Here is a 72089-nt window from a genome sequence, read left to right on the forward strand (position 1 = left end):
ACAAGTAACATACAAATTGAGATCTACCTGTACACACAATGGAGATGCTATTACAGTAGTTCACTAGTATGCAGTCCAATATTTCTAAGTACAGTAGACATAAGCTTGTAAGCCGCCTTGAGTCTTCGGAGAAGGGCGGGATATAAATGGAATTAAAATAAAAAAATAAAATAAAAATAAATAAGTAGACATGTATTCTTATTTATATAGATTAGACTGCTAATGATGGTCACATGCTTTGAGATAGTCAACTAGAAGCTGGTTGCCTATATATGTAAGCATAAGCATAGGAAAAATTCATATTTTGTATAAGGAATTTCCTATAGATCACTGAATTGTAAATTTCCTGGATTCCAAAACAGAACTGGAATTGTCCTTTAATGCACAGAATTTCTGTTGTGCTATAGGTGTTCACTTGTAATGGTATCAGCTATTTCAGTAGTTGAAATAATTTCAAAAATTCTAAGTGTTCTAGCATTTCTTTTATTGTCACTTGTCTGACTGGCTTAATTTTCCAGGATTTTTAACATTTTTATTCTTTTGTTGTAAACAACTCTTTAGGGACTATTTTTTCACCATATGTTCAGATGTTTATATTTTAAAATACATTTTTAAATAAAGATTATTGTTTCAGAAATGATTTGATTAAAAAGCCATGTAAAGTGAATAAATTTTCAAAGTGTTTACTAATTCTGTAATTTATTTTTCCTAGTACATTTTTCCTGGTCACATACCTTTGATGTAACTGAATCCCAGAATTCCCAGAATTGCCCGCCAAAATATAGTCTATCACAGTGATGGCGAACCTTTTAGAGACTGAGTGCCCAAACTGCAACCCGAAACCCACTTATGTATCATTGGGTGCCGGGTGGGCGTGGCCCATTGGTGGGTGTGGCCCATTGGGTGGGTGTGGCCCATTGGGTGGGTGTGGCTGCGATGATAACGGCAGACTGGGTGGGAATAAAAAGTTCAATCAATTCCAACTTTGCGAGATCTTTTTTTTTCCTGTGAGAAGTTGAGATTGATTGAAACGTTTTTTTGCACATAGAGGCAGAGGGCTAAAGCAAAAAGGTTTTATAAAACCCAGCTGAAGGCCTAGGACGGGCGATGGCGCGTGTGCCCACAGAGAGGGCTCTGCGTGCCACCTGTGGCACATGTGCCATAGGTTCGCCACTATGGGTCTATCACATCTGGAGATTACCAAAATAAGTTTCCTGTTTTATCATCTTCACTATTCAATAAGCTACTTTTAGTACTGTGACAGTCTGACAGTCTGCCTGTCTATCTATCATCTATCTATCATCTATCAATCATCTGTATATATCTATCTGGATTAAAAGGCAGCGCTGAGGCACTGATCATAGCAGCATAAGTACAAGCACAAAGGACTATATCTATAGAAGCAAGGGTCTAGACGTGATCTAAGGTGCAGACTATGCAGAGAGGTCTGAGACAGAGTCTAACACACAATAACAGGGTGTAAGAAGCTGGCAACAACATCATATACTGAATGTCACAACCAAATATCATTCTGTACAGGAACATGTGCATGGTATATAGATTAGACCCAAGTCTCAATGGGAGATCCTACAGAAGGTCATGGAGAATAAGAGAGCTAACATCCTATAGGATAGCGGTGCCCATCCTTCCTGGCACCAGGGACTGGTTTTGTGAGACAATTCTATTGACTAGGGAGGAGCTTTGCGTGTAACCTAGATCCTGTGCATGGGCAGATCAAGCTTTGCTCGCTCACCTGCCACTTATGTGGCCCAGTTCCTACCAGCCATGGACTGGTACTGAATTACAACCCAGGGATTGGGGATTCCTGCTGTAGGACTTCCAGATCAAGATGGACAGGTATTAACCAATCAAGCAGCCATTATGGTAGTAGACATAATCAGAAGATAGCAGTGGTGATAGATGTAGCAGTGCCAAGTGATAGCAATAGGAAGAAGTAAGAAAAGCTGGATATGTACCAGTGCTTGAAAGAGGAATTAGAAAGGATGTGGAAAGTAAAGGCCAAATGGTCCAGTCATGGTAGCAGCACTCAAGGCTTAACTCATAAATTGGGAAAGTGGCTCCAACAGAACCTGGGAACAACAGAGCTTTCTATCCAAATGAGTGCATTGTTAGGAACAGCTAACAAACTCCCAGGTTTGGGAGGGAAGTGAGATTGAGGAAGATACATACTCATACCACCCCCACCCCCAACTCCCAACAAAATTGTGGCATATATCAAGGTGATGCATAATCTCTCCTGTTATTCTGCATAAACTTGAACTTCCTCAGCCAGCTAATTACAAGGAGGCATATGGATACAAGTTCAAGAATTGAACTATCATCAGTCATCTCTTCTACAGGGAGGACATCAAGTTGTACTGTATGTTAAGGGTGAATGAGACATTGACTCACTAATTCCCCTGACACAGATCTACAATGAGGCCTTTGGATGTTATCCAGATGAGAAGTGTGACTGCATGGTAGTCAGGAGAGGGAAAGTAGTTTTAACTGATGGCGGTTGAACTCCCAGCAGGCCACGTAACAGACACACAGGCCAGTTCAGGTACCTTGTTATCCCATTCACGAGAACTATGATGAGGCAAGGAAGTACCACCAAGGATAAGACAGGTTCTGAACAGCCAAAGCAATAGAAAGAACAAGATCCATGCCATCAAAATGTATGCCCTACTAGTCATTAGATACCCTTCCAGTGTAGTGACCTGGCCAAAAGACATGGAAGCTGCTGTTAAACACCTGAAAGCTCCTCACAATGTACAGGTTTCCACCCCAAGCCCAACATGCAGAAATTGTACACTAGTCAAAAAGAGTGGGCAGGGTCTGGTGAGTGTCAAAGCCACTGTCCTGGATGAAACTCAGAGCATCCACAAATACACCAGTAAGATGGTACTCAAAAGATGTACTACTGAGAGAATGCCTGAGGCAGCAGTAGACATGGAAAGATCAAGCAGGAGTGCCATGGCAAGAGAAGACCTTGCATGGAAAATACCATCAATAGATAACTGAAGTGGCAGTTTGATATTGTATATTAGTCTTAGCAAGAAACTAAGCCTTGTTAATGTCTAAGTCGCCCCATCTATTTAGTTTGATCTCTAAACATTCAGCGGAACTTGAAAAGCTTATAAAACTCACATTTTGCTGACAGCAAAATAGTGCAAACATAATTGTACGTTTTTTTATCTTGTGTACTTTATTTTTTTGAGTTCTATATTGTAACTCTACTTTGTAAGTTTCATTTAAGAAGTTTTATTTAGTCTGGGTCACTGACATGTAATACAGAATGCGATTTGAATGTATGTATGTAAACAAAGTTTGAAGCAGGCAAGAGCAAACTACTTTTGAATTGTTTCCAAATAAATTAGTCATAAAACCATCCAGAGGTCAAGCTTGAGGAAAACCTTACCAGGCACAATATTCAAATAGATTTTGTTAAGGAGAGTTTTCCATACATTCTTTAAAGAAAGGAATTATATCTCCCAGCCCACACCAACTGATCCTTGCACAAAATGATAAGTTATCAACATACCAATATAGACACAAATATAAAGGTTTCAATATTTCTGTATTAAAGTGCAATTCAAAAATATTATAAACAGTTAACTAGTTATGGAAAACAGTTATGCTTTTGTGTTCAGAATGAAAGTATTTGTTAGAAAAAAGTTTATTTTATACTTTTTACTGGATAATAAAACTCATGTACTAAAGGGAAAATAAACAAATATCCAGAACACAGCAGTATGTCTTCGAGTTTTTCACTGTGAAGTACAGCCCTAACATCAAGGAAGAAAAGATTTCCTATATGCAAATTATATTCTCCACTACTTTAGTGGAACAATAGTTCAAGAAAACAAATACAAGAGGAATATACATGTGAGAAGTCATTATTAAATAACAGCTTAACACAACCCAGAATATTGGTTGCTTCTTTCTCGCTCATAGACAAAAAAACTATTTTTAGTTTTTTTCTTCCAATACAATTGCAGAACTCTTATCAAATATAGTTTCTTACTGATGTTTGCAGTTTTAATATTTTTTCCACCTCATTTATCTCTGGCTTGATGGTGTACCTCAGCTAAATCTAGATAGAGGGCTAACAAACAGAAACTGCTTTGATATCTACCGTAAGTCAGGTTTTACCAATATACAGCAGTGTTAATTCCCATCATCTGTAGCAGAAAAAAAGTTTTTTTCCTTAGATATAATATTTTATGTTGTGTTAGCTGCTACTAGTTAGAAAAGAACCGATTTCCAGATCACAGATTTTGAGTCCTGTTCTTAGGATAACCAATATCTGTTTTTTTCTGGATCAGATATTATGCTGTTTGCTTAATTACATTTTATTTTAGTCCTCTCAAATCTAGCCCGTTATAAACCAATCTTTGGTTCCAGTCCACATAAATGGTTTCAATTCTAGTTTCCTTTCTGCTGTATAGTTATGGCACAGATAATTTGCACTAATTTGAGTAAGACTCATTGCCCTACTCTTACACCAGGCAGAAGACATTTTAGGGACACAGAGACACATAAAGATGTTTTAGAGACATAGACCCTGCAGCCAAATTGAAAGCAGAAAACCTGCTGTGCATTCCTTCAGATGTAGATACAGTAAAACTATATCTACCCGGCATCCTTCTGCAAGGATAAAGAACCAATACTGCAGAAAGTGAAATCTTTACAGCACATTGAATGTGGGAAACCAGACGGCAGCAACAATTACTGAGAAGAAATGAATTAATCTTTTGGATCTCTTCCCTGTCATCACTTCCTCTTTAGATACCAATTTCTAGGAATCAGTAGAAAGCTTTCTTCCTTTCTACTTTGCAGTAAAGATAGAAGTCTCTGTAAAATTCCCTGGTATTCATTAATCTGCAAGGGGTGAAAATACCATGCAGATAATGATGGAATTAAACATACAGAGATGCAGAAAAACAAAATGCTCCTTCATGAATATTTGTGTTACATTAAAGTGTTTTGTTTATACACTGAATATTTCATCCCTGCATAACTGAATGTTGTTTTATATGTATTTTATAGCTTGTCTTTCCCACCAATTAAAGGGCTAAAACAGTCGTGGCAATCCTAGTCTACCCTCAGGACAGAAAGCAAATAAAGTACTACTGTCACCTCTCTTGTATTGCCATTCTGAAAGTTTAACAGCAAGTGTAACACCATCCAACACTATGCATGCTACTGACACAGGATGGTCTAGAGATTAAAAAAAACACAAGAGGCAGCAGCAATGATAAAATCTCCAAAGTCAAGAAACGCAAGAAAGAAGGTGGTGCTGAGACTCCTGTTAGTTGTTCTTCTTTTCCTCAGGGGGTGCATAGGGAGGTGGTTGATCCTAAAATGAAAATTAGGCACATTTAATCAAATTGGCCTTTTACTACTTAACATTTGAGTTTTTCTTCTGCCCACTATTAAAATATCTCACCATCCCTAAAATTATTTCATATCAAATCACAGCGTGTAAGACATTTCAATGCGGTCTCACATGCGACCTGTCTTCTAAGAAGATGTCAACTATAATGAAAGACCTGAAGTCAGAAGATGTCATGTTCTTCCTATCTTTATAAGGAAAGTTACTCGGTAATATGTGGTAAGCCAATGTTACGTAGAGACCCAGCTCTCTGCAAAAGGCTCTAATGCTCAGAGAGGTGGAAAGAAAAAGAGGTGGTCAGCAGCAAAGTACGGTAAATGGACGCAGTTACAAAGGGGTGTGCCAGTGGAACACTCGAAAGGCCGGTTTAGGAACAATTCATCATGGCAAAAATCTATGTGCTTACGTGTCTTATTGGCACATAATCAACCTAACCTATCAATGTTACTATCACAGGGATGGAATGAGATAGTATAGAAACAGACAGTTAAATATGTATATAGGTGTTTCTTTTTTTTTTAAAGGAGAGGAACAGCCTAAAGTAAATAAATAGACTTTGTGTTTGTGTGTAATTTCCTCTGGAATTCAAAATTTCCCAGTGTTAGTATGCTCATATAGTAGAAAGCAAAAATGTCAGATGCTCTTGGTATAATGTAAACATTATATTCAGTGTAACTAGCTGCAGATTTTATTTAACTAAATGTCAGAACAGCAAAAATTTTTGAACTACAAAGCTAAACCTGCTCCTCAATTGTGTTACAGCAGACGTCTCCAACCTTTCCGGGCTCGTGGCCCGGAGGGAAGGAGAGCAGCTTCCAAATTGGTGTGTGCGCATTCACACACAAACAAGGCCACACGCACCGGAGAGGCACTAGTGGCCCCATTTTTGCATGCACAAATGGGCTGTGCAACCTGCCCCGCGTTAGTGGCCCCGCTTGCACACACATGCATGTGCAAACGGGACCGCAGGTGCTAGCGTGAGTGGGGGGAGTGCGTGCACACGCAAGTGCATACCGGCCAGTCATTTCTGCAGCCCGCTGGCCAAAAGGCCACGGCCCAGTAGTAGGCCGCGGCCCATAAGTTGGGGACCCTGTGCTACAGGATGTCTATTCTCACTCAGTGATTGTACCAAATATTAAAACTGAGAATCAGGTAGTTTAGACCCAACTGAGTTAACACGACAGAAAGTTAGTCTATGACAGAACTCAGAACTGAGAATCAGGTAGCTGAAACACAACCAAGTTAGCACAACAGAGTTAGTGTATGACAGAACTCATTACATTTCTCATAAATTCCTCTCCCAATTTTTTCAGTTAAAATGGTACCTAAAAAATGTGGAAAATCACTACTCTCTTAGCCCCATCTTCTGCCACATACAATTCTAGAGAAATTCCTTACCATAGGCATGTAAACATTATGAGGATTAGCTGGGTTATAATATGCACTGGAAGTTGCCTCTGCTGCTTTATTGCCACCTACATCATTAATAAAAGAAAAAAGATAGGGAGAACTTTTAAAACAAATGCAAACACTGTTCACATTCACAAACGCTTAGTGTCTTATTATTTTCTAGATATTTTCTAGATTTGTAGCCTCTATAAGGAAGAATCTGGAATCATTTTTAGATATATTAACCATATAGGTTTAAGGTAGGCAAGAGAGAGAATATTCCACAATGATCAGAGTCTGAGATCAAGATCTATCAACTAACATATTTCAACAATTAGCAGATCAAACAGAATATACAATCTCTAAAACAGAATCTGGTCACATTTTTGCAAGCAAGGCCACAGGCTCTCTCTCCCCTTTTATTAATTTTTAGGCAGCAAATGTCCATAAGTGGAATAGCACTGATGATACAGGAAGGGATGGAGACAGATTTTCTGGCTTCAGCTTTTGGCCAGGAGGGAGGTGGGGGGAGTCACCAAAAAGGAATACTAAGCCTTCCAGAGTCAATACAAACTTTCAATAGCACAATACTGCACAATTTCTATGTAGCAAGATAAGACTGGAGGTGAGGGGGCACGAGAGGCTGGGGACTTTTGCACTCATCTTTAGAGTTTATGGTTAAGAGACAGATGTTTCAAAGAATATTTACTTGATTGAAAGAAAATGGCTTGGACAAATCAGCATGACAATAATTGCTCTTTAAATGACTTACTTAAAACCCAGAAAATAAAACCTGGGAAAACAATGCAACTAACCCAGTTCTAAGCAGAAGCAACCCTAGATTCTTACCTGGCATCCCAGGTTCTGTCCAGGTCCTAGGACCTGTAAGTCCTGGGTCAGTAGGAGCTGAAGGGCCAGCACCAGAAGGGCCAGGATATGGGGGAGGAGGGGCCATGTACATGGAGTTCATCCCAGGAGGTGGTGGATACGCGCCTAAAGAAAGAAAATCCATATTTGTACAAGCATATCACAGATGTATTTATGTTGGTGCAAGTTCACATGAATTATATTTTTTTTATATTGCACCTTCTTTAAAAATCAACCAGGAAGTATTTTCCAAATAATTTACACATTCAAAGAAAGATGACTACTATGCAACCTGTATTCTTGTGCAGATCCTACATCTATTCTCTTGGTTGTATAATACAATATATAGGACAGTAGCAGAATCATTTGTGGGAAATGGATCTGCAGAACAGCATACATGACACTCGAACACTTAATTCTATATTGCAACTAATGCCATTCACAATGAATATGTTCAATCATTCTAAATATTACCCTTTCCCTAGTGGCAATTCTATAATGTTGCTATTCATATTTTTCAGATCTGGATAATTTTTAAGTCATTTCACCTATATGGAATAGTTATGAATTTTCAAGTGCCATAGTACATTCTATCAACATACTTAATCTTATTTATAAGTGTGATTTTTAAAAAAATATTTTATATGTTAAATGAAGATGAAAAAAGGAACAAGAATTATAAAAACTCCCAAAACTTATCTTAAACAAAAAGAGACAGCTTAATATTGAATAACAGTATTTTATAAAGTTGGTTGAAAATTCACCTGGAGGAGGTGCATATGGATATCCCATAGGCTGCGGAGCAACTCCATATCCATTCATCTGTGGAGGCATATACATATATGCTCCAGAAGCTGCTTGTGGCATAACATAGCTTCCTGGTGGAGGTACATAAGCACCAGGAAAAGGTGGTGGTGCATACCCATAGCCAAAACTCTGAGCTGGTACTCCTCTAGAAGCTAAACACAGTGTATTTAATAAGCCAAATTTAGCACATGAAATCTTAAATAATTATGTTTTAAATCAACCAAAATTAGAAGGAATTTACGCAAATTATCTAATTAGTTTACTCATCATGATTATTATGCAGGAAATGCATTCTATGTGAAAATTGATTGTGAAATTAAGGAAACTACAGAAAGCATACAGAATACAGCTTTGTGGTGTTTACTTGCAGTGGTCATTGGAAGTGTCTGTATTTAATTCTAGGTAACAAAATGTGTCTGGAAGCATGCATGGAAGCACAGGGAAGACTGCACATGCTTCCCTCTGGATCATGTGCCTGGAAGGAGAAAAGGGACTTAGAACGTAATAGGCAGCATTCCAAGTCACCGCCCAATGCACCTTTGCCATTAAGGAATATTTTCCTATAATATTTTTCTTATCAGCTGCCAATCTAATCCAAACCCATTTTTGTACCCAGTTTTTATTTTTCCTGCTTCTTCCACCATATCAAATCTGGACCCATTCGGTTCAGAGGAGTTATCCTGCTGTTATACAGAGTCCAAGTCTCTCTACATATTTTCCCCCCCAACATTCTGTTGGGTTGGAAAGAATGGAAAACATATAATAGAGGTGGGAATAGCAGCATTTAGCACTGACCATACATTCGGTTTTAAGCATGACTGAAGAACTATCAGCAAGTACATCAGTCAAATATTATCATCAAAAGCAGAAATCAGCTTTTTTATCTGTCTGGGATAGGAAGAAATAAGAAGAAAGTCTTACCATCACTTGCAAGCTTGAACATCATTTGTCCAAACTCTATAGCACCTCCACTGAAGAAGCTCATTTTAAATGACGCCTGACCTTCCCAGCCACCTAAGAAAAAAAGATCGTGTTAAAAGTGTTAATTATGGCAGCTTCCCAAAAGGTTGTCAAGACAAACCAGGGATAAATTGAACACGATTTGATACCAATGATCAGTTTACAAAGCAATTCAGAAATAGTTTTAACAAATATTACCATAATGGAGTATCCCTATGCCAGAGGGAAACTACCTCTTTTTTGCCAATTCCAGGTTCCTCAACATTGTATTACTGAAATCCAGAGATAAACTATCAACTTTCAATAGGTGTATTAAACCTTTAGTAAGATTAGCCTACTTACGTTATTAAGAACCCTTTAAAATCAAATAAAAAGGACCAAAACTTCATCCTATCCTTACCAAAGTTCTGGAGAGTGCAGAAGATGGCCGAATAACCCCAACTTCACAGTATAACCCACCTTTCTCTCACAGATTTCAAAAAGAACAAATTTCAAGGTAAGAACAATACTTAAATTGCTTTTTTCTTTTTCACAACCAGCTAAAGATGCTCATTCATCACTTTCCCCTAAACACATTAATATGTAAAAAGTGCAACTCTTCTTACAAAATCAGAAGTGAATAGCTTCCTCCAAACGCTAATCAAATGTTTTCACTGAATTTAATCAGGAAATGTGAAATTTAACCAGAATGTATACCAGGAAAACAGAATTTTCTATTTCCATATGCAAGCAAAAATTTACAAATAAATATACATCTGATTTGAAATAGTTGTCTTTAAAAATAGGTTTTCAAAATAAAATCCAGTTTTTCTTTTTCTTCCAAATCAAGGTAAAGTGAATTATGAAGTTTCGCATAAATACTGAATGAAGGATAGTGAAAATAATAGCTATCAAAAACCTTCATTATTGGTATATATGTACAAAGAGACATTGATACATACTTTTGATGGATGTATAGTTCTCACTACAACAGAAATTTAAACCAAAACCTTTAAGCTTGATTTTACATATGATTACTCCAAGAGCATATATTATTATTATTATTATTATTATTATTATTATTATTATTATTATTATTATTATTATTATTATTAGTGACACACACCTCCTGGTTCTGCTTGTATTACTCCTTTGATATAATTGGCAGAAAAGACTGGTTGTTCAATGGAGCATCCCTTCACCAAGTGGAATGGCATCATGAAAGACATCATTGGGTCTTTGCCTTTTGACACAAAAATAACCTGCAAAACAAATTTATGCTTTCACTTGTTAAAAACAAAGCCAACACAGAAATGAAAACACGTAACATATAATTGCAATCTACATCCATATCAAATCATCAATTTAAGATTTAAAATTGGAATCATAATACTTTTATCCCAAAGCTAATTTATCCTAAAAACATTTTTCCTAAATAGGCAAAATAATCAATCAAGATAATCTTTTAGAAGGCTGTTCAGCATGGTTTAGCTTTACTTCTTATAACTTTTGATTCTTGGCTTGTGTAGGCCTTCATTAAAGATCTCAATAACAATGTATGGACCAACCAAAAGAAAATGGTATGCCAGGTTCTGAGTTAATATACAAAATGTTTAAAGCCAAACTCACAATCCTTTTAATCTACACACAAAAGCAAACATTTAAAATATTATTTTAAAAATAGTGAGGGAGTTGTGTTTATTTTTATTTTTGGGCTGAAGATAGTTCCAGAAACAGAAGGGTTCTAGGCTACATAGAACTCATCTGTAGTGTCTGTCAACCTAATGGATCTTGACAGCAGGCCTGCAATCGAAACTTCATAGGCCACTCTTAAAATCCACGAGCGCAGTCAATTTTTTGAATACTCTACTCTCTTAAGTATTTAAAACATTAAATTGTCTGAAAATGATTATTACATATGGCACTATACTAGTGTTACTGGCTTTAAAAGCTAAATCGCTATAGCTATTCTAGTGACTTCAACTGAGAGTCTTTTAAAGTCTTCCACATCAAAGGCATTAAGCAGTACAATTTGACTTTCAATCAGAGCATGTAAATGACTAAAGCATAACTTATTTTAGATAGAACCCTAACTATGAGACACTTAAATCGGGAAGGAAAAAAATATCTAACCATTGACTTCACTTCTGATGCCACAGCTAACTTTGACTCTAGTAAAAGCATCAAATTGAGAAGGATTTTGCAGAAAAACCATATTACTTTATGTATTGTTAAAAATGTATTTTCAGTAGCTAAATATTGTTTTGGAAGCTTAACTGAGGAAATTTTCCACTTTGTTCTTTTACTTGGGAAGGTTGGATTTCACTCAGAACTTACCCGGAATGGAGTGAGAAAAACCATTCCTTTCTTAGTGCCTTTGAAAATCTCGGGATTGCCAGTTATCTCAGAGAAAGTCAGCTCCACATCTTTACAGTGCTTGAGAATACTTCAAGAAGGAGATACAATATAGATGTATTAATATGTTTAATAAGATTTATTAAAAATGACAATAAGTATTGTTTTTTTACAAAGTAAATAAAAAGTATTTACTAAGCTCAGTCCAGAAAATGTAGCTCAGATCCTCTTGGTATAAACCTCTGTACAACTTCAACACTACAGTTAGCAACACTAGTGAATGTAGTATTCTATCCCCAGTATAGCAATATCTATTATTATTTGCTCTTTGTATTAAGTCTTTAAGATTTCTTTGCCCTTGCAATTGATAGATTACAGCCCAGTAGCATTGTATACGTAGCATGTTCAGTTTTGAAGAAAGATGGGCAGGAAGCCTTGCCATCAGGCCACTGTGACCGTTCTGCACTACATTTTGCCAATAAAGCCATTCACAGTCATGTAACATTTGATTCTTTACGGAAGGCGCCAATGTCTTTGGGTCAATGTCTTTTACTATTATTTGTGACTGCTTTGGAATAGTCCATGGACTCTAATGAAGTTGAAAGCCTGTTTGGGGCAATTCGGCCACCTCTGGCTTAGATCCAATTTCCCTTTGGCTTCTTTAGATGGCTGGGTGGATTGATGAATCCAGATAGGAGTAAGCACCTCATTTGGGGAATAAGTGATGCTCCCTCCTTATTCCCCGGTCCCAATCATATTGAATAAGTATTGTCACCAAGCTCCTCTTCCTAAAGAAGTTTTCATTTATTTATTCAATTTCTATAACCACCCAACTCAACCAAGTGATTCTGAGCAACTTTATTTTGGGGAAGAAAGTGAATGTCAAAGCATCTAGTAAAAATGGATTATCGTCAGAAATCTAGAAAAAGCATAAGATGGAAAGAGTTTTCATCTGTTCGGTGAATGATCTATGAATGACCTGGATGGAGAGAATAGATGCCTCCTGGACCACTCAGCAACATTCAATACAATTAATCCTAGTATTCTTCTGGACCATCTGCCCAGTTTGGAGTTGAGGGCACTGGTTTACAATAGTCCTGCTCCTTACGAAGTAAGTAATTCCAGTGGTGATAATGAGTCAGGCTGGCCCAGTGGGTGGTCCCTTGTGTGATATCTCAGGGTTTGGTTTTCTCTCCCTAGGCTATCCATCTGGAGACAGAATATCATCAGTATGCTGCTGAGGTGATCTCTAGTTATACGCTTTCATTTTGGGCAGGGCCAACCTGAAGTTCCTGATTCTGAAGGCTGTTAGTCTGGATAACATGGAATAAACTGAAGTTAAATTCCAACAGGAAAGGGATGCTATTCTGTTCTGGTTTTAACACTAGACAGAATAGCATTCCTCTGAAACAGAAGTTCTACAATTTGGAGTTCTTCCAGGTTTCATGGCTTACAGCTGGAGGGGCAGGTGGAGGCCATGGAGCCTTTGCCCTGTTTTGGGTGATGTGCCTACTCTGCCCTACACTGAATTGGAAGCCCTAGTGATAGCAATTCATACACTTAATTCCATTAGACTACCATTATATATGTCCAAAAAGCTAACTTTTACAATTCTCAGAAATTGCAATATATACACTGAAAAAAATGCACAAAATTCTGAATTTCTTCACTGAAAAAACAATCATTTCTTACTTAGGTTTTATTTTAAAAAAAACCAGATGGTGACCTATCACTGCTCAAGAATGTTGACAAGGTTAAACTTTTTAACTTAGCACTCCAATGATCATTTAGAAATCATGTGATTCTGATTTAACTCATATTGGCTCTACTTCCAGTCCTACTGTCAGTATCACAGCTCTGCTGTACTATTTTTTTTTGTATGTTTTCTTCAGTAATTGCTTGTCTTTTTATTTCAAAGTAAACCAAAAGAATGATGAATCAAACATGTAAGTTATTTGCTCTCATTTGTTTAATAATTATGACAAAAACAAAGTCATAATTTGTTTGAGTATATATCGGAGGTGGTGACCCTTTGAGAGCTGTATGCAACCAAATTTCATTTTGATGTATGCCGATTGGTGTACATTCAAAGTGACAATAAAGTTATCATCATAATTATTCATCTCTTCAATGTATTAGCTGAGTACTATCTTAACATAAATATTGTTTTCCTGTGAACCAATTACTTCAGTCATGTTTCCTCTTAGGTAACAAGCCTGCCAGAAAAGTAATCCAGAAATTTATCTCGGGCCCAGACTTTATTTCCTTTTCCCTTTCAATTTGTACTTTTATATGGTGTGATGGAAAGAGAACTTGTTTTAACTCTCTACCTCCACGTAAATTGCTCTCCGGTTACACCCATTATTCCTAAACTAGACTGAGGAAGGCGGGATTAAATTCATACTTAATGAAGCCTACACCAGGAGATGAAAATGTGTGTCACAACTACGGCCCACGTCATAAAACAACAACACTACTGTACACAGATTATTGCCGGATGGGAAGTGTAACTAAAGGCCACGTAGACAGTTTGGGGTTACAGGAAAACAAAACAAAACAAAACAAAACAAAACAAAACAAGCCACTACCATCCTTGCGCCTCCCCACCAGGAGTCAAAATCCCAGGGAGAGCAAGACTATAGAAAGGGAGGGAGCGACGCAGGTAACACTCCTACGGCCTCTTAACACTTGGGCAGAAGTCACAATCCTTCTTCGGCCCCCGAGCGCCGCGCTCGGGGCCGAAGAAACCAGGCGGCTTCCCGGGGGTGGGGTGGGGGGAGACAAGGTCGTTTTGCTGCGCATTAGAGGCGTCCGTCCCACTGCTCAGGTAGAAATGCTCCGCCTGTATTTCGCGATCCCTGAGGCTACACAAGGCCCCCGACTCTTTCCCTTGCCGCCCCTTACTAGCCAAGTACATCTTCGCCTCCGGTTACCTTTCCCCGTGGGGCGGGACAACCCCGCCACCGGGCGAGTGGTTCCTGTTCACCGCCATGTTCCCGGCCAATGGCACCGACCGAGGCGGTTCTTCTCTTTCGTCCCTTGCCAAATACGGCAGAGACGCCCCGTAGCGGCCGTGATCTCCCGGCGCGCAGGCCTGCCTCTCGGTGGAGAGGAGGCGTGGCGGCCGGTCAGCTGAAGGGGAAGCCTGTCCCGCGGAAGCCGCGTGATTACTTGAGAAGACTGCAAAAAGCGCGGCGGTGCTGCTACGGTTCTAGTTTATAATCGGCTAAATGGGTTCTGGAAGGAGGAGGAGGAGGAAGAAGATCAATGAGCGATGCAATTAGTCTTGATCGATGAAAAACGCCCATAACTAGGTAGTACCTTTCTTGGGATTAACTTAATAACAAGTTTTATTTGCTATGTAAATACAACGTTCGTTCTCCGCATTCCCACCAACCGCCCTGGAAAGTAATATTATATAATCGAAGGTTGCTTGAAATCAGCTGTTCATTTCTACAGCTGTAGATGGCTGAAAAATGTATTTGGAGTGAGGGCTTCCCTCCAGTCACAAAACATCTTGCTTCCTGTCCTGCCTCTTTATAACAGCATAAGCAGATATTGTTTTGGTTGCATTTTTCTATGAACTTGAACCTCGTAAGTGGCTGCCATTGTGGAAAATCACAATCCAAACAGAATATAGTAAAACAGACCCCAGGCAGGCAAAGGAGTTAGACAAAATTGTGTACGCTCATCTTCTTTATGTGCTTAATACATACTGAGGGAGGCTGAATTCGAAAGAGATAATGTGAACTTTTAAACTTGGAGGAAGCAAAAGTGGTCTTTGAAGAAGCAGGATAAAAAGACTATTAATGCTTTTTAACTTTACTGTTGAAGAAGACTGCTAAGCGTAGCATAGATAGCCAGAAAACAAACAAGTGGATCAGAATCCAAATAATCAAGATCAAATTATCATCTAGATACATTATGCAAAAACCAGCCCCCTTGAGAAGTTCATGATACTGGGAAAGGTGGAAAGAAAGTGAAAAAGGCAACCACAAACAATATGGATGGCTTTGATTCATTGTTGTTAGCTGCGAAGTCGTGTCCGACCCATCACGACCCCATGGACAATGTTCCTCCAGGCCTTCCTGTCCTCTACCATCTTCTGGAGTCCATTTAAGCTCATGCCTACTGCTTCAGTGACTCCATCCAGCCACCTCATTCTTTGTCGTCCCTTTCTTCTCTTGCCCTCAACCTTTCCCAGCATTAGGCTCTTCTCTAGTGAGTCCTTCCTTCTCATTAGGTGGCCAAAGTATTTGAGTTTCAACTTCAGGATCTGGCCTCCTAAAGAGCAGTCAGGGTTGATCTCCTCTAGGACTGACCGATATGATTGTCTTGCAGTCCAAGGGACTCGCAGCAGTCTTCTCCAGCACCATAGTTCAAAGGGCTCAATTATTTGGCGCTCAGCCTTTCTTATGGTCCAACTTTCACATCCATACATTGCAACTGGGAAGACCATAGCCTTGACTATACGCACTTTTGTTGTCAGGGTGATGTCTCTGCTTTTTAGTGTGCTGTCTAGATTTGCCATGGCTTTCCTCCCTAGGAGCAAGCGTCTTTTTAATTTCTTGGCTGCAGTCCCCGTCTGCAGTGATCTTGGAGCCCAGGAAAATAAAATCTGTCACTACCTCCATTTCTTCCCCATCTATTTGCCAGGAATTGAGAGGGCCGGATGCCATGATCTTGGTTTTCTTAATGTTAAGTTTCAAGCCAACTTTTGCACTCTCCTTCACTCGCAACAAGAGGCTCTTTAGTTCCTCTTCACTTTCTGTCATTTAGAGAGGTATTATCTGCATATCTTAGGTCACGGGTTGGCAACCCACGGCTCCGGAGCCACATGCGGCTCTTCAAGCCGTCTCATGCGGCTCCCAGTCCTCCTCCGCCGTTCTGGAAAAAAGTCCCATTGAGAGAATGGGGCGGCGGAGGTTTGGAGAGCTGGTGCTTTTCGGGGCCGAAAGAAACGCGAACGAAGGCAGCAGCTCTCCAAACGAGGTGGTGGCAGTTTGGAGAGCTGCGTGCGCAGCTCTCCAAACCTCCTCCGCCCCGTTTGCAGGGCTGCCGACTTAGTCCATGTTTGAGGAAGCCAGCAGATCTCCAAACGGGCAGCGGCGGTTTGGAGAGCTGCACGCGCAGCTCTCCAAACCTCCGTTTGCAGGGCTGCCGGCTTCGTCCATGTTTGAGGAAGCTGGCAGATCTCCAAATGGGCGGCGACGGTTTGGAGAGCTGCGCGCGCAGCTCTCCAAACCTCCTCCGCCCTGTTTGCTGCCACGCGTTTGGAAATCTGCCGGCTTCCTCAAACATGGACGAAGCCGGCAACCCTGCAAACGGGGCGGAGGAGGTTTCAAGACCTGCTGCCTTCATCCGCGTTTCTTTCGGGGCGGCGGAGGTTTGGAGGCCTCTCCAAACGGGGTGGTGGAGGTTTGGAGGCCCCGGGGGGAGGGGCAGGGTGGCTTCGGCGGTGCCCGGGCTGAAGGCAGCGCCGTGACCCAGCACCTGTCGCCAGGGAGACCTGCCGCCGCTGCCGTGCACGTGCCTCCCGGCTCGGGGGAGCTGCGCTGTGGGAGACGCAAGACTTCCTTTGGCCGGGGACAGGCTCGATGCCTCCGAGGTGGGGCCGGGCGGGATCTTCTGAAAGAACGTTTCCTTCGTCTTTGCGTGGCCCTCCGCGGTTGTCTCGGCCAGTGAGTCCCCCCCTCTCCCGGTAAGCTGGTAGCACCAGGCGGCGACAGGTGCACACGGCTCAGGATGCGGCGTGGGCATCGGGGCTGCCGAGGATCGGCACAGTGCAAGCGATCCAGGGCAGGAGCTGATCCCGAAGCTTCACAAAAGGCGGAAAGAAAAAAGTCCCAGAGAGAGAGAGCGCAGGGCGGGGGGAGAGCAGTTTTTTCTGAGGAAGGAAAAGTCAGGACGGCAAAGCCGTCCATACTAGAGGTGGACGGGGGCAGGGCTGGTGCACATTTTGCATTGTTCTGCACATGCGCGTGCGTGCACGCATGCACGCACACATTTTGCAGCTCCCACTTTTTTGTGTGTGTGACAGAACCGGTTCCGAGTGGCTCTTTTGCTGTTTCAGGTTGCTGACCCCTGCCCTTGAGGATTGTCATCCATGGAATCCTTCCCAAGCTCTCTCTAAGTTTATTGAAATTAGCTCTAGTTTGACTGTATTTTATTGCTTGTGCTTCCATAATGTTGAATTCCAATATTGCATGATCACTTCCTCCCAAGGTTCCTGTGGCTTCAACACCTTCTATCATTTCATCTCTGTTAGTGAGAATTGGATCCAAAATGGCTAATCCCCTAGTTCCCTTCTCTACTTTTTAGGTGATAAAGTTGCCTACTAGGTTTGTCAGGAATCTGTTTGATCTTCCACTTGGTGCAGGGTTTGTCTCCCAGTTGATGTCAGGGTAGTTAAAGACCCCCATTACTATTGTGATGTGCGTCCTACATACCTTAGTTAGCTAACTAGCAAAAAGTTCATCTATTTCCTCTGGTTGGTTGGGTGGCCTATAGTATACACCTATGGCAATGTCATTTTTTCTCCCTTTTATATTGTCCCAAATGCATTCAAGTTTACAGTTTTCGTCATTGTTGTGCTCTATTTCTGTAGAGATGTAGTTATTTCTTATATAGAGAGCAACACCTCCTCTTTTATTTGGTCTGTTTCTTTTGAATAATTTAAATCCCTCTAGCTGTGTGTTCCATTTGTGGGTTTCATCCCACCATGTTTCCGTAATGGCGACAATATCTTATCTACCCTCATTAACCTGAATTTCTAGTTCACCCTGTTTATTGCTCATACTCTGTGCATTGGTGTATAGACATTTAAGTCCTTTATGACTTACCCTGTGTTTACTTTCTACATGACCTGTGTGGTGCCTGAGTTCCCCTATTTTCTTACCACCTATTTGGTTAGTGCACTTTGTGTGGCACTCGCTATTAGAAGCTTGATTTTGCTTAACAGCAAGGTTGATATTCTTGTCCACACACACATCTATGTTACATGCACTGATAGCCCTATAATTTTTAGATTGCCGGGAACAGGGATATTCTGTATCAATTAACTCACTGTCCCCGGTGTTTAGTTTAAATATTCCTCCAGAAAGTCTGTGAATTTATAGCCTAGCAACACTGTCCCTTTCTTTGATGGATGCAAACCTTCTCTTTTGTACATATTTTCATTGGACCATACAACAACAACCCTTAAGATTCCTATCCCTACAAAATAAAACAGTTGTTTTCTCAATCGTAGCAAGACTGGAAATGTCTGGAGAAATCATTCCATAGAGATGGAGTAGTCATCTATGCATTTCCAGATCACACACTTCTGGTGGGTTAACTCAAAGCATTATTTCCTGCATCAAATGTGCAGGGTGTCAGATTCAATTGGAAGGATGTGGATATGTGAAGATATCTAAAAGTTAAACTACATAAGACTTTTTCCATATAATAGCACTTCAAATTGTTCTTGAAAACCTATATAATGTAAATGTTGATATTGGTATATTAGTGACATACATAACTAAATATCAAAGCGTTCAAGCGCTGTTCAATATTTATATGAAGCCACTTGGAATGATTTTTGACAGATTTAGAACTAGATACCGATATGTCGAGAATACCTAGTGATAATTCCCTCTTCTGCAAAGTCAGCATTGGATGCCTCCAGGGCTTATGCGTCTCCAGTTTATAAAGGATAGGATGTGAGATAAAAAGCTGAAACAGAAACAAGATGGAACTGTTACTGATTCTAAGGGGTAGACCTCAAACAGTAGAGCAAGCTACTAACAAATCACTCAAATTACATATTTTAATCAGACAATGGAACACAAAAGTTAAGTCTAGCAATATTTACATCATTGTAATTTTTTCAACAAGGTTGGATCAGTAACAATAAAACTTCATTGTGATACTTTAATGAGTTAAATATATCAAAAGATTCTAGGCATTGTCCAATCCTGTAATTGTTTTTTTAATACAAACAAAACCCCTCCCAGTTGTAGTATAATATACTAACTCTCCACAAATTAGCTTCTAAGACAATCTACATTATCAAAATGTTTAATTAAATTTTGGTATCCACAATGACAATGGAAGGTTTTCAGAGATTATAATAGGATATTTTCTTTCTCTATACCTGTATTCTTTTTATGGCTTGATTTATACAATACAGACCCATATGTAACATAAAAAAGAGGGGGGGCACTATATTGCTGTGAGGCATTTTCTTTCCTAATATATTTGTGACAGTGATATGGTAATACTCAAGTAAGAGCTATTTCTGTAGTTTTGATGTCTGTAGGTATTTGAATTGGGGAAATGAAACTGAAAAAAAGGCAATTTTGTAATAGTGCATACATTGGCTACAGCAGATGGCCATGAATACCTGATGCTCCCACAACTGGCTCTAAAATGCAAAGATCTGCATTGGGAGCAGGCAGATCTTTGGCTTTTCTCAGCAAAGTTAGACTAGTTATGATGTAGATGAGAAATACTTTAAAAATAAATGGCCCTACACAATTCAGTATCAAGCTGGAATTTTAGAGCTATTTTTATTGTTAAGAAGTAAAACTGATAAGAATATTCTACTATTCTTGGTAGTAAAGGAAACCAGAATTAGCTTGCAAAAATAGAGCTTGTTAAACTCAGTTTGAGTTCCCCAAGACAAGTTATCAATAACATCATACCTCAAAATCATTGCTCCTATATACAGTCTAAGAAGATAAAACTTGAAATGGCTTAAGGTAGAGTGAAAATCGAAGGTTTTCTCTTTGTTCAACTCATCTGGAATATACCATACCTACATAGGACAGTAACATCAGCGTTGTATATTTTACTGCATTTATTGCCAGGGTATGCAAAGAATGTATTTATGATTATAATCTGCAGTGCAAGGCAGTGCAGTGGTTAGAGAGTGGAACTGGGATTTGAAAAATCCAGAATTCAAGTTATCTCTTGAATAAGACAGTAACAGTGCAACTTTATACTTGTCACTTTTCCTCAGCCCCAATAGCCTACAAAATTTGCTGTGGGTATATAATGAGTGGTGACTGCTTGTACTGTATAACATGAGCTCTTTAGAAAAGATGGATAAAGGTTGCTTAGGAACACTGGCCACCAAAACATTTTAATATATTTAAATAGATGTGTATTTGACAGAAGCAATTTGAATATTAATATGAGAAAAGGGCACACAGGTGAATTTGTGTGAATAGAAAAATAGCCGATGCATGAATTAAAGCACCATTGTTGAGGTTTATTCTCCCATAGTAGGCACAATAATGCTAATGCATGTTAAAGGGCAGTAGAATTTCTTTAATTAGGTTTCTTGTGCCCAAGAGTTCTAAAAACGAGCAGATAAAAGAAGTAATATGCCTAGGGATGTTATGCTTTGTGTGGTCATTCTAATTTTATGCCTAGGAGAATCAGCACAATACTATAGAATTCTCTGATAACCTCTTCCATTGAACATCAAGTTTCTGAGTCAGTATCATTCCAATAACATAGCTTTATATTTCCACAATTATATTAGAATATATTAGTTTTCACACTTAAATATATTGAACTAAAGTGGGACTTCTGAATAAATAACTATGCAGTTGCTGTATTATCTTTTTTATATTTGACAAAGGATACTGCTGCTATACTAAGACAATCCTTCTCATAAAATTATTTTCTGAATAACTACAGTGAAACATTTCTTCTCTTGCAGTCATTAATTTGTCATGGCTTTGACATAAGTTTTCAGAAACATCATGCAATTGTATCTTGCAATGTTATGGAAAGGCTGAAAATCACCCTTTCACAAAAACCTGCTCAGGACCAGACAATCATATTCATTTCAGCTAAAACTTAAGCTACATTTGATTCAGAATATTCATAACCTACTAGCAAACTAGCCTCTCAATGGTTAAACTAAGCTAAAGAAGCAAGAAATTCTTCACAGAAATAAATGAAAGGCCTGCATCCTTATCATGCAAATGTATTTCTCTGACTAGGCCTTTGTTATAAAACAAATCTTTTGAAGAGTAGTACCATTTATGCAAATTCATATAAATTCATAGTGTTATGGCAATGTGAAATAGAGAAATTGTCTACTCTAGCTATTTGTCAAAACTAGAAGTGGGAGTTATGAGTCTTCCTAGTAATAAAAGTATTAATTAAATCCTTCAGTCTTGACTCCTGATGATTACATGGACATATCCAAGTTGTTTTCTAGGCAATAATTCAGAAATCATTTGCCTTTGCTTCTTCCTCGGTATTCAGAAAAAAGGACCTCTTTGGGAATTTTTGCAAGTTTCCCATCTAAATACTAATTTATGTAATTAATTATATATTAAATATCAATGGGGTCATAGTCTGCTTAGCTTTTGGGGACTAGGCAAGTTTCCTATATGTAATACATTGTGTTATAAAGCAGCGCTCAATGGACTTACCAAAAATGTAGAGGGGATCCAGTGATCTCCCCCCACCTCTCTCTTCACACACACACACACACATGCGCGCGCGCACACACACACACACACACACACACACACACACACACACAGAGATTTGTCCCTCTCATTCTTACATTTGAGTGGTTGCTTCAGTCAAATATTATTTGGGTTAATATTTCATATTAAGTTACAGTTTGATTAACTGTAATGAATAAGCAATAATAGGCTAGGATCCCACATACTGTAACATCACAAACTATGTTACAGTCCAGAATGGCTAAGTTCACATCATATAGTAAATCAAAATCAAATCACATTATAACTTACAGTAATATATGCGTGAACCTAGACTGTATATCAAGGTCTATTGAAATAAATCCAAAATTATAGCAAACATTTTCCTATTAAATTCTCCTATGGTCTCATGAGGTTTTATGGAGAGTCCAAACAACTACTTCTTCTAAAGATGTCTTGAAGGATTCCAAATGTACTTCTGTTTTCTTTTTTTGAGTTAATGGGAAAAGGTTAAATTCCATTGGACTAAACCAGACTAAGAAATAATCTCAAAAGAAGGCATCAACAAACTATTTCTATACTTTTTTTTAGAAAACCATATTACTCTTAACTCAGAGGAGACTTGACATCTAAGTTGGGAACAAAAGATCAAAACACCTATTCTTTGTTTAAGTATGTTACTTTAAGTAGTTGTTATATGCAAAATAGTTACACATACTGCAAAAGTTTGTATATGTATTTGTAGAACTTAAAATATTGCAGTTAATTTTTCCAGGTTGCTATAGCCAAAAATCTATTTGGAAGGACTGAAAACATTTTATGGATGAATCTACGGACAACTTTTCTATAATGTGATGACCTTTTCTGCCACATCCCAGATCATATTTTAATAATTTGTAAACTCAAAAAGGGGTTTCAGTGGATTTCTGCTATTGTGGCTCCAATTAAATATCCTCCCTAATGAGATTCTTAATGCATGGAACTTTAATTTTACTGATTAAACTTTGATTTTCAATTTAGTGTTTGTTGACTTAGAATTCTTTGAATTAAGCAATAAATTATATAACACCAGTGGATTTCTGCTATTGTGGCTCCAATTAAATATCCTCCCTAATGAGATTCTTAATGCATGGAACTTTAATTTTACTGATTAAACTTTGATTTTCAATTTAGTGTTTGTTGACTTAGAATTCTTTGAATTAAGCAATAAATTATATAACACCAGCTACAAATTTTATTCCATTTTTAATATTTCTGTGATATCTTTTATGATAGGGAAAGGCCATAATTGCACAACAGAGCAGATACTCTTTGTGTAAAGAATTCTGGGTTCAATCATTATCTTCTTCAGGATTGGATTGGAATCCACTGCTAGATAAGACAAACAGTATAGAACTGGATCTGATTCAGCTGTAAACAACTGCTTTTGTTCTCTGTATTTTTTAATGTTTTTGTTAGCTAATTTCCATTATGGAAAACTCCTTAGAAGGAACATTTGACTTTGATGTTTAGATGTGCACATTTAAAAATGAAAGAGGACTATTCCCCCCCCCACAAAAGTGGGTTACATTAGTTAATAATCATGATATTGTGGGAGACAGCATGAAACAGCAAACATGATGGCTCAGTATGTGGCAGTGAAATTCTGATCCTCACAAGTCACTTCTGTTTTGTAGGTAGTCCACAAATTTAGATTTTCAGCATTTGACTATATAAACTGGGTACCTATTTTTGTTTCAAAAAGAGAACAAAGCAGAAAATCTAAAGATTAGAGTACTCTGGCCAAATTCCATGTTTGGAAATCAGCAGTACAATTTGCAATTGAATGAAAGCTGACTATCTAGGCAAACTTACAAGGATCTGAGTCAGAATTAAAATGACACATTTTAGGATAAAAGAAGGACGTGCCTTAAATATCCTCCTGAATAGTGTCTTAGTATGCTACAGCTATAGGCATCTTTCCCATTGTCTGTGGGTTAGAGCAGGGGTCCCCAACCCCTGGTCTGTGGACCGGTACCGGGCCATGGCATGCCATCAACTGGGCCGCACAAGGAAAGTCCCATCTGCGGGATGTAGGCAGCACACAAAACCACGCCCCCTACGGTCTGTAGAAAAACCTCTCTCTACGTAACCGGTCCCTAGTGCCCAAAAGATTGGAGACCTCTGGGTTAGAAGACAAAAGGCACAGTTGGAAATGTTACATTCTTTGCTTTCCAGCTGCCTCAGACATCCAGAGGGATTGTTCCATTACTGTAATATCAAAACTTCATTAGGGTAGGTCTGACCATACCATGGGCCAGATTTCAGGTAGTGGGCAGTATGTGTATATGAATCTGAGGTACATAATGGTGATTTAAGGAATATTGTGGTACTGTTAAAAATGTTATTTCCCCTGTTCTAAAAAAAGATTATTTCCAGATTAGCTTTTATCAATAGTTTACCTCCTATGATAATTAGAAAGAAATTGGTCAAAAACCTGACATTGTTATCCACACCTGCCTATTAATTCTAACTAAACTCACTTACTTGGCAACTAATTCCTCCCACTGATTTCATTACACTTACTATTACAGAAGTGCCTGTAGGATCCCAACCTCAGTCTAACTTTTAACATTTCTACATTGAGAAGTGAATTTATAACACAAACCATCAACCACAATGCAAAGTATCCAGACCTGGAAAGCTTGACTCTAAAAGTGTGTCTCTGTTTTCACCACAGTGCTTACAGTAAATTGATCTCATTTCCTACCTTGGAGGCGCTTCACATGCTTTCACAGTTTGTGTCACATCCAGGATTTTTTTTTACATTTCTCACAATCAGGATGCACAACTGAGTACTGGAAAACAATGGAAGACTAGAACTTCTTGTACAAAATTATTATTATTATTATTATTATTATTATTATTTTTATTACTACTACTACTAATAATAATCGTGGACAAAAATGCCAAATCCAGTCTAAACATCTGGCTGATTGTGCAATGAACCATAACAAATTGAGGACATGTAGGAAAGTTGGAAATCTATATCCATGTTCTTTCCCCCATGCACTTATGAAGGATATTCCATACGCTTCTAAGAGAGGCCTGAATTCAATAAAAAGATAGAATGAAAGAAATAGTTAGTTTCTGAAACAACAGATAACAATATTGATCATTCACAAATTGCTTTCATGGTTTTCTTCTGTCTCTGCGGTCACTGGGGGGAGTCCCCCATTGTCATTCAGTCGTTTCGCCCTGTAAGTTTCATAGTGGATGTTGTGAGTGACTTCTTTTAGGTCTTGAAGGTGGGTCCTGGAGAACAAGGGAAAAAAAGGTGAACAGAAGACAAAAAGCATATCCTGTTACAACACAGAAATACAGGAGCACATATAAATAATAATAATAATAATAATAATAATAATAATAATAATAATAATAATAATAATAATAATAATGATGATGATGATGATGATGATGTTGGAAGGGACCTTGGAGGTCATCTAGTCCAACCCCCTGCTCTCGCAGGAAACCCTATACCATTTCATACAAATGGCTGTCCAGTCTCTCCTTTAAAACTTCCAGAGTTGGATCATTCACAGCTTCTGGAGGCAGGTTGTTCCACTGATTAATTGTTCTAACTGTCAAAAGATTTCTCCTTAGTCCTAGGTTGCTTCTCTCTTTGGTTAGTTTCCATTAATTGCTTCTTGTCCTGCCTTCAGGTGCTTTGGAGAATAGCTTGACTCCCTCTTCTTTGTGGCAGCCCCTCAGATATTGGAACACTGCTATCGTGTCACCCCTTGTCCTTCTCTTCATTAAAGTAGACATACCCAATTCCAGCAACCGTTCCTTATATGTGTTCCTATTCAGTTATTTAATATGGCAAATGGTCAAAATTATCCAAATATATTAGCTTTTATATTTAAATTGTTTGAAGACTGAGTAGTTCCCTTATTCTCCTGCATTTTCATCTTTCAGGATTGTCATATATGATTGATAAATTTCTCTAACCCTTTTTTAACCTTGTAGCCATTATCACATCTTGTGGCAGAACATTTCTTAAGTGTCTATTATTTGAAGAAGTATTTTGTTTGTTCCAAATTTATCCTATAGTCATGAAAAATCTATCCAGCTTAATGAACTATAGACAATAGGGAGCAACTGAGAAAAAAGAAGTATTTGCATCTCTCCTTTTTATTACTTTATTTGTTCCCATTCTATGCAAGGTGGGAGGGGGTTAGCAAGTTCTTTGTTGTAAATATAGATAATCCTTGAGGTATGATAGGTCATTTAACGACTATTCAAAGTTACCATAGACCTCCCAAAGTTAGATATGATCCTGTTACATTGCATGCAGCCATTCACCTCTGAGCACAGAGATGTTGCAGCATGCCCATTCATCTACTCCCCCGCCATCCTGCCCTGCCAGGTCCCCACAGGCACTGGGCCTGCTTTGTCCCCCCACCAAGTTCTACACACTTTTCACCCCCACTCGGTTTACTCAGTTACCTTTGGAGGATATCCAGAGCTCAAGAAATTGGGGTAGAGAAGCAGGACAGGCCGCTGTGTTGCTGGGCCATTGCTGGACCATGTGGTACAACCAAGGAGAAAAATCCTGCCAGTTTTCATTGCTAGCCTTAGCTCTCCCAACACTGCTAATGATGGGGTAGCCAAGGCTAAGGCTACCCCATCATTAGCCACATCATTAATGCTGGGGGAGCTAAGGCTAGCAATGAAAAGAAAGCCAGCAGGGTTTCTTCTCGATTTTGCCATGTGGCCCAGCAACAGAGTGCCCTTCTTTCCTACCCTGACCTCCTAAGCTCTGAGGATCTTTGAAGGATAAGTGTGCAGTTGTGACGGAATGGGGAAGAGAGAAGGCCCATAGGGCTGTGGGGACCCCAAGGGGCAGGAAGTGGACCATTGGGTAAATCGGGATGGGGAGAGGCCTTGGGAGGCCTGATGCAGGTGGGTTTGTGCTTGCAGTAGGCCTCCCAGGGACTCTCCTACTCCTGAAGCATCCCATGCTCCACTTAATAACGTATGTGTTTGTTTAATGAATGTATTGGGATGGGGATCGTTAATGAGGCAATTCACTTAACATTCATCCTGAATTGGGCAGGCTCCATTACTATCGTAACCTGAGGACTATCTGTACTGTATCATCTCCCTAGAGACAAAGTTATGGCTGAACGCTGGTGAGGACTGGATTTTTTACCACTCAGTCCTCAGTCAAACTTTCTCCCCTGTGGTGCCAAATTGAAATAATTTTTTTACCATGGTCATTTTTAATGCTGTAGTATGGCAATAGCTTATTTAATTTTTTCAGTTTATTTTAGTAATTTATTCCAGTTTATTTTAGTAATTTATTTCATTTGAATAGGCAACATCTTTAAAAGTCATTCTCACCTAATGACAAAATCTCGTAGCAGAGCAAATTCACAATGGTTGAGATTTTCAACTGTAAATAAAGGAAATTACATTAATCATGTATAAGAATATAGTAATAGAATCACAAAACTGAATGGAAATCTTGAGGGCCAATCCTTGTTTGAAGCAAGGTAAGAGGATATCTTGCCATTCTTAGGTCTCTCACATTATCTGAATGGTAGTGGATTAGATAAAACATTGCAGAAGAATTCCTTCCGATTTGTAAGAGAAGGAATGGCAGAACCTGGGGAGGGAATCTTTTCAACCTAGAATCACTACACCCCAAGCAAACTAAATCCATTCCCTACCTTGAGTGCTACTATCCTTTATCTAACACTAACCAGGTGCTGAATGTTAGTTGAGAAGATTCTTATATATAGGCTTTTAGCAATAAATCGGCTTAATTGATCCTTCTCACGTGATCCTGGTCTTCCATGCCTGTCAGGATCTAAAACAACAATACTCGGCCTAGGTAGGAGATTAGAAAGAAGGGGCCTTTCCACCAACTTCTGCCTAGAATAGGCCTATGCCCTCATGTTTATCAAAAACGTTTTTCTGATGATTGTGAAAACCACCCGAATAATATAGGGCTGCTGTCAAAAAGTTCCAAAAATATCAACAAAAAGCAAGTGAAAGCAAGTGGAGCAGAGATTTGTGAGAAGGAGAAATTTACCTTCACTTGCCTCTTTCCAGATTGTTTTCTCACTCATATTTTTTCCACAACTCTGTTTATTATAAATTCTTCTGTCAATTCAGTTACAACATGACTTTAAGAGGGTTATGAACAAATACCATATGAACTCAAAGCAAAAATCCACTAAATATAAAAAGTTACAACATATCGGAAATTACAACCAGCATGAATACACTAGTAAAACTATGGTGTCATATATCATCAAAATAAAAACTAATGTATTCAGGTACCAGTCCTCATTTTGTGTCCTAATGCAAGCTGAAAGACTCACATTTTTAAAAGCTTCCTGAGTGTTATAATTTATCATATATTATCCTTCCTGGTGCTTAAAACATTTAAGAGTTAATATCAAGCTATTATTCATTAACTGAGATTTTTTTCTTATATATTTCAAACTAAAAACTGATCTAATGGGATTTCTCTTTTTCCTGCTCACCCCCTCCCCACAGTTATTTACAGAAAATTCACCCTTGAAAATAACTGCTATATTTTCCTATTTTATGATTCAGTATTTCAGATAAGCTCTCCTCAATTTATTCATCCATATCATGAATAACTAATGAATCCCATAGAATAAGGGGGGAAAGATAGTGTACATTTTTGTAGGTCATAGGCAAGAATCTTCACAAAAAATGCAACTAGTACCATTTGCAGACTATCTGCTACTATTAGCATTTGCAATATAGTGATATCTAAAAATAGAGCAGTCAGAAATTACAGGATAATGATGTATTTACCTTCAATGACTCCCCAAGGTGTTTTTCTACCTAAGACTCTTTTCCCATTCACTTGATATTCTTTGTCACTGCCCACCACAGCAAATGGCATACTTTCCTGCTGAAATTATACATAGAAATTAATTTGCTTCTTTCTAGTACTGTACAAGTAAGGATGATTTTAGGTGGAAGTTAGATCAAAAGGTTGGCATCACAATTACAGATCAAAATTTAGTAAAACAAATTAGAGACTTAAATTGTGCACATATAAAGAGGATATATAGTGCTTTAATTGAATTGGATTCGGAAACGGAATTACCGTAGTTAAAGATTGTATGATAAAGTGGGCACAAAATATTCAGGAACCAATTTCGTTGGACACTTGGGAGATAATTTGGGTCAGAAATGTTAAATTTACTCAGGCTCAAAACTTAAGAGAAAATTTTTATAAAATGTTTTACAGATGGCATCTGGATCCCAAGAAGTTGTCTAACATGTATCCTAACTTACAGTCTAAATGTTGGAGATGTGGTAGTTTAGAAGCCACCTATTTTCATATGTGGTGGACTTGTAAAAATATAAAAGCTTTTTGGATTAAAATTTGGTGGAACATTCAAAAGATTTTTAAGAGAAAGATAAAGTTTTCTCCGCAATTGTTTTTATTGGGTATTGTTGTAGATTGTGATGTTAAAGAAACCAATTTGATGTTGAATATGATAACAGCAGCACAGTTACTGGTGGGACAATATTGAAGAAGGATAGTTTGCCTACTATAGAAGAATGGGTGCTTAAAGTTTCGAATCTTGCAGAAATGTCTAAGATTTCTGCTTATTTGAAAGATCATTCACAGGAAAGATATATTTCAGTTTGGAGGAGATGGATAGATTATATTCAGAATAAATATGGGACTAAAAAGTTCCATTTAGCTTATGAGTAGATTTTAAAGGGATATTGTTATTGATTGTTGGTACTTTGTATGTATTTATGTTAAAGGGGAGTTAAAGCATATTATGAATTTGGTTAATTGTATATTATGCATATTTTTTATTTAGAATATGATTATTATAACTATAATCCTGTATTTAGCTCTGGGAACTGGGGGGGGGAAGTGGCCGGGTTTGGGGTGGGGGGGATTTGGGGATATATTGTAAAATCTTCTTTTTGTAAAACTCTTTAATAAAAAAAAAGTAAGGATGATTTTATTATTTGTTTGTTTGTTTGTTTCCCACCTTTTATTATTTTCACAAATAACATATCCAACCTCCTCCTAGTTTCCTCACAAGAACAACCCTGTGAGGTAGATTGCACCAAGAGTAACACAATCACCCAGCTGGCTTTCATTACTAACTCAGGAATTGGTTCTTTCCATTTCACCAAACCTCCTGTACTGTTATAAAATAATATGTGTATACGAGCTGTCATTGCTAGTTTCTCTCTCTGTGCAGTAGGTCTATACACAGTACACGCAATGTATAATGGAAAATACATTTGAATACTAATGATCCTTTAAGCATCTAATAAATAAAAAGGCAGCACATAAATACGTCTAAACCAACAATAATTAAATAAGTTTGTAAAAAATGTATTTAAAAATAGATTCCCTCACTAAATGCATAAATTTCAAATGTATGTAAAGATAAAAATTCCTTACATTCCAACTTTGGATTCAGTCTCTAAAAGCTACATATGATCTAATTTAGTCTCTAGTAAAAATAATAGTTTATAAAAATCTATAGTTTATATATTCTCAATAACTACATGCACATCCTACATATAGCTCATATCAAACAAACCAAAGATGAAAAAACAGTGGTTAAACTACCTCACAACCTACTGCAAAAAGTCAATTGGTATTATAAACATCGCACCCTGATTTTGTCATTCTCTGTTTTGTCTTCAAGGTCTTCATCAAACTCTTTCTGGGGATAAAATTCAATTCCATTGACTTCTAGTTCCTTACGGACCTGGTTAGAAAAAATATTTGAGGTTGAAAAGACTATGCAAGCAGATAGCATTTCTGACACAAACTAGAAAGATATCTGGATTGTGTGCTTTGCTAGATGCTTTCCCAAGGGAGACTCACCCTCTGTTTGAACTCAATCTTTTCTTCCATAGTCATGGTGTCTGCCTTGGCAATAACTGGAATAATATTTACTACTTTGCTCAAATGTTTCATAAATTCCATATCCAAAGGTCGCAAACTGCAGGAAGAAGATGATTAGACAATTATAACCATCTTTACTATAAAAAAGCATCTTAATAATTTAATAATAATTAATATAATTAATTCCTCTAATGCACAGGTCTGCAACCCCTCTGGAGCCACATGCGGCTCCCAGTCCCCTGCCATGTGCAGTCCCCCCCCAAAAAAGTGGGACTTAAAAAGTTCAACCAATCAATTCAAATATGCAGGGTAGGTGCATAGCTCGCCTTGGCTCCACTCTTCAGTCAAACCCTGTTCTGCGCATGCGCGCATGTACGCACATGTGCACACATTTTTTGCGGCTCCCAGTTTTTCCTTTTGTGAGGGAAACGGTTTGAGTGGCTCTTTCAATGTTTCAGGTTGCTGACCCCTGCTCTAATGTATTCAGCTCCAGTTTGGAAGGTGGGGGATAAGATACAGGAGCCGAGTTGATCTGTGACTCCAGGTCCTTTCCTATTAATTTATGGCCATCAGGAAGACACTTTGACTAGCAGAGAAAGAAAAAGAAATAAATTCTAGACACTAAAACTTCATGGAACATAAAATAAACAAAAAATCTCAGCGACCTTGAGGTAAAGTGCTAAATATAAAGATTACATAAATGCCTGTTTTACCAAGTACCACTCTTGTTGGCAAGCATAACTGATAGCAGTTACTAAAGAGTATAGATAGAGCTGGTAAAATAATTACATTTGTGTGATCACACATATTAATATATTCATATTAAATATCTAGAAACACTGTGTTCACTTACAGTACTGTATACTTGAATTTTGAAAAATTTATATATGAACCAGCCTTCAAATACACTATATTGAGAGTTCAACTAATGAAACGACAGCTATAACACTAGCTACTACTTTCTACCTAACCCAGATAGAATTGGAAGAAGAAAAAGACTTGACTGATATAATGACAATTATATTACATCAATCATCAAAAACTGAATTATCAAAGCAAAACTACAATGGTTACAAAGGGGACATTTTCCTTGCAAAATTGATATTTGGATACGCTCCCTGGATTCAAATAAGCGGTATAGGAAGAAAGGGAGATACATTTGAGAATTTAAAGATGCCAAAAGGGAAGCCTGATTGGCACAAAAGGAAGGCAAGAGTTAGATTTAAAAAACTGAATTTTTTTCTTTTTTGGGATTCCTAAAGATAGAGTACAAAAATATTTTTCAATGGATTAAGGGGAATCTCTAAAAAATATAACTGATTTTACATTTAGGTTTTAGATCTGTAAGGGAAAACAAAAGTAAGCTTTTAGAATATAATTCTGAACTATATTATAGAATTTAGAATGATATATCAAAAGATAGTATTTTAACAATTGATGTACAGTTAAGACGACTTATAGAATATATTAGTTACTACTTTTGAACTATATTATAGAATCTAGAATTTTATATATAAAAGATAGTATTTTAATAACTGTTGAACGGTTAAGACAAAAAATATCTTTCTAATAATTGGCGATTTGTTAAGATGAAAACTAGACTTTAATGGTAAAACATAAGAATATTTTGTAATGAACAATGTAAGTTTTGTAGACAAGAGAATTATTCTTTATTGAAATAGGGAATTGTGGGTTACCCAAAAATTAAGCTTTCTTTTGTATATATAGGCTATTCTAGTATATTCTATTGCAATTAGATAAAATTTAAAAACAGGATATTGATATGTATTAGTGAAAATATATTGAAAATTTTGTTAATTGACTAGGTTACAACTAGAAGTGTATTAACTTGACTATTTTGACTATGTGATAACTAAGGGAATCAGAGAGGGAATCCCTGTTGATGCAACCTGAACTATTTACAACTTGTTATTTGTTATTTTGAACTACCCAACCACCATATTGCTTCATAAATACATGTATATATAAATATTTAAAAAATCAATAAAATTTGTATGTGTGTGTATATATGTGTGTGTGTGTGTATATATGTATATGTATATGTGTATATATATCTATATATATCTATATCTATCTATCTATCTATCTATCATCTATCTATCTATCTATCTATCTATCTATCTATCTATCTATCTATCTATCTATCTATCTATCTATCTATCTACTGTCCTGGAAACTTGTATATAATAATTATAATAAATAGGAATAGCTCTTCTAGGTCTTCATATGCATGATTAGGTATAGAGATGTAACATGTCTCAAGCATGGATTTTGCTTTGGGTAAAGCTTACCACTCTCTTCTTTGGGCCTTTGGAAGAAATATTACCATGAAATCTGTGCTGCAGAAGTTACAAGGGGAATTTATTCTCGCATCCTGCTAGTCCGAAGAGGGTATTTTTTCCTCCCATAAATAAAACCTATCAGTAACAATCCTAATTCCCCTCTCTTCATCTTATGGACCAGCCCCAGAACTAGGAGAGATACATACGAGTGGCCTGTGGGAGAGATAAAGTAGAGGCAACAGTGGACTCTTGTATCTGGGATTCGTTTCTTTCTGGCAATATTCACCTCTTCCTTCAGGAATTTCTCATATTGTTCATTGATGTATTTTTCAATGGGCTCCCAGCTAAGCAAGCAGAAGAGAAGAAGCAGACAGACAATCTTTTTATTTCTTATTCTGACATGTGCTAATAGGTTTTGGGGAGGAAACAAACCACAGGCAATTATACAGGACCGAAATGATTTTTGGCAGGGTCCATTTTATAGCCAAATAATCTGACATTCTGATCTAACTGATATTACAAAATGAAGTTGGGATGCTGCTAATATGATTTTAGATTTAGATTTTAGAATCTTTGTATTTTGCAACTGTCACCAGATTTCCACAATTATAACAAATTACTGAGGTACTGTATATATCGTGTATGGAACATGCTTTATGAGTCACAAAACAAATCATGTAGCATAAAAAATAGCTGGATAATTTTATAGGTCATGGAATAAATAGAATATGAAATTAGTAAAATGGCTAAAATGTACTAATGGTAAATGTTGTACGTTCTCTGAAATTATTTGTGATATTTTCATGTATATTGAGGAAATTTAAAATTCCTTTGCAGCTTGGGTCTCTGGGATGACACATATTTTTCATATTGAAAAACATGTCCTTTATGCAGGATGTCCATTTTGTCATTTAGCAGTACAGTGTTCCCAGGGAATAGGGAACCATTCTAGAATTTGCAATGATGCTTATAGTGGTAGGAGTTTTCCTCAGAGATATCAAGTCTCTAATCCACTACAACTTTGAAATACAAACAGTTTCCCAACTGCTCTTCATACTGACAGCATAGTAAGCCACACTAAAGGGTTTTTGTAATTCTACTAGTACGACCATTTAGGGGGAAATTAACCTCCTTAACCTCATGTGATCAGTAAATCAGTTGTTAAAAATAATTTAACCAATACGAGATTACAGATAGTCCTTGACTTGCAACCACAATTGGGACTGGACTTGATTTTATGACCATTTTACTTTGGTTGTTAAATGAAACACATGGTCATTAAGCAAATCTGGCTTCCCCATTTATTTTCCTTATCAGAAGTCAGCTGGGAAGGTTGCAAATAATGATTCTGAGCACAGGATACCGCAACCATTATAAATGCGAGCTGGTTGTCAAGTGCCTGAATTGTAATCATGTGACTGCAGTGGAGGTGCAACAGTTGTAAATTTGGGGACAGGTTATAAGTCACTTTTTTCTGAAGGCGTCATAACTTTGAATCGTTACTAAATGAACACTCATAGTTTGAGGACTACCTGTATTAAAACATTCCTGTTGGCATTTGTTTAGTAAATGTCATCATATCATCAAAACTGTAGTTTGAAGTAACTTGGAGTACAAGGCACATACTATATTGCTGTATGCTATTTCTGAAAATTTTTATGTGTGTGTGTGTGTATTAATCAGAGTTTGCAAATAAGAATTCCACTATATTTAAATCCTACCCACTTCTCTACTTATATCAGAAAATACTTACCAATTTTCATTATTGATCTGGTCACCAAATCCAGGGGTGTCAATAACGGTCAGCTTCATTTTGACACCGCATTCTTCAATAACTGGGGGAAGAATGTTGCTGTTACTTGCCTTCAAAAGTAATCTCCCTCTGTTTCTCTCTCTATCAATATAATTAGGGCATGAAGATCTTTCTAGAGGACAAAAAGAACTAAGAGTTTTATAGCCCTTTAGAAATAATTACTTCTCCAAGTATATATTTTTAGTGAGTGGAGAAAGCATGTAGTGGATCATGAGTGAAACATTTGCAACCATCCCTAGGTGAATAAGACAGGAGTAAATAAATCCAGGGGAAGAAATGGAGGTAGTGACAGATTTTGTTTTCCTGGGCTCCAAGATCACTGCAGATGGGGACTGTAGCCAAGAAATTAAAAGACGCTTGCTCCTGGGGAGGAAAGCCATGGCAAATCTAGACAGCACACTAAAAAGCAGAGACATCACCCTGTCAACAAAAGTGCGTATAGTCAAGGCTATGGTCTTCCCAGTTGCAATGTATGGCAGTGAAAGTTGGACCTTAAGAAAGGCTGAGCGCCAAAGAATTGAGGCCTTTGAACTGTGGTGCTGGAGAAGACTCCTGCGAGTCCCTTGGACTGCAAGGCGATCAAACCGGTCAGTCCTAGAGGAGATCAATCCTGACTGTTCTTTAGAAGGCCAGATCCTGAAGCTAAAACTCAAATCCTTTGGCCACCTAATGAGAAGGAAGGACTCACTGGAGAAGAGCCTAATGCTGGGAAAGATCGAGGGCAATAGAAGAAGGGGACGACAGAGAATGAGGTGGCTGGATGGAGTCACTGAAGCAGTAGGCGTGAGCTTAAATGGACTCCAGAAGATGGTAGAAGACAGGAAGGCCTGGAGGAATGTTGTCCATAGGGTCGCGATGGGTTGGACACGACTTCGCAGCTAACAACAACAACAAATAAATCCATATTCACAGGGAAGCCTATTTATGTTTGACATATATTAATAAATTAAATACTCTGATTATATTGTATTTATTTACAATATCTGTAATCCTTGACTGGTATGGACTAGAAGGCAATATCTAGTTGATATGTCCTTCAACTAGAAGATTACTTATAATCCAAATATAGCCCAAGTAAGACTCTGTTTAGTTCTTGGCACCAGGAAATAATCTTGACCAATAATAACAATGGTTCAAAGGTCATCTGATTGGATGGATTCAGCCATGCCACTTCCATTTATCCATATAGGGACAGTCCATCTCTGTACAACCACAGTATGTATAAAATTGTATGCAGCTAGGATTATACCTGAATAATACTGTATATTTCTGAATATGTCCTGCAAGGATGGGTGGAATAAGTAATAGGGATGGTATACTGGACTGGATCAACCTTTCAGAGTTGTATAAATGAGGTCTTTCAGATATATCAGTGCTTTCAAAGCTATTTTACCTCAAAGGTTCCCTAGTATATAATAATTACACCATTGTGATTAATGTATAGTATTGACACTTTCACAAATGAAAATATGGCGTGTCAATAACACTGGAGTACTACACACACACACACACACACACATATATATATATACCCTAAGATGGCAAGGTTTTAAAACAAACGTTCGAACACCGGGATAAGATAAAACCAAAACAGTTTAATAAAATCGAGCTTTCATTGGCCAACTATATTGGGGAGACGGCAAAACGGTTGGGGACTAGGATGCATGAACACGAGCTTGCAGTTAAAAGACAGGAACAACATTCGTAGGTGTGGGCGCACATGGCTACACACAATCATACCTTCGATTTGGTGGGGGCTGAGGTGATTGCCCAAGATAACACCAAGGGCGGCCAATTATTTAAAGAAGCCTGGTTTTCGGACCGTTCCTCAATTAACCGCCATATAGACCTGCTCCCTGCATATCAACCCCATAGGAGTTGGAAGAAGAACGGCGCAGGCAACGCGAACACTCACGGAGTATATCGTCGAGCCGAGATCTGGATCACATGGTTACACAACAACATTGCATTGCAATAAGCAAAAAGGGGGAGGAGCAATCCCTAAGGACGTTTGGCATGAGGACATGCGCAATGACGAGGGCGTCGATCGCGATCAGAAGAACAGGCAGCGATTCCCCCTCGACAGCTAGCACCCAGAGGCAGTCGCACTCCGTGAGAACAACTGCAAAGCAGTTCGAGACAATACAGCTGATGGAGGCAAATAGACCTGTGACGTGTTCCATGAATAGAGCGCAAAAGCGCCAGTGATATAAATGTGGTTCTGCCTCTCCAGCAATTCTATCCTGACGATGTTGGCAGTTGGCCAACGAAAGCTCGATTTTATTAAACTGTTTTGGTTTTATCTTATCCTGGTGTTTGAACGTTTGTTTATATATATATATATATATATATATATATATATATATATATATATATATATATATATATATATATATATATATATATATATATATATATATATATATATATATATATATATATATATATATATATATATATATATATATATATATATATATATATATATATATATATATATATATAATGTGTGTGTGTGTCTGTGTGTGTATACACACACATACATACATACTTTACCATCTTAGGATATATTACACACAGACACACACACTTTCCAGAAGTCAAATATAATATCCCAGTCTATTCTGTGTTACTCCAGAAATGGGTGCAAAAAGGTGAGGCCAGTATCACAGCATCACTATCCCTTCCGTTATTATATACCCTTTATGTCAGTAACATGGGAAGCATGGTTGTTTTACTTATAGTTTTGTGTTATAGATAGTTGAGCAAGGGAAGTGAGTGCAGTGAGATCTCCTTTTAGTAAGTAGGTAAGTTGCTTTTCACATTTTCAAATTCTGCCACTGCATATCTACCCCAGCAAAACTACTGTTTTGTCTGTCAGACTACCAGCAAACTTTGCATCTATTTAGCCTAGTATTTCCCCTGCAACTGGCCCTACATCTATCGTCACATTTTATATATTTTTTCAAAGAGATAATTCTTTAAAAAAAATAACTGAGCACCCCACTCCCTAGAACTGGAACAGCACAGCAGATTCTTTCAGATTCTTGTCATTCTCCTGGGAGAGAGAGCCCAAATTACTGGATGAAGAAAAAGCAAGGAGTTCTATTTCAGTTCTTCTTTTGAAAGCTGTGCTGCCCTGACCCTAATTCTTTTTGTAATTAATAAAGAAATGGCTTAAAAGCCTGTCATAATAAGCCACAGTTTATCTGCATACTAAGAAGAACTGGCTTTTACCATGCCCAATAGCCTTGATTTCTACAGTCTTAGGGATCTTCTCGTCACGGTTCCAGCCTGAAGACTTCCTGCTTACTTGGGATTTGAACAGTGTGTTCACCAGTGTTGATTTTCCAAGTCCACTTTGGCCTAGGAGAAACAACATACAAACAGTATAAAATAAATCTTTGGCTAGTGTTAATTGCTACTGTATTTTTTTTATTACTACTGCTTTGACTTCAAATCCTCCCAGGGAGCTCCTTTTAATGGCTCTTTTTTCACTTGCAAGGTATACCTCCATCAATCCCAGTGTTCCTCATTGATCACACAACATAGGCCATATCTTGTCTCAGCTCTGAGTTAAAATAGTAATAATCTTACACCAATCCTTCATAAAAGAAAAGGTTTATCTTGCTTAGGCCAGTCAGCATGGGCCTAAGAATACACATACACACACACACACACACACACACACACACACACACAATTTATACAGCTGCCTGGAATGGACCATTATTGCAATGTGTGATTTGGGGTGTATCCTGAGCATGTGGGAAGATTTAGCTACACTCCTCGTTTAGGTTACTGGCCAACTGGATATTTTAACCATTAATCAGATTTTGACCAACTACCTGTCTGAAATATGTGAAAACAATAACTTAGTTATCAAGGAACTAAGCATGCAAAAGAATGAATAATCCAGACAACCTATTGTATGGCAGCATCTCTTTTTACGTGTCACAGCAAAATCTGGATGGTAAACTAGTGAAAAAAGGACCATTGGGTAGATTTAAAACATAATAAAGAAATGCTGGCAGCCTTTCTCAACTTGGTACCTTCCAGACATGTTGGAATCAGAACTGCTGTTGCCCATGCTGGCTATGGAGTTTGGGAGCTGTAAAGCTCATTTACACATCCTCCTTGCCTAATGTGAGAATGTCTCCCCCCTGCTTTTTGTTAAAAGAAACAGGTAACTTTGTCCAAGCAACCCAAGTCCACTGTGAAAGCAACTATACCTCAAAAGTTTTGTTTTTTTTGTTTATGCCTCTACAAGTGGATTTTAGCTGTCTGTCTGCAGCACAACATTTCACTATAGGCAAATACTTCTGCTCCAGTTGGTTACCATGCATTGTGGTAGAAACACCTCTTTTCTGCTCACTGATATCCATGTCTGTGTTAGCCTGGCCACAAGGCTGCCTGCCCCCTGTTCTGAAAGGATTTTCACTGATGGACTGGTAAAATGCTGGACTGCTTAATGAATGGACAGAAAGGCTGGAGTGGTCTGATACTATGTTTTTAGTTTTTTTACAATTTTCTTTTCCTTAATCAGGTGAAGTTGACAAATGTTCTGCCAAGTTCCTCCTCTGTCATAAGTATCAGGAAGAACAGTAAAACTGAATTTTTCTTGTGCTGGATGAGAAAATGTCAAGCACAAGAAGGAATCAATGGAGGCAGCTCATATAAAAGCCACATTGTTCTTCACCACCACCACCACCCCTCCAAAAGTAAAGCTGCTTGCTTTCTTGGCATGGATAACGGGGGAAAAAGCAAGGGAATCTATCAATCAGGGTCTGTGATTATTGTCTGGCCAACACTTTTGTCAATGTCATTTCCAACTGATTTAAGCACAGAAACAAGCAGTTTAAAACTGTCACATGGAAGCAGCCATGGCATCAATTTGTTTGGAGGATATTCATCCAGGCAGAGACTGGTTGAAGTTTGATTACTGATTGCCATGAGAGAAAATGCTAGGTCAAAAGAAAGAACTATTTAGGATGAGATACTTGCTTGGTAGGGCAGCAATCAGGAGCAGAAGTAGAGCCTCAAGGAAATACTCATGCTTGTAGGAAATGCTGCAAGGCAACTTCAAAGAAAGTACCTAGATGAAGTCTCTCCTACCCCAAGCCTTTCTTTCCTACCTACAACCATGATGTTGAAGTCAAATCCAGTTTTCATGGTCTTCTTCCGCATTTGCTCTATGATAGTATCAATCCCAATGTAACCCAGTAGGTTGGAATTAATACTGACAGGTTTCATTGGTACTACTGGCTTTTGCCGTGGCTCTGGTACCAATTCAGACATGACTGCTTCAGACTTGGTATCTGCTGAGCCTGCAAATAGAAGGAAAATGAAGAATAAATTATGTCCCCAAAGCAAGTTGAATATAAGCACTAGTTCTTGGGGTTGATATTCCTGACCAGTTTGCCCTGTCTTGAGTATGGGCCTTTGACATATTTTGCAGGAATACATGATATTGCCCTTTGGCTGCCCTAGGACATCAGGAAGGCAGTCTTTTTTCTTGCTGTACATTAAGTGCCAGTTCAAATGGTGCTATTCAGTTCACCTATTGATTTTGATTTCACTGTGGAAAATACCCTATTTCTGATTAGTTTTTATGTACTGTAGCAAATACTGCCTTCCCCCTTCAGTCGCTGATGGAAATCCCTTTCCCCCTCCCTCTCCTTTCCTCTTTTTCTGGTCCAAGACAGGTAAAGAAGAAGGGGAATCTGTCACCCAAGAGCCATGGAAAATGCAATTAGATTAGGCTGCCACCATGGCCAAACCAGAAGAACCAGTTAAATCAGATTAGAGATTTTATAAACCAGTTTCCTTTCCATCCAGGAGTTCAGAAGCTTAAAGCTGGAAAAGCTTTCAAATGGATAAAGAGTCAACAGACTAAATAGCCCAAAGATTCATTCCCCTTGTATCTCCAGAGAAACCAACATTCTCCACATTAAACCACATGGGTACTGTATAAAGAAAATAATCAGTCCCTAGCCCAATATGCATAGGGCTTGTTTGTTTGTTTGTTTGTTGGTTTGTGTGAAAGGAAAAAGAGTTCACTTGCTGGATTTTTTGTAATATATCTATTTTCAACTTAAGGTTTGCTAGTGAGATGTCCATGAGATTCATGCTTGGGGGAAATTTTGTATTTGGTTCAGGCACCTGTCAATGATTGCCATTAAATTACTAAATCTGTTTCTGCTTTATAGTAAAATGGAATAACTCCTCTCACCAAAGACCCATTTCTCTTTATCAGAATGTCTGTATTTGGGCTCTTCTAAGTGGGAAAGTAGTACAGATTAAGGACTAATTCAGACAATACACATACCCTATTTTTTTTCATATTTGGAGGCACCTCTGGATGGTCCTAGCATGTAGCAGAATGAAAAACACCAACCATCAGACTCCATCCAGTGGGACTGATGAAGGTAAGAACTAGTAAGTGGTTCAGCCAATCTAGTCCCCAAAAGGGTGATATCTGAACTTCACTACAAATAGCAATATGTCGTGTCCAAGTACCATCTAGTGAAAATTAAAAAAAGTATGAAACATGCTATATAAAAAGAAAAACATCGATTTCAAATACCACAGTGGCAATGGCACTCTGTAATGAAACTTGTACAAGATATTTATTGTCAGTTTTAGTCATTTTCACAAAATGTTGAAATAATATGTTAACATAGCATTTCCATTCTTTTCTGTAGAATGAAGTGGTTACTTCTGGCCACATAATAAGAACTGATGGCAGATGAACTTAGGCAGTCATAGAATGGATTCCACTTGGTAAAAAGTGTCCACAAAAGGGATCTAAAACAAGATAGAGCAATGATATCAGCAAGTATTGGGTGCTAAATTACCAAAAGAAAGCTAAAGATCGTATTGGCTCCCCCTAAAGTGACTAGACAATGGCTGGAATGATGAAGCAATTACTTAAACAAAAACAGCAAAGCAGAGATGGAAGTTGGAGATCAGCATATAGCCTGCTCAAGTTCTCTAAAAATTAATAAGGATTGTTTGATTGGAATACTTAAAAGCATTTGTTATAAATAAAACATTCCATGAATATCAGTCATGGTATCAAATCTTCTTTCATCAGGTAACCACATCAATGGATAGGCCTGTGGGGGTGCCAATAAAATGTGACTAAATTAGTAGACCAGCAAAATACTATGGATATAATTTACTTTTACTTCAGTAAGACATTTGATAAAGTAGACTATAACCTACTACTCGATAAGTTAGGAAAATGTGGATTAGACAGCATCATCAAATGGATTAGTAACTGACTGACCAATGGCACTCAATGTTAATGGATCTCCATCTGCAATGGAATAATTCAAGGGTCTGTCTTAGGCCCAGTATTCTTCAATAGCTCCATAAAAGATTTAGGTGATGACATAAGAAAGAAAGTCATCAGATTTTCATACAACACCAAACTGGCAGGAATAGCCAACATTAGGCTTAAGATACAGAAGGATCTCTACAGACTTGAACATTCGGCCTTATCTAACAAAATAAAATTCAGTGGTGAGAAAAGTAAGGTTCTACACATAGGCAAAGAATTCCAAATGTACAGGTATAGAATAGGTGGTACCTGGATCAATGGTTGTAACTATGAGAGGGATCCTGGAGTCCTAGTGAACAATCATTTAAATATAAGCCAGCAGTGTGTTGCACCCACCAAAACAGCTATCACAATCCAAGGCTGCATTAACGGGATAGAATCAAGATCACATGAAGTGTTAGTATCACTTTATAGTGCCTTGTAAGACCACACTTGGAATATTGCATCCAGTTTTGGTTGCCACAATATAAAAAAGATGTTGAGACTCTAGAAAGATTATAGAGAACAGCAACAAAGATGATTAGGGGACTGGAGGCTAAAATATATGAAGAACAGTTGCAAGAATTGGGTATATCTGGTCTAATGAAAAGAAGGACTATGTGTGACATGATAGCAGTGTTCAAATATCTAAGAGGCTGCCACAAAGAAGAGGGGGTCAACCTGGTCTCCAAGACTTTTCTATAGAAAAGAATCTGCAGATGTGGGAGCCAAACTGAGCTAGTCAAACAGAACTGGCAATTTTTTTTTGCTATTTCACAATCTCAGTTAGTGATATGATTTGTGTGTTACCAGAGAACTTTTTTGTTGCCTTTTTCTTTCTTTTTCAGAGTCTGGAAAAACATCATTTTTTAACAAGAACACCAGGAGCATCCATAGGGTTGTGAGTGATGGGGTAAAATAAAAAAATGGATGGTACCTCCGGTTAAACATGCTGATAGTCATGACATTGTCTTGCTGCCTCTCCCTGCCACACCAGATTAGTTCTTGGAAGTACACCAGGCCATATGCTTGTCTTGCATTGGCATAATACATTTAAATATTTGTCTTTAGAACAAAATACTTATTAAATTCAGCTCCTCCAAATCCTTGGAAGCCACCCTTGGTAAGGTGCAAACTTAAATTAGTCTGTCTGTCTGCCTATCATACCTATCTATCTGTCTGTCTGTCTGTCTATCTTCCTTCTCTCTCTCTCTCTCTCTCTACCTACCTACCTACCTATCATCTATCTATATCATCTACTGTCTCACACATACATGAAAAGCATTCTTCTCTCCCCTTGGCTATTGTTGAGTAGCTCCAGAAGATAGAGCATAGACAATATGCCATTTTTCTTGAAGTGTGTGGAAATCTTCACACGTAGGAATTCAAAAGGAAATTGAATATATCCTAGGAACCAAGTTTTTGATAATCAGATTATTTCCTTATGATTTTCTAATTGTCAGTCTTTAATTACTCTATCATAGGCAATTAAAGAGTCACAAGATAACAGAGGTTTCCAAAAGTGCTTCCAATGACTCCCACTGTTACCAATCAAAGCATATTATGGAGTTGCTTTCTCTTTCTCCTCTTTCCCACTTCCATTTTTCCATCTCTCTTTTGTCTTCTAAACGGATACTTCATGTCTGAGGGAAGGAAGTACTCACACCAGGGTAAGCCAGTTTTATTAACAGAAAGTTTAATCTAAAACAGTCCAGAACTGGGAAACTATTTTTTTAAATTTCTATGCAATGCAAAAAACATGTAGGTTTTAGAAGAAACTCTTCTCAAGTAGGTCACAAACTCATTTTCATAAGAGAAAGTGATGAATTCAAGACTCCATTACATCCCAAAAGCTCAGGACTAGGGTTTCAGAGCTATAGGGTTTCAAAACAAGGGATCCTGAGCAGAATCTTTTATGTTGCGAGTAATCCCTTCACATGGTTTCTCAGGAAATCTGAATATTGATTTCTGTTTTTAAATTAGTAAAGAAATCACTATAGAGTTTTATTCATGCCATTGCAAAAGTAGTCCTCTGAAATACAGTGGGCTTCACTCCCAGAGATATAGATAACAGATGGCTTCTGTGCCTTATCCTGTTCAAGCTTTTGAAGCTGGAGCTGATTCTGCCAACAGTTACTCTCCTATCTTTTTTCATACCATATTGAAGCTATGTTGAAATGCAGGAAAAGATGTGTCATTTTTATATGCTGTGAATAAAATTTTGTATGCTGAAATTTGCATGGTTCAGTCTTTTTATTTCCACATAAATGGGAAAAATCCATCCTTGCTAGATACTGAATGAGGTCAGTACTCTGACTAGGATCAACTTGCTGATTAGTGTAAGACAGTTTACAGTACGGTGTTTCCATGAAAGACAGCAGGATACATTTCTTTGGACTGCCTATGATGGAGTAAATTAAAAACATGTTTTTCCCCCCAGCATATTTCGCATTACCATAAAATATCTGGAACTGCTTATTAATACCAGTCATATTTTTTATCCAGATTCCCTAACCTGGATTTTCTCCAGATATACAGCACTACAACTTCCATCATTCCTAGCCAGAAGAACCACAATGAATGGGGAGGGTGGGAAGTGTTAGTTCAACTGAGTTCTTTGTATTTCGTTCATCTATTATCCCCCCCCCCTTTTTTTTCTCCTCTGCTAATGTATGGACATTCTGTTCCTGTTATCCAACCCTAATCCCATCACACCCCTTTTTTCCTTTCCTCTGATCTAGAGTTGTTTCCACTGCCCAGCATTTTAAATCACACCAGTCTTGTCATCCACAATTACCCACCGAACAGCCATAGACCAAAACATTTTGCCATACTGAAGGCTTCCCATTAACATCCCTCCATCCTTGTTCCAGACTCAGTCCCTGAGGAGTCTTATGTGGATTCAAATGTTAGCTGCAGCTGCAAACTGGTACTCCCACCCCTGGGCCAACTGGGATGAATGCCCTCTTTCACAAAAGCCCCAGTTCTGATGCTTAGCAGCAGCAGGCAGCTGCTGCTGCTTCCCTCTTGATACCAGATGGAAAAGATGAATAAGAAGCGTAGCGTTGCCTTTTGGCAGGCTTCTCCGGGGAGCCTTGAATTAAAGCAGTGGTCAGTCTCTGTTCCAAACCCAAGTGCATGGCTGAGCTGAGAGTGCATGCAAGAGCACAGCATCCCTTCCTGCATCTCTGAGCTCAGCCAGTTCCAGAAAGAGCGTGCAAACCCCTGCAGGAAACACCTACCTTTGAACATGAATCTTTCTTTGTCTCTGGCTGTGAACCTTCGGGTGGGGTCTCTCCTGACTTTTTCCTGCCCCACAGGCGCCTATGAGATTCTGGTTGTCTTTGTTTTTTCCGTAAGTGCCCGAAACCCCCTTTCTTTTCTTCTCCAATGGATATTTCAGATAAGCAGAGATGCTGCTGCTACTGCTGCTACCATGATCACGTGATCTGAATATTAAACATCGCTGCAAAATCTCCCCCACACTCTGCCTTCCTCTCTTCCTAGGATCCAGAGCATTATCATTCAAGCATCTGGGAGACTTTGATTGGATTGATGTGCATTAAATTGTGCACTGGCTTCTGAAGGGAGGTGCTGCTGGGATATGAGGCTTAGAGGTAGCCTGGAACTTGTTCCCTCCCCATCACATATATAAATGTTTCCTTCTCTGCCTGGTCTCAACATCCTCCTTCCTTCTCTCTGTTCCCAGGCAGCATTTATATGGCTTTGTCTGCTGAGCATCTCTAGAGGCAGACACTAGTTAATGTAAGGGGATCATTAACCCCTTGATCAATCATAGTATTCACATGTAAGGAAAAGAGGAAATAGATTTCACATCTAAGTATTCAGGGATTGTCATCTTGACACTTGCTTTCAAGCAGGTTATGATAAATCTTGTGACATTTTGCATCCACTCATTGTCACAAGATGCTGGCAACAAGAAGAGATAATAAGGTACTGTATGACAAGACATGGTATATGTCAGTAATGATTTACATGTCAACAATGATGCTGGCAGGGAGAAATCTGCTTTTGTGTCAATCTGAATAATGCACACTGGTGGGTCTTCATGTGTTCATAGGCATCTACATCACGTATGTGAATTTGCATAGTTGTCATAGTAAGCATAAATGCCTTAGAGAATTTTTTTCCATCACTTTAATTATGCAAGATATCTGGCATCTGTATTTACTTTGACAATATGGAGAGACCTATTTGCAATGGGAAACACTCTGATCCAAGATAAACTCTACAAAACATGTACAATATATATTGCTTCATGTGAAGTTTATATATGCGTGAATTTCATTGCAGGTAACAGGCTGAGCAGGCATGACTTTATGGTAAATATGTTAACATGCATATTTGTAAATCTCACATATGGTATCTGATGCCCATAGGCAAAATTTCTTAATACACAAAATATTCTGGGTGCTAAAGGAAAGACTAGGAATCTATATAACTGGACAAGAAGTCTGCACAGAATTTCCCCAAACAGCTGGAATGAACCATATTCACTGAATTCATTATTTTCTCATTTAATATTTGGAGAACAAGAGTTCAGAATGGAGATGGGAGTCAGGATTTTGGATATTATGTGCATTGAACACGACGGCTAGGCTACAGAGAAACTGTGTATCTGACTGTTAAGTAGAGCGCATATCATGGTGCAACAGCTCTCAGATCCAGCTGTTGGAATTCCTATCTAGAATGGAAAAGAGACCTCCTGGAGACTGTGGTATTGAAAAACAACTACCAGTCAGCACAATTTTCTTCAACTAGGTTCCACCACTTCTGGCATTCCTAGCTAATGTTCTCCATATTATTTGAAAAACCTGGAATATATGAGGAAAAGAACAAGTAGAAGAAAGCAGCTATAGAGAAGACTGAGTTAGATGGACCATTTTTTTTATATCAGGCAAGTTCTACGCTGTCTAACCTAGAACATGAACAAATGTTCACAAAATGTATTATGTCCCTTCCTTCACTTAGTTCAGGCTCTCATAGGTGAACCAGACACTTACTGTGTTCACAGACAATTGGAGAAATGTATGTTCTGCTCCTGATCAAAGGTCTCTTAGAAATGGCTATTATCACTTAACAGTGCAGCACAATATGACAGTATAGTCACTAAAGCCATCGTCACTTCAATTGAAATGCTATTGAGTAGCATAAAAGTATCAGATGAGATAAAGAACAGACCTGTTGTGAGTGTGGTGATTAAATCATTTATTTGCTGCAATGTGATTAACTCTTTTGTTTGATCTGCATATGGATTTCAATAAACTTCCTACATATACTGAAATTCTAGAGTCAGAGTTCAACTTATCTGGAGAGCAGAAAGCTGGAGAATGCTAGTTTATACATGCTACATATTTAATCCTTATATTTTTAAACCAGTTTAGAATGCTATGCTCTTATATTGTCTGTCCTTTTCTATATAGTTAGTCTTTGACTTATGACCACAATTGAGCCTAACATTTGTTAAGTGAGTTTTGCCCCATTTTATGACCTTTCTTGCCACAGTTGTTAAGTGAATCACTGCAGTTAGTAACATGGCTGTTAAGTGAATCTGGCTTTCCCTTTGACTTTGCTTGTCAGAAGGATGCAAAAGACGATCACATGACTCTTGGTCACTGCAACCGTCATAAATATGAGTCAGTTGCCAAGCATCCAAATTTTATTCAAGTGACCATGGGGATGCTGTAATGGTCGTGTGAAAAATGGCCATAAGTCACTTTTTCAGTGTTGTTATAACTTTGAACGATCACTAAATGAACTGTTGTAAGTGCAGGACTATCTGTATAGAGATTATATTTCCATGGGCTTCCGGTGGCGGCGGAGCGCCGGAGACAGCCTTTTCGGGCTGCCCGCGGCTCAGCTGTGTAGATTTCACCCGAAACAGCGCCGATCAGCTGTTCGGGTGAATTTGAAGCCCCCTCCTCGGGAGAAGAGGAGGGGGTGAGGCCCCAGGTAGGGGTCGAGTTCTCCGGGGCCGCCTGAGTTCAAAACTTGGGCGGCTGAAGGATCGAACTCCCCCGTAGCCTGGGTTGCTCCCAGCTGGTCAGCGTCTCTGCTCCGGATTTCTTGGAGCAGAGCCAGGCGTTTACGACCACCCCTGCCAAAAGGAAAGACCCTGGAATAAAAGGAGCAGGCAGAGCGGTACAAGAGAAAAAGGAGAAGAGGATCTTTATTTTTACTCTCGAGCTTAATGGACTTTTTTAAACTTAAAGTGAAACTGCGTCACAAGTGAAAGTAAAAGATGGCGGCTAAACCTCCCTCAAAAACCCTTCGGAGTGCTGGAACTTCTCCGGTGCAACAGACACCGTTGCAAGCCTTGCTTCCTCCTGCTGCATTGACATCGAAGGATTTAGAAGATGCCCTTGAAAAACATGCCCAGGTAATTTTAGTAACATTGGGTGATAAACTGGCAAAAATGGAGGAGAGAATAGAAGAGAGGATGGAAGAGAAATTTAGTGCGATGAGGGTAGACATTTTGTCTACAGTGGAAAGTGTGGCTGAATGTGTGCAAAGTTTGGAAGAAAAGGTGGAAGATTTGACTCAAAAAAATGCTGTACTAGAAATAAAGGTATTGGAGAATGAAGACTTAAGAGACAAAATGGACAGAGAGTTAAGCCTTGTTCAGTTTCATCAGATGCAGTATGCTGTTAGAATCAGAGGCTTAAAAGAAAATATTAAAGAAGATTTAAAGCAGCTGATTTCTGAAGCCCTGGAAGCAGTATTGGGTCAGCCAGCATCTGAAATAAAGGGATGTATGGATAAAGCTTTTCGTGTTAACTCATGGATTGCCAGACAGAGGAAGTTACCTAGAGATGTCGTGGTTTACTTTACAAAGAGAGAAATCAGAGATGAAGTTATCCAAGCTGCCTACGATACCAAAGTGGTGGTTGCTGACCAAGAAGTTTTGGTCTTAAAGGAAATTCCTCCAAAGATTTTAAGGAGAAGAAAGGACTTTGCATTTCTGGTGCAGGAACTTAAGCAACGTGATATAAGGTTCAGATGGGAGATCCCAGTGGGGCTGGTGGCAATGTATGAAGGTAAAAGATACCGTCTGGCTACTGTGGCACAGGCGCGTGATTTCTACAATAATGTCTTAAAAGCAACCCCACTATCACTTTTGGAAGCGGCAAAGGGATCTGGTGAAGAAAAACCTCATGAGGCTGAAGATGGTCTGACAGAGGAGGATGGTGCTGGAAGGGATCAAACTACAACTTTGTTGGCTGATGCTGGAGAGCTAAGGGTGACGCGTGCTGCTTTAAAAAGAGCAAAACAAATAAAAGATCAAGACCACCAGAAGTTTATGGAACTTTCAAAGCGTACTTACAGCGAGGCAGTGGGAGGAGCGCGGCCCAAAGAAGATAGGGCCATTGGAGGGGTGCTCCAGAAGCTTCGGGGGGACAAGAATGGCGACTAAATTCTTAACTTGGAATGTTAATGGACTAAACTCGCCCCAGAAGAGGAAGAAAGTCTTTCAATATTTAAAACAATTTAAGACTGATGTTATATGTTTGCAAGAAACGCATATTAGGGCTATGGACCAAAAGTTTTTACTGAATTCAAGATTGGGTACGCAATTTGTTGCCTCTGCAATGAACAAGAAAAACGGAGTGGTTGTTTATGTTAAAAGTGCTATAACAGCGGACTTAATTGAAGCAGATAAGCATGGAAGATACGTAATGATAGATTTGTTGTTAGAAGGTAAAAAAACGCTTTTAGTTGGATTGTATGCTCCTAATCAACAACAACAACAGGCTGATTTTTTTAGCTCACTTCATACAAAGCTTACCCAGTTGGATTACAAATCGTTTATTTTTATGGGGGATTGGAATGGCGTTTTGGACGTACAGATGGATAAAGCTGGTTTTTTTAAGCGTATTCCGTGCCATGCCAGACTGCCTAAGTCTTTTTTTGAAATGAAGGATGATTTGGAACTGCGAGACATTTGGCGTGACACACACCCGCATGAAAAGGATTATACCTTTTTTCTGATAGACATCAATCTTTTTCTAGGATTGACTTCATTTTGCTGACTAATGACTTTTTTTCTAGGATTAAGAAGGTAAAGATCTGTGCAAGAGCTATTTCTGACCATAGTCCAGTATGGTTAGAGATCAATAAGGACAATAGAGATAGGCGCTCGTGGCGCGTAAATGAGAACTTGTTTAGAAACCAGAAAAATGTGGAAGAATGTAAACAACGGATGAAGGATTTTTTTGAAATTAATATGAATAAGGATACGTCTATGGACATGGTTTGGGATGCTAGCAAGGCATATATGAGAGGGGTGCTGATATATATGAATAATAAATGCAGACGTACTTTGGAAGCTAGAAGGAAAGAATTGGAGAATGAAATTAAGGAAAAAGAGAAGGCCTTGACTTTGAATCCAGTGGATGTGAAGACTAAGGAGGCTATCAAGCTATTAAGAGGGCAATTTGATAAATTAATGGCTGATCAAGTGGCAACCAACTTGAGGTTTGCCAGGCATAATACTTTTTGCAACGCTAATAAGCCAGGTAGATGGCTAGCTTATAGACTAAGGAAAAAGCAGAGGGCTTCTAACATAGACAAAATTGAACATAAGGGGAAGGTAGTGTTTCAACAGGACTTTATTAAGGAAGCCTTTGTGGATTTTTATTCTAAATTATATGCTAAGGAGAAGATTAATGAAAAAGATATTGATGAGTATTTGGAGAATGCTAGCATCCCGGTTCTCACGCAAGTACAAAAAGAGGAGATTAATCAATTGATTACAGAAGAAGAAATATTTACAGCAATTAAGGAGTTGAAGGTTGACAAAGCGCCAGGTACAGATGGCCTGACTGCGGCCTACTACAAAAATTTACAATTAGAGATGGTTAAACCGTTAAAGGAATTGTTCCAGACAATCCAGAGAGGGGGAAAGGTGCCTCCATCTTGGAGAACTGCTTTTATCTCTTTGATTCCGAAGGAAGACCAAGATGCTACTCAAGTAAAAAACTATAGACCGATATCACTACTAAATACAAACTATAAGATATTTGCTAAGGTGTTGGCTAATAGATTGATGAGGGTTCTGCAACGGGTGATTCATGGGGATCAAACTGGGTTTATTAGTGGTAGGCAAATGAAAAATAACGTGAGGCATATAGTTGATGTGTTGGAATTTTTGGAAAGGAACAACCAGATCCCTGCGGCGCTAATTTTTTTAGATGCTGAAAAAGCCTTTGATCAATTGAATTGGCAATTTTTGATAAAAGTTTTAGATAAAATGAATTTTGGGGATAAATTTTTGCAACCAATTAGGGCATTATATCAAAAACAAACTGCCCGAATAATAGTTAACAATAGCTTGACTGAAGCTTGTAGTATTGAGAAGGGTACAAGGCAAGGGTGCCCGCTATCGCCTTTGTTATTTGTGTTAACATTGGAGATATTATTGATAAAAATACGAAATTCGGAAAGAATTAAGGGTATACGGATTAGAGATCAGGATTATAGATTGAGAGCGTTTGCAGATGATCTGGTTGTTACAGTGACCCAGCCTTAGAGCTCTGTTGTGGACCTGATGGAGATAATAATGCAATATGGGAAGGTTTCCGGATTTAAAGTTAATGTACAAAAAACTAAAATTTTGGCCAAAAACATGACAGTATCGCAAAAGGCCCTTCTAGAAGGGTTAACTGGATTTGAGATTGTCAAAAGGGTCAAATATCTGGGGGTGCTTTTGTCGCCCTCTAATACAAAATTATATAAAAATAATTATGAAAAATTATGGGGAAAAATCCAAAAAGAAATGGAGAGTTGGGAAAAATTGCAATTGTCTTTACTGGGAAGAATTGCAGCAGTGAAAATGAATGTCCTGCCTAAATTCTTGTTTCTATTTCAAATGATACCGATTCTTAAGAAAGATTCTAATTTGGAGGAATGGCAGAGAGGTATCAATAAATTTGTTTGGGCAGGGAAAAGACCACGAGTCAAACTTAAGATTATGCTGGATACTCGTGAAAGAGGTGGTCTTAAAATGCCTAATTTTAAATTATATTATGAAGCTGCTGCGTTAGTAGGTATAAGTGATTGGATCAATTTGACACAAGAGAGATTATTAAATCTTGAGGGCCACGACTTGTTGTTTGGTTGGCATGCATATTTGTTGTATGATAAGAAGGTAGATAATGTGTTTAGAGTGCATATTTTAAGACAGGCATTGCTGAGAGTTTGGAGGAAGTACAGACATAAACTAGACTGCAAGATACCATTGTGGGCAATTCCAAAACACGCAATAGAAAATATACATGCTGGTTTCAAACATGATGTGACTACGTATAAGGAGATTCTAAACTTGGAAAGAAATATCTGGTGTTTGAAACCATATAGTGTCTTGCGAGATGAGAAGATTGTTCAGAATTGGTTTCAATATACTCAGCTACGGGCCAGGTGGAAAGAAGATCAGAAAAATGGTTTTACAATGACTGATGAAAATCTGATAAAACAAATCAGAAATCAGGGTCCAGCACATATTAAACGGATATATCTTGCATTGATAGAGATTGATTCAGAAACAGAGCTTGTTAAGGACTGTATGATAAAATGGGCCCAAAATATTCAAGAAGTTATTACAATAGACACGTGGGAAAAGATTTGGGTGAGGAATGTAAAATTTACACAAGCTCAAAATCTAAGAGAGAACTTTTATAAAATGTTTTATAGATGGCATTTAGATCCTAAAAAGCTTGCAAGTATGTATCCGAACTATCAACCAAAATGTTGGAGGTGTGGTGATGAAGATGCAACATATTTTCATGTATGGTGGACTTGTAAAAAGGTTAAGGCCTTTTGGAGAAAAATTTGGTGGAATATGCAGAAGATTTTCAAGCAAAGGATAAAGTTCTGTCCGCAACTCTTCTTGCTGGGAATAATTACGGATGCTACGGTTGTGGACACTAAGTTGATGTTGAATTTAATCACGGCAGCAAGACTTTTAATAGGTCAGTATTGGAAGAAAGAGGAACTGCCGACTATAGAAGAATGGACTTTAAAGGTTTCCGACCTGGCAGAGATGGCAAAGATCTCGGCTTATCTGAAAGATCACTCGCAAGAACGTTATATTATGGAATGGCGAAAATGGGTTGAGTACATCCAGAACAAATATAGGGTTAAGAAGTTTCATGTTGCATTTGAATAAGTCTTCCTTCGCTTTCTCTTTCTTTATTTCCTTTTTTTCCTTTCTTTTTCCTTTTCTATATATATTTAATATTATTAAGATTTGTATTATCCTGTATAAGCTAGAGAGTGATGGATTTTAGAGTTTATGGTTGTTAGCATATGCTTGTTTATGATTGTTTTTCTTTTCTATACCTTGTATTTAGCTCTGGGAAGTCGGGGGGGGGGGAGGGGGGGAGGGGTAGGGAGGGAGGGAGAGGGGAGGGGGAGGGGGGATTGTTAAAGATAAACTGTATGTTAAAACTTTTCAATTAAAAAAAAAGAGATTATATTTCCATGGACTTTTGAATGATATTTGAAAAAATCATTCATGTCATATCTATTTTATGAAGTTGATGGCACAGCCCTTGAATTTCAGCCTGATTGTAGATGGTCTGTCCTTTCTGGATAAGGTGTTGCCTTTAGCAAGACTGAAGAGCTCCCTAGACTCTAGAGAGTAAAGTATAGTCAAGGCACGGAGTACAGAGTTATATGGACCAATAATTGGTTTATAGCCATTTAATATGTCTATTGAGGTTTTGTTAATGTTAATTATCCCCAACTAGGTGCTTCCCAGATGTTTTTCCCAGACTAGTACCGAAGGTCATGCCAGTTAAAAATTCTAGGAGCTGTAGTCTAAGAATATAAAGAAGAGGATCAGGAATAAACAACATGGGTGCTCCATGGAGCTCTCCCAAACTGCACCACTGAATTTTAAAGGCAACCCTTGCCATTTTTTTTAATTAAACAAAGGGCTAAAATAGTTGTGTTATGCCTTGTCTATCCTCTGTCTGATGAAGAAAAAGAAAAGAAAAACCAGTTTTTTGATGCCATTCTATCACCCTCATGCCATCCCTTTGATTTTTTCTTACACGCAAACCCCTAGGCCCAGCTTCTGGGTGCTTCTACATGTAGACAGAATACAGGTTGTCCTTGACTTACAAATGTGCACTTGGTGACCATTCAGAGTTACAAAGTCAATGGAGAAGCCGTATTCACGTCAGCATGTTATTAACGTAACAACTGCAGTGATTCACTTAACAACTATGGCAAGAAAGGTCATAACATGGCACAAAATTCACCTAACAACTGTGTTGCTTAGCAACAGAAATTTTGGGCTCAGTTGTGATCATAAGTCGAGGACTACCTGTAATATGAAAAACAAAACAATGACACAGATAACTCTTGTGTGTGAATTGGATCTGATTTTATATTTCTGCAGAGCCACTGCTCTGAGGTAATAAAACAATATTCAGCAAGAATACAGTTTCATGGAACATGCAATCCATAGTATGTCATTATTAACTGAGAGACTACTATCATTGATCCCAATATATGTACAATATATAGCAGCACTTACCATTTTGGGATTTACATTCTGACTCAGTTGCATTTACTACAGAAATGGGTGTAGGATTTGCCATAAAACAGTGGTCCATACCAGCTTGCTCTTCAGGACACTCCTGAGGAAAGCGAGGGAATATCTTCACAGGGCCTGATAAACCCCGGAGTGTAACTCTTGGAATGCCATTTCTGGCCATGGAAATCTGGGCTTCATGTACAGCTTCTACCAGGATAGAATTCATGAGCTCCTTTCCCATGGTTTGGGTATGTGCCTGACATGATGGAAAGCTATCAAAGTCTATTTTTTTCTCTGAATCTGATGTTTCTGTCTCTGAAATCTGGATTGCATGTTCAAAAGAGGAGCTGTTTTGTGAATCAGGAATGAACTCCACTGTACTCTCTGGCAAGGTTTGTGGTTCAGATAGCAGTTTAGGACATGGCAAAGGTTGGCTTTTGAACCTCCGTGGTGTTTCCTCTGTTGAAGATACCTTCTGGAGTTCTCTTCTTGCCATGGGATGCCAAATGAGTTGCCGGCTGGTTGGAGGAATGCTGTTGCTTTGATGAAAAGTAAAAGATATGGAGCTGAGTTTCTGTTGTTCCAAACCATTAGCTGCTGTCTGCTGAAGTGACTGGTATCTAGTGGGAGGAGGACATGAAACCTGAATATCATGGCTCTCTGGAGATTTGGGAGAAAGAAGCCTAGAAGCAGGTCTTGGAATTCCTTTGCCTTTAGCCAGAAAAGTCTGTTTGGGAGAACCTTTCATGAATAAGGAGTTCTTTTTCAAGCTAGGGTTAACAGACCCTAAACCTCCAGTCGCAGGAGAGTGAGCTGAACATCCTGGAATGCTATAAAAATGAGAGGAGGCACCTAAGATTGGGATACACCTTCGGATCCTGTGTGGGGAGGGAGCACAACTTTTATCCATCATGACTAGTGGTTGCCTTTGTTTTTCCTAGTGAAATAAAAGCAAGTGAAAGATTACAAAACTTAAAGAAGTTAAAATTGCTTTTAAAGTGCTTTTCAGCTATTAGGAACTTTAGATCAACAAGTTTTACAGCACTGGAAGAGTTTTCTTCAATTCCTAGTGAAAAAAGTTTTGAGTACAAGTTTAATTTTTGAAAGTAAGTTTTCTTTCTGGAATAAACAGCAAATTAAACCTTTGATTTTATAAAGTTAAAAATCGACTAAGGGTCCAGATAAATTTGAAATAAAATTTTGGATTTTATTATAAAGAATCTTGCTATGAGCAATTCTTTGAAATCTTTAAAAAAGATAAGGTTTTAAAAATTGGATATTAGAAGGAACCAGAACATTACAATTAAAGGAAAAGAATACTCACTCGGCTTAGTCATTCAGACTGAAGCAAAATATTTTATCATTGTATATGTTGAAGAATATATTTAAACAATGGACCCAGAAGTTTTTTTTTTAAAAAAAGAGTTCACCCAGAGGCTGCCCAGAGTCATTTTACAGGGGAGATGGGCAGCATAAAAATTTAATAAATAAATAAAGTTAATTTTAAGAGGGTTTGCCATTATAGATAGACTGTGCTTAAAAAAATGTTATGGAAGAACAAGTTTACCAGAAAAAACAGACTGTTCTGCAAGTGGGTTTAAAAAAGACAGGCTACAAGAATATTGGGGGGGAAATGCTACATTGAATATACAAATGAAATTGGTGGATGTCTTAATAATTAAAAGGGATAAAGAAATAAAAAGTGATACGGATAACATCTCCATATTGAATTTACAAAAGAGACCTGTTAAAATGTTGAGCAATTTTGTGAAAAAAGACAAAGAAAAAAAGTGAAAAGAAATCAAATTCTAGATTAGAACATTATTTGAAAGGAATATAGATCAACATTGTTAGAAGTAAAAAGGACTATAAAATTGATTTGTTGACCAAGGTTAAAATATACTGCTCAAAAAAATAAAGGAAACACTTAAACAACACAATGTACTCTATTTAATAGTAGGATGTCTTATTTTCTGTTCCCTTTATTTTTTTGAGCAGTATATATATATTGCTATCTCTGATAATTCTTAATGGACTTTTGCTAATATCAGGACTAAAGATAAGATAAGATAAGATAAGATAAGATAAGATAAGATAAGATAAGATAAGATAAGATAAGATAAGATAAGATAATCTTTAGTGTCATTTTTTACTGTGGGCACAATAGCACGCATCAAAAATGAAATTTAGTTACCCGCTCTCAAAAGTAAAACACATACATGACACACACCTAAAACATACTATATACAACATATGTATAGACCCACTCCCCTACATACAGTCCTTCGGGAGAAGGGCGGTATATAAATCAAATTAATAAATAAAAATAAATAAATAAATAACAATAAAATATTAAATATTATGGATGTATTTGTAGATAAAAGATGAGATATGGGAAAAAGTCAGCAACTATAGATGGCAATGACGAATGGAGTAAAATCTGCACTGAATCCTGTACTTTTTTTAATGGGGAAAAGAGATCATTTTGTTGAATTTTAAGATAAAGTGCTAAGTTACTAAAATAGTTTATACTTGTGAAGAAGGGTGAAGTCACTTCTTTATATGTTTATTTTCTTTCACTTTACTATATTCACATTTATTCTTTTTCAGTTTTTCTTTCCATTTCTCCTTTTCTGCAACTATTTTTTCTTTTTCTTTTTTAAATTTGTTTTAATTTTTAATGTGGCAATTGTATTCTTTAATAAAATTACTATTTAAGAAAACAAGAAATACAATTCCTGGTTGTCACTCATCCTAATTGTATTGCTGATCAACAGGCTTAGTGATCTTTTGATAGGCTTTTCATAACTTTTATTTGATTAGTGGTGCAGTGTGAAGACGTTTTACCATGTCTTCCAAAATTCTGTTAATTTTGAAGAACATCTGGTTGGGAATGGCTGCTGTAAGCCATTGAAAGAGATAATTTCTAAGTCTTCTTAAAAACTATTGGTTCTAAGATATAGCTTGGCTATTCTGACCAAACATTTCTTATTTTTTCTAATGATTCTTATACTGAAACAGAATGACAAGTGCTTACCTGGTAATGTAAAGGCAGGAAGCAGCTGAATGCTCATCAGGAACATCCCAAAATAGTCTTTCATAGATTGCAAAGGATCCCATAAAAATGTTTACATGAGCTTTAACAAGGCATATCAACCCTAAGACACCCCAACCTTCAGGATGCCATGAAGAATATATTTGTCCCTCTTTCAAATGTTTTGCTTTTCTCTTTCTCTGCCTACTGTATTCTCTTTTAGCTGTGGAGTGTTTTCTCGTTCTCTTGAAGTGGGAGAAAGAGCATCTGGGATGCTTGGAACAGCAATTTGTTGGATGCAGAGGCAAGGAGTGGGCACAGCCTTTGAATTAGAGCACTCATAAACAGCTTTGAATTGGAAATTGTAAAAAGGAAAGAAGTGCATTCTGAAGATCTCGGCGCATGTAAACATCTAGGAGCAGCATATAAATTATTCCTCTGAAGCACTGTACAGACAATAAATATAGGAAAAGGCACTGTATTATAGGAAATTTTCCCATTGCTGCATTAACAAGCATTCTTCAAGTCACCAAGTTGGGGGGGGGGAAGTCTGCCAGCTAAATAGTGTGCACCAGTAGCTTCAGTGACAATGCTGGTGACGGTTGCTGTCCTTATGATTTCAATATGAGACACTTTAAACTTTAATAGCCAGCAATTGCTGAAGTCCTCTGACTGCATTTCCTCTCTAATCATTGTTACATGACAGGTAGGAAAATCAACCAGCAATTGCTGCCCTTAACATGGCAGGCCAGATTTGAGCAGTTGTAAGCAGATGCCTGGAATGGAGCTTTGTTTCAGGTTACCTGAATGTTACATAGCTAACAAAGAAGTAAGCCATGCTACTAACCTGTTAAGTTGGTCTGTTTATGAACACATATCTACTGCTCTTCTGAAAAGGTGCTGGACCTGTTTAGCTTGCATCTAGTTGTCTTCTAGAAGAGTGTTAAACTCATGTATACTGGTTGCTCATGCAACAAGGGGATATTGGCTGAAGCATGAAGGAATAATAATCTCAGTTATTATCAATTCCCATGCAGCAGAGCAGATATAACTTGGACAATTTAAGTAAATGGATGGAGCTTTCATAATGCAACTTACTATCATACTTGTGTGCAGGTTACCATTTGATATTGGACATACTGTAATCTCTATATAAGGGTAACATGTACATATGAAGAAGAGTTGAAACTGATGGAATTTGGAAAATACGCATATTTCTCTACAACTTAGAAAACACGTTTAGATGCAGTATCATAGCTCTAACATTTTTTATAACACCCCTGATTTTCCAGCAGAGGCCTGACAGGAACTGGTGTCTTCACATCAAAAGCAGCCTTTTAGATTTTAGAAGTATATTAGCATGTTTTAAAGAAAACATCTGTAAATATTCAGTAAATGCTTTTCTGGTCAGTTATTCCTAGCCCAAGAGGACAAAAAAGAGAAGTAACATATGTGGAGTTTTTAAGTTGCACTTGAAAAGGGTTAGTAAGTGCATACAATGCTATTAAAACTGTCTTTAGTTCAGTACCAAATGGCTTCACATATTTGACTCAGACTCTGGCTTCTTCCAGTTTTAGGTTTAATATTAAGGCCTTATTTGAGTGTGCTGATTTATCTACCGTATATCATATAAGCTGGCTAAGGGTTATGAGAACTGAAATGCAAAGTACCCGGGAAGAAATTTTAGGGAAAAGTGCCAAGACCCTTTGACTTTCATAGTAGCCCTCTCCAATTTCATATGGAAATAATGTATAAAGCATTTATTTACAGGCGACAACAACAGGAACGAGTGGAACAATATGCTTTTTGTGTGACTTTTGAAGGGCCTAGAATCCAAGCATTATTTCCATTCCAGGCTTTGAATCTCCCACACTCTTGCTAACCTAACTCTTCAATCCCTGGAAAAGTCTAAATAATTACCTAAGCCAATGAGGATGGTTTCCTTAGTTTTAGGTGATTTTTCCCCCCATTCAATTGTATCTAATTCTCGGAGTCTGCCTAGACGTGTCCCTGCAGTTTACTTGGTAAGATTTTTTCAGAAGTGGTTTGCCATTGCCTGCTTCCTAGGGCTGAGAGGGAGTGATTGGCCCAAGGTCACCCATCTGGCTTTGTGTCCAGGGAGGGACTAGAACTCATAGTCTCCTGGTTCCTAGTTTGATGTCTTAACTACTACACCAAACCGGCTCACTTTTAGGTGAGAGAATGATGCTATGTTTGTTTATCATGTTTATCTGGGCAACATTTATAATATTAATGCCAAAATATAAATGTATTTAAATGGTAACACTAGAATGTGTTTATTAGGCATACCATACCACATCTCAGATGCAAAATCTGGATGATACTGGATGATGGCAGAAAGATACAAAAAAAAGATTTTGTTTTTTGTTACCATATAATTATGTTCATGTTTTGGTGCCCATGTTGGCTAGCTCTAGTTTATATCCATAGCATCATTTAATATATCTTTACTCTCAACTGATAGTAAAGTGGATCTTGTTTTTTCTCTTTTATTTAACAATGGAAGATGAAGTTATAAATCCATTTTTAAAAAGAGGCAATAAGTTCCCCATTTGAAAAATAAGACAAGATGGTGGGCATTTCAATTTCTTTCAGTAATATTAGAGTTTTCCCATATGTGTATTCATGTTAGGTCTGTGTAATTTGCATGGGATCTTAGAATACATGATTGATTATTGATTGCTAGTATTTCAGCTCATTAAGATATTTGTGATGTTAGGGTGTTGCTTTTCTTCTTGCAGACATTTCATCATCAGGCCATGTAACATCATCAGTGGAGGGAGAATGAAGTTTGCTGGTTGTTTATATGTGGCATAAAAAAGATAAACAAATAGTGCATGATTCTCTCACCTAAAAGAAAGAAAGTTTGATGTAGTAGTTAAGACATCGTTAAGAACCAGGAGATCATGGTTTCTCCTACCAACCTTGACTGAAGTAAGTCAGATACATTCTGAGCTATGTATATTCTCCTGCAGGTATTTGTGAATTTGGATGTTAAGATTTTCCAGAAGATGGCTATGAATTCATGCAAATGCTGGCTGTATTTATAAAAATACATAGGGCCAAACTATACATATTTCAATCATACAATTTAAATAGAAGAAAAAACAGGCAGATATCTTGATTTTTTATGTGTTTCTGATCCAGGTTAAAGGCTGCACCAGTATAATAACAAAAAGCTTCCAGAATAAGGTTGCTTTTTATCCCTAAAAAGTACTATATGTGTGATTTGATCTCCTGTTCACCTTAATTTATGTATTTGGCCTCTGTGGCTGAGTCTTTTTTAGCCACACTGCTGCACACCTCTGATTATTTGATATTTTTATGCACACATACCTGATCACTTTTAGTAAATAATAGTACATAATATCAGTTTTCTTTAAAAAGTTTCTTTAAAAAGTTATGTATCACAAATAATTTCATCAGTTTATTCTCTACCTGAGAATAAAGTTTATGTAATTAACTAAATCTAGTCACAAGTTTCCCATATTAAATATTGCATTTAGATTTACTTACAATTTTTGGTACTACTATAGAAAAGGAACAGTCATTTTCCCAATTAAATTATATCAGAATTTATTTATTTACCTATATTCCATGATGTCATAAACAGAATTAATTCACCTACTTCTATTCTTTGTTGAAAGTAAGTTATTAAAAGAAATGCCCATTGATCAAATAATCCAAGAATTTGCAAATAATGATGTAAAATTAAAATGTAGATAATAAATTTGCACACATACATGGAAATGTTGCTGTCTGGATGAAATATTTAATTTTCAAAGTTCTTATAATTTAATATAACAAGTTCCTGTGGGGATTATCAAATTATCTTGGTATCATTTAATATCTGATTGAGATTTTAATTTTAATTGAATGCATATTTTGTCTTTTATATTAGAATTTTACTGTACTTATGGTATATATTTTCAGAACCAAAAAGCAAGGCATGAAATTAAATAACCCATTCATTTTTATTCTTTCTAATTTAAAAAAAATTAACACATTTTGTCTGAAATGATATAGATTTGTCTGAAATGGTATAGGGTTTGCTGCCTGAGCAGGGGGTTGGACTAGATGACCTCCAAAGTCCCTTCCAACATTATCATCATCATCATTATCATCATCATGGGCCCAAGGCACCGTGCCTCTTGTGTTTAAAGGATATTTGGGCCCTGCAATTCATATAACTGTTCATGCCCAGCTTTTCATCTCCACTCCGAACCAACCCAGTGATGCCCTTGACGTGATGTCCCATTGCCTGGAAGCGGTACGAATCTGGATGGGGAAGAACAGGCTCCAGCTCAACCCGGCTAAGACCGACTGGCTCTACGTGTCGGCATCTCGTGTTGTCCAGGATTTACCATCTTTGGTTATGGGGGGAGAGGTGTTGCCTCCCGTTGATAGGGCGTGCAACTTAGGCGTCCTCCTGGATGCACGACTCGACTTAGATCATCATATAGGAGCCATGGCCAGGGGGGCATTTGCCCAGGTTCGCCTGGTGTGCCAGTTGCGCCCCTATCTGGACCGAGATGCCTTACGTACAGTCACTCATGCACTCGTTACCTCCCGTATAGATTACTGTAACGCTCTCTACATGGGGCTGCCCTTGAAGACCACCAGGAGGCTTCAGCTGGTGCAGAATACGGCCACTCGGGTTGTGATGGGAGCATCCCAATATTCCCATATTACACCCCTCCTGCATGAGCTGCATTGGTTGCCGGTTGTCCTCCGGGTGAGGTTCAAGGTGCTGGTTCTTACCTATAAAGCCCTACATGGCTTAGGTCTGGGATACTTACAGGACCGTCTGCTGCCAGGAACGACTTCCCTCCGCCCTGTGCGCTCACACAGAGAGGGTCTCCTCAGGGTGCCGTCGACTAGACAGTGTTGGCTGGTGACCTTCAGGGGGATGGCCTTCTCTGTTGGGGCACCTGCCCTTTGGAATCAGCTCCCCCGAGAACTTCGGATGTCCCCAGATCTCCGGTCCTTTCGTCGCGACCTAAAGACGTATCTTTTCCAACTGGCCGACCTGGACTGAGGATGGGTTTTTTTTTAATATTGTTTTAATTGTATTGATTTTAGTAATTAATTATGGGGCTTTGTAATTTAATTCTTTTTTAATATTTGTATTACTGTTTTTTATAGCTGTTTTATTGTTGTGAGCCGCCCTGAGTCCATCGGGAGATAGGGCGGCATATAAGTCCCATAAGAGGAAATTCTTTGTTCCAAACAGAACAGTAGGCTATATTATTCTTAAGTAAACCTGTATATTGTGAAAGGAACAAAATACTAAGATACTGTATTTGATTGGCTCTGACTTGTTTATTAGAATTCTATTCAAAATAAGCATTACCATTATAAAGCACAACCTTTAACATTGCAATACATTTCATCAGAACAGTTTATACTAGCAAACAAGTCAAACTGATTATTTACTTTGCAAAATACCACGTAGAAAGTGTTATTTTAGATTTTATTTCAATTTCTGAAGCAAATGAGTTAAATTCACAGTTCTGTACTAGATCACCGGACAGAAGGATAAAATGGTACACAGACTACCATGGTAGAAGTGATGGTCTCAGTTTATTAGTCTTTCTGTTTATCTGTCTCCCCGGAAAATACTCTCAAAAGCGTCATTCAATCTAACAATCTCTTAATTGTTAAGTTTCAGAGTTCCCTTACTATATGATATTCTGTAAGAACATTTCATACATCTGGTAATATTTATCTATTATTAGAGTGACAAGGATATGGGGAAAAACTGGATCAAAGTTTGAAGCTTGATAGCTACCTTACCTATACTGTTTCTATATCTGGACCACTATTTTAATAGTTTAATAGTCTGACAGTGTTAGGAGTTAGCATCACTGACCATTTTGTATGATTGTGGTGGATTAGAAATTTGATGAACAGACAGCCATACAGACAAAATTCTAAGGCCAACAGTTCTATAGGCAGCCTCATTTTCACCACCACAATCTATAGCTCTCTGCACTTTCTATTTATCTGTACTCTTCCAAATAGGCAAATAATGATGACTGAGAGCATCATGTGCACTCATCTTATGCTTTTCCCTTCTGGACTCCTGTACAAATTTACACTGTACAAGGCTTACTTAATGAAAAACTCCAACCATTCTGTGAACATCACATGCTAAGCACAGCTGTAGAAATTTCTCTGGATGTATTCATTTAACATCAGTCTTACAACACGAACATAATTTTAACAACTCTAAGGCAGAGAATCATCACCACAATGCAGTTCACAAATAAATTATCCAGTCCAGAGATGGAAAACCTTTGTTACAATTCTGAGAAGTTAAGAAAGCTGGATTCTATCCAGGATCCCTCCAATTCCACACTCCCAACAGTAGATCAGCATTGTTCAGTATTAATCAACTTAAAATAGATAGAAGCAGAACAGATCCAGCATCCAAACATAAACACCACATATGTCAAATTGACCTAATTTTGTACAATGATACTTGTATTCCTGTTCCTCTTTTTTCAGATTTAATGCTTATTCAGAATTAATGCTTATTCAGTTTGATTCCTAGTTAAATGCACTTTTTAATCTGAAATAGCAATATTTTTTTTACTAATGAATGTTTTAAGTATGACATTTTTAAAAAATCAGTCAGATCCAAAGATCCACCTAAGTATTACTTTAATCATAAAATGTTTTTTTCTCACAAAAACTGCACCATATGGCTGTCCATTTATATGTGCTACAATATGAGCTAATCAGAGCTAACACTTGTGTTATATTTACAGATAAAGTTATCATGTAAGATAGGAGTATTTCATATGTACACATAAAATGTTCACAAGGAAGCTGGCACTTATAGACAATATAAAACTTGGCAACAATTAAACAGTTAAGAATTGGTGCACAAGACAGTTGAAGCAGCCAAGATTGAGACAGTGCAGCCACTGCCTTCAAGGTGTTGTTGGAATTGAATGTCCATTAGGCCCAGTCAAATGGGTATGAGCAGGTGTTGTGAGAATTCAGTAGTATGTGAAAGGCCAGCTATGTTCTAATCTCCTTCTTCTGCAATAATTCTCAGTAACCTTGAAAAACAGGATTAATGAGTTCTTCTTTATAGGCAGTTTAAAAATTCCATTATAAGATATAGCTTAGTTACATTGGATTTTTGTCTATTTTTTTTCTGCTAAAGAAGAGAAATTGAAAACATATTGTGGATTTCATACATTGCCTCTTTGAAAATGGAGTTTTCCTCTTACCATAGAGAGTATAGAAACAGAACAGCGAGCTCTCAGGTGTTAACAAATCTCTCATTCATTATTGGATAATAAAGGGCCATTAAGGGGTGGAAATTTACAAGAGAATTGATGAACCTCTATAGCTGTCAGGGTCAAAATTAAGATCACTAAACATACTAATCTGAATGTCTGGGTTCATCCCCATTTTAGTTGAAAAGTAGGATAAATAGTATAACTTACTCACAGCACATATCCATACTAATTATTTGGATTGAAATCAAAGCACCTACAGTAAGCAGACATAATTGCTTAATCACTCCATAATGGTTGTTTTGACCCTCTGGGTAATGTTACACTCAAATGCAATGTGAAAGCATGCTCACAACATTGACTCAGGGTGGATATTGGACATGCTACAAATGCATCCTATTTTTATAACAAGTGATACAGTCCTGAGGAAAAAATCTGGAACAGGAGAAAGGTTTAGTGCAAATTAGTGCCATAATGCCCCTATATGCCCATATATTGCAACTGTACATTAGCTATGAAGGAATACTGCTAGTTGTTTCAAAGTCTTACATTTGTTAATAAAAGACTTCTTGCTACCCCATTGCTCTGCCTGGGGTTTTTTCATTTGCATTGGTAGTCTAGTTGCCACAAAAGAGAATCAAGGCTCATAAAAGAGGTCTCTAAGTATTACTCAGAGACTATGGCTGTAGCTAGCATCAGTGCTAATGGATAAGTCACAGACAGAAAAGAATGGCTATTTATATACAGGATGGGAAGAGGTGGACATTATTTTAGGAACTATATGGTGTTGTTGTTTCATTGTGTCCTTATAAAAATAGATCAGTATCCCAATATAACAAAGGTGATATAAATGCAGAAGCAAGCTTGTTTACTTATACCCTTTCTGGCTCAGACAAAGGATGCTGCACTTACTGGTCTTGCCCCTTCCCCACCCTATTGTAAAAATAATGCCACCCTTTGATATCATCAACAAGTTGCAATTGTAACATAAAATTTGGCCCTTCCATTGCATGTGGAAGAATCTCTGAACTGGGACGACATAACATTTTGGAAAATTTATCAGACCCTTCAAATACTTAAGATGACACACAGCACATGATTCCAAGCCAGCTAACACAATAGCTGTGTTAGCTATTTTTACCTGTTTTCTTACCTGTTGTGTATATTTGAAACTAAAGAAGTCCCATGCAAATGTTACTTTCAGGAATGATGCCTGGAATGATATTCACACTGACACAGCAAAAGGGCTTTGAGACAAGTTCTCTTTTATACAAAAACAACACTGCTCTTTAATAATATTGATAGTATCCTCAGACACCTACCATAACTCACATATAATAAAACAAACTGCAATGTACTACACTTAAATTCAGTCACTGCTGAAAAATTGGTCAACTGTTTTCAAGTGAGAGCAATGACTGGCTATGTATGCATGACAACTCATGGTGAACTGGTCAAAAGAACAAGAGAAGAAATTGAACAAAGCCCTTCGGTGTTATGTTGTTGTCAGGAACTATGGCACTGCATTAGACAAAGGAAGCTGTCAAATGTAATGAAGTGTAGGTGAGGTAGATGTGAGAGGAAATTACAGATGTAGAAAAAGATCTATATGCTACACTATAAATTCCAATGAAGCATGTAATGTATAGAAAGATGTCCAATATTTAACGAATTATGAAGTTGAGCACAGTGGTACTCATTCTTAATTGTTCGGGGGTGCAATGAATACCAAAAATGATGAATACAAAACATTTTTCCCCCACAAGGAATAATGTACTGAGTCACAAGGCAGCTGACACTGACAAATTCTAGCTTGTGTGTTGAGTACCAAACAAATGATGAGTACCAGGACAAAATTTTCACATCAAAATGCATTGAGTACCAAATTTGGTGAGTTTCAAAGCATTGAGTACCAAGATACCACAGATACTATGGTAACAATGTTTGCAAATTCTTAACTTGGAATGTGTACCTGCGAGCACATTAAAGAAAGAAAGGCACGTGTTGCTAGTATGGAATGTGTACAAGAAGAGCTGGTAATTACAGCATAATATCCCATTCCTGCCCTTAAGATATAATAAATGGAACCAGTGTATTAAGTTAGTACAGCTTGAGATATTATGTCATCAAGCGAATAAAACTGCAATCAGTGATGTCCTAAGGCAGGGGTGTTAAACTTGCCACATCAAATGACGTGTCGCAATGTATTGCGACTTTTTCTCCATTGCCAGAGCTGGGATGGGGTGGTTTTGGCATGATGCATCCAGCCCGTGGGCCAGCAGTTTGATACCCCTGCCCTAAGGGAATTCAGCAAAAACAAGATATTTATAATGACATAGGGCTCTAGAGGTTGTTACTATGTAATTTTCATAGAAACAGATTATTAATAATCTTTTTGTGCATATAGCTATGTTTACATGCAGTAATTTATTTATATACCAGCTTTAAAGAAAATGTGGACAATGTGCAAACATTTTACATGGATACTAACTATACAGTGTAGCTCTAGAAAACTGCATTGGAATTATGCAATCATGGTCTGTAGTCCAGTAGCTCTTACATTAGATGTACATAGGTGACTGTGTACTTCTATATTTTTAGTTTTAAGATCAATTGTCCATATAGAAAGAATAGTGCTAGATGGGACATTTGAGTTTTAAAAGTCTTGTCTCCTTCAACAGACCCAGCAGCAGAGAACTGGAAAAGTGAAGCATTTTTAATTCTAGATTTAATAACTATAAGGAAATGTTGAAGATCCCATTCTAAATAATGAACATAGGTTATTTTTTTCTCCATCCTTTACCTGAACAGAATTTGTCTTTCAGCATATCTGAGCTCAGTACTGGAAGTGAAAAAGTATATAGGAGTCGTGGCCAGGGGGGCATTTGCCCAGGTTCGCCTGGTGCGCCAGTTGCGTTCCTATCTGGACCGAGATGCTTTACGTACGGTCACTCATGCACTCGTTATCTCCCGCGTAGATTACTGCAATGCTCTCTACATGGGGCTGCCCTTGAAGACCACTCGGAGGCTTCAGCTGGTGCAGAATGCGGCAGTGTGGGTTGTGATGGGAGCATCCTGATACTCCCATATTACACCCCTCCTACGTGAGCTGCATTGGTTACCGGTTGCCCTCCGAGTGAGATTCAAGGTGCTGGTTCTTACCTATAAAGCTCTACATGGCTTAGGCCCGGGTTACTTGCAGGACCGTCTGCTGCCAGGAACGACTTCCCATCGCCCTGTGCGCTCACACAGAGAGGGCCTCCTCAGGGTGCCGTCCGCCAGACAATGTCGGCTGGTGACCCCCAGGGGGAGGGCCTTCTCTGTGGGGGCACCTGCCTTGTGGAATCAGCTCCCCCAGGACCTCTGGATGGCCCCAGATCTCCAGTCCTTTCATCGTGACCTCAAGACATACCTTTTCCAACAGGCCGACCTGGACTGATGATAAGGGTTTTTAATGTTTTTATTGGTTTTAGTGGGGCTTTGTGATAGTTTAATTTTTTTAAAATATTTGTATTCTGTATTTTATTGTTGTTAGCCGCCCTGAGTCCTTCGGGAGATAGGGTGGCATATAAGTCCCATAATAAATAAATAAATAAATAAATATAATCAATCAGGATGTTTCTTGTTTTTTACGGTACCCAAGTGATTAAAAAATGGCATAATGTCAGAAGTGTTTTCAGGAGCATCCAGAATCTATACGTAAAGCATAACCATCGTTCCTCTTTAAGTGTAACAATTTCCAGCAGATTAACTTATTTCAAATGATGGTATAATGTACAGAGCTTAATTATTAAAAGTTAAAAACAGAAGCTCCAAGGTGACATTATTTGAAAGGTGTGTTTTAGAGAGATTAGCAAAGAATGCACCATTAAAAGAGATCCACATCGCAAAGAATGAAGTTATGAACGGCCACATAATGAATTGTCCTGAACAAGACAAATTTTCATATGTCTTGGGGAGCAGAATACTAAACTTCAGGCACTCCAAATGCTAGATTGTCTCGTATCATCAATGTTTTCCGGAGGTCTCGTTCCATGATTGGTCTTTGTGTTCTCCACTTGTGTGCTTCCTGAAGTCCTGGCTCAAAATAGTATATACAAGCTCCAAAGCCCACCAATATGAGAATTGAGATCATCAAATACATTGGCACAAACCAATCCAAGAAATGAGGCATAACCACTAGACAAAAAGAAAGTAAAGTGTTGTTTGATGAATAGAAAAAATACAATCTTATTTACTTAAAACATTGCCATATGCTAAATAAATAAATCTAAAATGTTAATATGATTACCTACCTTTCAGCCAACTCTGGGCAACTCCCAATCAAAGCTTAAAAGACATATTAAATCATTTTAAAAACTATAAAATGCATCCAGTTAAAACACAGAATATTATAAAAAACGAAAACCTGCACCAATCCAAGCTAATGTGCCTTCATCCAATCTTCTCCCAATGTTTGGGGGGGGGAAGCCAGGCCTGATGAACTTCAGGGGACAAAATGTTTCACAGGGCATGGGCTATAATGGAAAAGGTACACTTCCTACCGGTAGCTCCCATTAGATGACAATATTTGGGGGAAGAAGCAAGGAGAGTAGCCACCTTATCTGATCTGATAGGAAGGGTAGATATCCTTAGGGAAAAGCCATCCCACAGATAGCATGGACCGGTGCACACAGGGCTTTAAAAATGATGACCTTGAATTGCAGCTGGAAAGAAACTGGAAGCTAATGCAGCTTGCACAATAGAGTGATACATAGGCAAACCTAGTGGCCCCCATTACTATATGCACCAACACATTCTGGACTAGTTTCTGTGTGTCTTCAAAGGCAGCCCTATGTAGATGGGAGGTGACCAAGGCATGAGTGACTGTGACAAGGCTTCTTGGTCCAGGAAAGGGTAAATTTTTTTTGTTGTCTTCTGTCATGCAGTGAAATTAAATTTGGCATAACATCATCTTTTCTCTATTAAACCCAAGCAATAACTTACCTTGAAAAGCTGGTCTTTTTCCCCCCTCTAAGGTGACTTATTTTAGAATTTTTTCTATTTCTAAGAAGAAAAATAATAGAATAAATTATACAAATATGTATATTTGTCCCTTACAATTTTTCTATATTTCAAACTAGATTTACTGATTATTTAAAGCATTTTTTAAATTCCTCCTTTCAATCTTGTTACAATATCCAGAATAAAAATGCAGCCATGATAGCATTGTTCCATAGCCTGCTGCCATCAGTATATGGAACTACAACTTGTTCTCTTCCTTGATCTGGTTTAATATTGGAATCTCCATGTATTTTGGTGTTGAGTGTTAGGTGATTTCAGTCTCAGTGCTTCCTACCTGGGGTTGGCAAGGCCATGAATTTCAAGGCCTACATTCTGACAACAAATTTGTCCCAAGCAACCTTTGGCCCCAACCCCTGCAGGTAGTCATACATTAGATGTTTTGTTGAACTTGGAGCAGTTGCGTGATGATCTGAATAGGGAGGGGGTTACTTCTAACTCACCGTCTTGGCCAAAATCACTTCCTAGTCCAACTGAGATTTTTTGTCATTTCGCCTCAGAATATGAACATTTTGATTTTCAAAACCCAGTATGGCTTGGCACCTCAGGACCCCTTTCTAATAAGTCTTAACCCTTTTGATGAAATCATCTCTGGAGCAACTGCTTGTGAGCCCCCAATTCCATGAGGTGAGGAAGCTGAAGGCAGAAGGTGCTGCTTTTCAGTCATATAAATTAGCTTAAAGCAAAGCTGGCTGCTCCTGGAAGATAATGAAAACCATATTTTACTGGAGAAACCTTTTAGAGTGATTGCACACCTTCTGGAACTGAATTTTATTCCTAATTTATTTGGTATTAGATTACAACTGTGACTTTTGGCTAATTTATATATTATATGACTTTTTTTACTGTGCTTACTTTTTTTTAACTAAACGTTTTGAAATAAAATAATTCTAATTTTGTCAGCTATTTTGACAATTTCATTGTTATAGCTCCTAATGCTCTAATAATTACAGACACTGGATGATGATTCATTTTACTTATGTGCCACTTTATTTCAGAAATGTGATACTTCTTCCACCAGCTTTCCCCACCACAATAACCTTGAGAGAAAGGCTGGACTAAGAAGTACTACCGGTCCCAAATCAGCTAATAATTTTTCCTTATTAAAGGTTACTTGGACCTTGGCCTCTCAGTCCTAGACAATACGTAAACCCTAATACTCTGTTGATTGAAGCTCTCCATCCACTTTATGCATTGTTTTTTAATTTGTAAACCTAAGGGCAGGATCTATGCATATATTTTTTTAGAATCATAGAAATAAAGAACTGGTAGGGATCCTCAAAGCCATTGGATCCAAAGCTCTCAGTGTAGCGATCTAAATTAAAGCATATCCAACAGATATTTAACCTCTGGCCAAGCACATTCAATGAACAGAAAAATACAACTTCAGAGTAATTTTTGCTGTTAAACTGCTTGTACCATTAGGAAGAGTTTTTGTTATTTATGTTTTTCATGTTCAGCTGGAATCTGCCTTTCTTAAATCTTTTACTGTGTATTCTGTATTCTGGAATGAGAACAGATTTCCTGTGTAGCATCTCTTCAAGTTTGCTTTTTCTCAAGGCTGAATGTTTCCAGTTCACTTAATTTCTCTT

At 37.9% G+C, this 72089-nt stretch overlaps 4 protein-coding genes across 7 annotated transcripts in view; 1 reads left to right on the forward strand and 3 right to left on the reverse strand.

The window, feature by feature from the left end:
* NAGA (alpha-N-acetylgalactosaminidase) overlaps positions 1–733 on the forward strand; it is a 9547-nt gene extending 8814 nt beyond the window's left edge. For all 4 annotated transcript variants that reach the window (XM_081330602.1, XM_081330601.1, XM_081330603.1 and 1 more), the window contains one exon: positions 1–733. This exon is cut by the window's left edge and continues 296 nt beyond it. The gene's annotated coding sequence lies outside the window, so the exon portion shown is untranslated.
* A 2830-nt stretch (positions 734–3563) lies between these two features.
* Positions 3564–14831, reverse strand: WBP2NL (WBP2 N-terminal like). Its single transcript, XM_081330970.1, has 8 exons — positions 14689–14831; positions 11738–11846; positions 10527–10662; positions 9383–9475; positions 8419–8613; positions 7637–7780; positions 6797–6873; positions 3564–5362 (listed from the first exon to the last, which is right to left on the reverse strand). Exons 1-8 carry the CDS (start codon positions 14745–14747, stop codon positions 5315–5317), a joined length of 861 nt encoding a protein of 286 aa, XP_081187096.1. The 5' UTR covers positions 14748–14831; the 3' UTR covers positions 3564–5314.
* A 10533-nt stretch (positions 14832–25364) lies between these two features.
* SEPTIN3 (septin 3) lies at positions 25365–40558 on the reverse strand (the record flags this gene model as incomplete). The annotated part of the gene is made up of 9 exons (XM_081331871.1): positions 40378–40558; positions 38480–38608; positions 35183–35264; positions 33636–33773; positions 31106–31223; positions 30891–30986; positions 29044–29143; positions 27592–27643; positions 25365–25500 (listed from the first exon to the last, which is right to left on the reverse strand). The coding sequence occupies exons 1-9, from the start codon at positions 40538–40540 to the stop codon at positions 25365–25367; spliced, it is 1014 nt and encodes a 337-aa protein (XP_081187997.1). The 5' UTR covers positions 40541–40558.
* Positions 40559–69403: 28845 nt separating this feature from the next.
* Positions 69404–70494, reverse strand: SMIM45 (small integral membrane protein 45; the record flags this gene model as incomplete). Its single annotated transcript, XM_081331841.1, has 2 exons — positions 70423–70494; positions 69404–69615 (listed from the first exon to the last, which is right to left on the reverse strand). The coding sequence occupies exon 2, from the start codon at positions 69608–69610 to the stop codon at positions 69404–69406; it is 207 nt and encodes a 68-aa protein (XP_081187967.1). The 5' UTR covers positions 69611–69615; positions 70423–70494.
* Between the last annotated feature and the right edge of the window lie 1595 nt (positions 70495–72089).

The sequence above is a fragment of the Vipera berus genome, assembly GCF_964194415.1.
Source record: "Vipera berus genome assembly, chromosome: 6".
NCBI classification, from domain to species: domain Eukaryota; kingdom Metazoa; phylum Chordata; class Lepidosauria; order Squamata; family Viperidae; genus Vipera; species Vipera berus.

Excerpts from the sequence above, each read along its gene's own strand:
- WBP2NL (XM_081330970.1), bottom strand. The coding sequence starts at position 14,747 with ATGGCGGTGAACAGGAACCACTCGCCCGGTGGCGGGGTTGTCCCGCCC. Across the intron at positions 7,781-8,418 it reads TCCATATGCACCTCCTCCAG|GCGCGTATCCACCACCTCCT; the intron begins GTGAATTTTCAA and ends TTCTTTCTTTAG. Across the intron at positions 6,874-7,636 it reads GACAGAACCTGGGATGCCAG|GTGGCAATAAAGCAGCAGAG; the intron begins GTAAGAATCTAG and ends TTAATGATGTAG.